The 71,369-nt window shown below is 42.3% G+C and overlaps 2 protein-coding genes across 5 annotated transcripts; both read left to right on the top strand.

Annotated features, from left to right (window-relative positions):
• The first annotated feature begins 280 nt into the window (after positions 1–280).
• On the top strand, positions 281–24,996 carry Myh1 (myosin heavy chain 1). Of its 2 annotated transcripts, none has more exons than XM_021211424.2 (40): positions 281–311; positions 575–607; positions 1,987–2,230; positions 2,318–2,461; positions 2,578–2,734; positions 3,627–3,654; positions 4,400–4,514; positions 4,615–4,707; positions 4,820–4,883; positions 5,554–5,652; positions 5,741–5,844; positions 5,962–6,100; positions 6,320–6,438; positions 6,528–6,677; positions 7,453–7,623; positions 8,886–9,198; positions 9,290–9,366; positions 10,438–10,525; positions 10,610–10,727; positions 10,954–11,077; positions 11,165–11,301; positions 11,392–11,647; positions 13,171–13,413; positions 13,525–13,701; positions 14,474–14,619; positions 14,706–14,796; positions 14,886–15,275; positions 15,810–15,936; positions 17,426–17,544; positions 17,720–17,916; positions 19,152–19,335; positions 19,601–19,766; positions 19,856–19,980; positions 20,397–20,705; positions 20,790–20,993; positions 21,300–21,425; positions 21,513–21,683; positions 22,152–22,256; positions 22,377–22,472; positions 24,738–24,996. In XM_021211424.2, exons 3-40 carry the CDS (start codon positions 2,027–2,029, stop codon positions 24,888–24,890), a joined length of 5,829 nt encoding a protein of 1,942 aa, XP_021067083.1. In that variant the 5' UTR covers positions 281–311; positions 575–607; positions 1,987–2,026; the 3' UTR covers positions 24,891–24,996. The 2 variants fall into 2 exon arrangements, with proteins under 2 accessions (XP_021067083.1, XP_029401854.1); XM_029545994.1 differs by having other exon boundaries at positions 1,991–2,230; positions 24,738–24,994.
• A 12,412-nt stretch (positions 24,997–37,408) lies between these two features.
• On the top strand, positions 37,409–60,422 carry Myh4 (myosin heavy chain 4). 3 transcript variants are annotated; one of them, XM_021211427.1, is made up of 40 exons: positions 37,409–37,430; positions 37,631–37,679; positions 40,090–40,333; positions 40,427–40,570; positions 40,897–41,053; positions 41,642–41,669; positions 41,763–41,877; positions 42,274–42,366; positions 42,509–42,572; positions 42,712–42,810; positions 42,925–43,028; positions 44,083–44,221; positions 44,975–45,093; positions 45,194–45,343; positions 45,895–46,065; positions 48,008–48,317; positions 49,311–49,384; positions 49,919–50,006; positions 50,087–50,204; positions 50,377–50,500; positions 50,590–50,726; positions 50,839–51,094; positions 51,776–52,018; positions 52,249–52,425; positions 52,624–52,769; positions 53,042–53,132; positions 53,222–53,611; positions 54,072–54,198; positions 54,532–54,650; positions 54,762–54,958; positions 55,387–55,570; positions 55,656–55,821; positions 55,917–56,041; positions 56,274–56,582; positions 57,157–57,360; positions 58,618–58,743; positions 58,829–58,999; positions 59,086–59,190; positions 59,293–59,388; positions 60,163–60,422. In XM_021211427.1, the coding sequence occupies exons 3-40, from the start codon at positions 40,130–40,132 to the stop codon at positions 60,313–60,315; spliced, it is 5,823 nt and encodes a 1,940-aa protein (XP_021067086.1). In that variant the 5' UTR covers positions 37,409–37,430; positions 37,631–37,679; positions 40,090–40,129; the 3' UTR covers positions 60,316–60,422. The 3 variants fall into 3 exon arrangements, with proteins under 3 accessions (XP_021067086.1, XP_021067087.1, XP_021067088.1); XM_021211428.1 differs by lacking the exons at positions 37,409–37,430; positions 37,631–37,679 and having other exon boundaries at positions 40,130–40,333; positions 48,008–48,307; positions 49,313–49,384; positions 60,163–60,315; XM_021211429.1 differs by lacking the exons at positions 37,409–37,430; positions 37,631–37,679 and having other exon boundaries at positions 40,130–40,333; positions 41,763–41,870; positions 42,270–42,366; ... (1 more) ...; positions 49,313–49,384; positions 60,163–60,315.
• Positions 60,423–71,369: the final 10,947 nt, after the last annotated feature.

Consider the following 71,369-nt stretch of genomic DNA (forward strand, 5'->3'; position numbering starts at 1 on the left):
CAGAACTCAGCAGTCTTTGAAACAACACCTTACATTATTCCAAGGACAGATCGTTTTCCTATCACCAACAACTCAAATTATTTATAGGAGATTGATTCATATACTTAACCCAATGTGAGAGGGAATATTTCTAATTATATCCAAACATCCTTAATATGAGGGGAATTAGGCTTGGAGACCTTCCTTGCCAAAAACACATTTTGCCAAATATGTTTTAAGAAAGAGGAGGAGGTTACGTGTTTTCCATATTTGATCCTATAAAAGAACCCCTTGGAATGAGAATGACTTGTCTTTCCTCATAAAGCTTCAAGGTAAGAGTGCGTAAGGACAGGGCTCTGTGTGGACGAGAAGGGATGCCTGACTGCTGGTGTGCATGCCACACATCCTGGCTCCTGCTGCCCTTGGCAGTTCCTCCAGTGAAGCACCAAGTTACTCTGTAGCAATTGTAATTAGATGTTCTGGTCTCCCCAGTCATTTCCTGGTTCCCTCAGATAAGAACTGTGCTCTTCATATTGGGAGTCACTAGCATTTAATCTGAAGGCATTTGCTTTTTTCTTTTTTTCTTCAATTACAGTTCGGACCCACGGTCGAAGTTGCATCCCCAAAGGTAAGGTCTTCCCCCTCCCTCCCTGCTTTTTCTTCATTCTGAGTGCAAGTAATCTTCTTTAGTCTTTGCAAAGTGTCTGTTGTGGTTGAAGAATGAAAAGCGTTTCAGTGTCCTGGCTCATCGTGCTTCTGCTGATGAACTCTGAGGGGGCTCAGGAAACTGGGTCTCATTAACACAGATCCTTTGCGGCACATGCGATGCTCTCTCAGAGCCCTGGGGTTTTTGTGCATGAGGTTTTTCTATGTCCAGCTTTGGAGTTTGTCTTTTCAGCGATTGCAACGTGCAATCGAGACTCAGTTTGCGCCTTGAAAAAGAAAAACATGAGCATTCTATGCTACAGCTTTTTAGCACTAATTAATGAGGCAGTGAGATGACATCTAAATGGACAGATGGAATGGATCAACCCTTGACTTACCGAAGTGCAAATCTGCATGTTGTCTCACAGTCTGTCAAATAAAATTTTAAATGGTGAGAAAGTGGTTTCAGCAAGACAGAGTGCTTTAATTTTGTTATCAGTGATTGCAATTTGAATGGAGAAATGGGAAAAAAAAGTTTCCCAATGGACCTTTCCCAGAAAAAGGTATCTTGTAAAATTACAATATGGATTACATAGGATGACTATCCATGGAGTTCGTGCATGGCAAGAAGTTAACCTTAAAGGACAAAGTTGAGGGAAGTGTTTAAAATAATATGAGTAAAAGAACAAAAAAAAAACATAATAAAGTTTGTCAAAATGCAGATAGAGGGATAATAAACTGTCATTTTAACAAAATAATGCCAAACCAAGTTCTTCACATTTCCACTTTCTATTCTAGTGTGCAATCCTTGTAACTGCTGAGTCTGGAGTGTGGGAATCCCAAACTCTCCACATGCAAGAGAGATCCTAAAACTTTAGCCTCATAGCCCGATTGTTCTTTTTAATGAGGCAGCCAGCTCCCAGCCCTTCTCTGTATCCAGCATGTGTTCTCAGAGGTGTGAAGGCTGCCAGAAACAGAAGGACTCCCTGCTTGCTGTTAGGTGTTGGAAATGCAACAGGGAAGGAAAAAAGTATAAAGAGCCAGAGAACATCTTAGTATCCTCCGTGCTTTGTGTTTTATAGAATCCAATGGTAGGCAGCTTCTGAAGGTTATTATACACAACAGACAAGGTGCTGGAAGCAGTAGACATCTCACACAGTAGGCGAGCCACAAAGGACTCCTTTCCAAATGCATGATTAAGTACTTGTCAGCACTGGCAAGGAACAAGGAGTCTGACATTTCAGCCACACCACAGCCAGGGAGATGGTTAGGCCTGGTGCAATGCATTCACCCAACTGTCAGGGAATGAAAAAAAAAATCATGTGATTTTTTCTGAATTTCTACCATTTTTCTCTCTGCCAGGTAGGCTCTCCCACTGGGCTGCGACCAATAGCCCGCAGCCATGAGTTCCGACGCCGAGATGGCCGTTTTCGGGGAGGCTGCTCCTTACCTCCGGAAGTCTGAAAAGGAGCGAATCGAGGCTCAGAACAAGCCTTTTGATGCCAAGTCATCTGTGTTTGTGGTGGATGCTAAGGAGTCTTTTGTAAAAGCAACGGTGCAGAGCAGGGAAGGGGGGAAGGTGACAGCCAAGACCGAAGGCGGAGCTGTGAGTAAAACATCTGGAACTGGGGACACTACACCGCTGGGCTAGTTTGACTTAGTTCCTAACTTAATATCTCTTGTGTATGGACAGACTGTAACAGTAAAAGATGATCAAGTCTTCCCCATGAACCCTCCCAAGTACGACAAGATCGAGGACATGGCCATGATGACCCACCTGCACGAGCCCGCTGTGCTGTACAACCTCAAAGAGCGTTATGCAGCCTGGATGATCTACGTGAGTTCACTATCCTGGCCTTTTGGTCAAAAGAGTAGTTAATACGTTTTTTTCTTAAAAAAAAAAGTAAATAATGAACATCCCATCCAATAATTATGTCCCCTCTCTTGATGCAGACCTACTCGGGCCTGTTTTGTGTCACTGTCAACCCCTACAAGTGGCTGCCAGTGTATAACGCAGAGGTGGTGGCAGCCTACCGAGGCAAAAAGCGCCAGGAGGCCCCGCCCCACATCTTCTCCATCTCTGACAATGCCTACCAGTTCATGCTGACGGGTGAGTGGCACAAATGGTTTTCATATGAACTACCACCTATAACCCAGCAATATCAGAGTCCAAAAGACCTTAAGGAAGAACCAGTTGTTCGTGATTGTTCACGATGTTCTAACTGTTCAGGAAAGTTGCCAAAAGCGGGGGGAGGGGGGCAGGGGTTGGCACTATCAAGCCAGGGACTAAACTCTGCTTGCAACTCCACCCTGGTACTCTTTGTGTGTTGAATAATGAGAAATGATAACTGAGGGACACACTGCTTGACTGGAAGTGCAAATCACTGTCTCAGTTGCTCCTTGCTTGGACTGGCTACTTTTAGAAGTACTGCCATTTTTAAAGTCATCATATCCTAGATGGTGGCTTCTCCTTAGAGAAGGCGGTGTTTGGGATCCCTCATGCTTATAACCAGAAGTGTTCACCCCGCAAAAAATTTCACTTTGAGATATGTCTTCCTGATCATTCTTTAACAATTCAAGGAAGACCATTCACAAGGTTGTATTCTGGGGCCACAGGAAATGTTTTCTTTGTGAGGTTAGTTCGCCCATTTAGAAATGCGATATTAACCTTGGTTTGAACATCACCATTCCCACCTACACATGATGCATTTCTAGCAGTAGCTATTAATTGGTGGCAAGTGTGCCATTAAAATCTACTGATGGTGACTTTGGAATATACTGTCCTTTATATGAAGCCAATAGGGTATTCCTCTGTGATGATGGCATCATGGCAGCAATTTATTGCTTTCTTCCTTAACTTGAAAAACTAGAGACTAAATCCCATCTATAACTTTACAATAATATAGTGGAAAAAAAATCCGTGCAAAGTATGATACTTAGCAACTCAAGAACGTATGTGACTGACTGATTTATGTGCTGACCACACACTGCTTCTCTTCCAGATCGGGAGAACCAGTCTATTTTGATCACGTATGTATTTCTATTCTGAAACTTACTGGTGTTTTCCTCTCACTGGGAAAATGAAAAATAAACCTGAGGAGAAACATAGGTAGTGCAAAAGAAATAACGAGACCAGCGAGGATCTAGGGTCTGCTTTCACTTCATTGTAGAGGGTAGCTGGAGCCCAGATGTGAAACAAGAACGCTGCAATTTATCCTGCTGGTCAGGACAGCCTTGAGAGCGCTGTCCATGTGGCATTCCTAGGAGCAGGGAACGTACAATTTCCTCTTGGAGCTCAGTCCAGTGCAAAGAGTAGCACACAGCCTAATGAAGGCAAAGCTTTTGAGGACAGCATCAGCCATGTTCTTTGAGGCCTACTTAGGGAACTTCTAACCCCCTGGAGAGCTAACTGGAGCCATCTCTCTAGTCTAAGGCAGCCAAGGAGCACACATCACTCAAGATTCCTTTCTCCTCCCTCCATGGCTGCTTGTTGGACTCTTCAAGAGCAGGTCTTACTGAGCACCTTGAAAAGAGCCCAGACCATCTTAAGCATCCAAACCACATGTTAAACGAATAATAAATGGATCCCCCTATTTGCCAGTGCAAACTAAGAGAAACAATATGAGTTATCTGTAGACGAAGAAGACCTCACCTAGATGACACTGACAGAGAGATAGATGGAAAGACAGATGCATGAGAGAGTAAATACTGTTGGCAGAAATAGTTTCACTGAACCCGAAGCTCAATTTTCCACATATTGGTGTTTGTTGGACAGCGGAGAATCCGGGGCCGGGAAGACTGTGAACACAAAGCGTGTCATCCAGTACTTTGCAACAATTGCAGTCACTGGGGAGAAGAAGAAGGAGGAAGCTCCCTCTGGCAAAATGCAGGTGAGCTGATTGTCAAAATCCAGAGTCCAGGCTCTTTGGGGGGGCTTTCAGGCAAGGGAGCCCAGAGCCTGAGATGTGAGGACTGTTCTTTTCCTCACAGGGGACCCTGGAGGATCAAATCATCAGTGCCAACCCCCTGCTGGAGGCCTTTGGGAACGCAAAGACCGTGAGGAACGACAACTCCTCTCGCTTTGTGAGTCTCTTGGTCTTCTTGGTCTTCCATTGAAACTATACTGGAAGCACTGCATCACTCCTATCTGTGTGCTTCAAGCTTTGAAGCTAACATCATCTTTTTCCCTTCCAAGGGTAAATTCATCAGGATCCACTTTGGTACCACCGGGAAACTGGCTTCTGCTGATATTGAAACATGTGAGTAACTGGACCTTCCAACTAGATTCCAAGAATAACAAATGAGGCTTTGGAGGAACACTCTGCAGCTCCTGCTCAGCATGGAGCCCAGAAACCACCTCAGCTGCCAAACAGGCTTGCTGTGAGTGGCAGCCCTAGGCAAAATTCACAGGGTGCTTTACCAACCAACCCAGGCACGAGTTAATGATTCTGTAGGAACTGCCAGGCATTCTTGGACTCGTTTGAAGTACTCTGGCTCAGAACACTTTCATTTCAAATGGAATATTTCAAAATATTCAAAGAACAAAGTAACATGGGGGAAGTTGAGTTGCCTATGGATTCAAAGTATGTGATTTTTTCCTCTTCTGGGCCTTGGTAACCAATTCCCTCAGTAGCTTCTCTATTAGAACGCCAGGAGACTTCGAGAAGCTGCAGTTTCAAGTCTAGATTACACTCTAAATGTCAAGGTTCTCTATGACAAGTGAGCGCTCCTTTAGCCAAGTATGTGTTTCCTTCATTTTGAGGCAGTAAGAGGAAACTCAGTGTTTGCAGAGATGTGGCATGTGGCACCTTATGAACGTTGAGCTACTATCTCAAGGGATCATAAGACTTAACTGATGACCTCAAGTTCTAAAACCGTTCTAAGACACTTGGCAATCCCCTCTCATCTGATGTTGGTTCTCCACTATAGATCTTCTGGAGAAGTCTAGAGTCACTTTCCAGCTAAAAGCTGAGAGAAGCTACCACATTTTTTACCAGATTATGTCTAACAAGAAGCCAGATCTAATTGGTAAGAACCTTACGTTCATAGATGGAAGTTAGTCTTTCTATTAACAATTTCTAATACTAAACATCTACCCTGAATCCTATGTACCCAGAAATGCTCCTGATCACCACCAACCCATATGACTACGCCTTTGTCAGTCAGGGGGAGATCACGGTGCCCAGCATTGATGACCAAGAAGAGTTGATGGCCACAGATGTAAGTCATCTATTATGGATGAGTATATGCTAGCAAAAGCCTAGTTAGGGCAAACTGCAAATCCAAGTGAGCAAGTGTCTTCTGCCCTTACATTTATCCTCGTCTGTCTCCTCACAGAGTGCCATTGATATTCTGGGCTTCACTTCTGATGAAAGAGTCTCCATCTATAAGCTCACAGGGGCTGTGATGCATTATGGGAACATGAAGTTCAAGCAGAAACAGCGAGAGGAGCAGGCTGAGCCAGATGGCACCGAAGGTACCAAACCCAAACAGCCAAAGCCAAATAAAACTCTCTATGTGGGTTCGAAAAGAAAATATAGTCCAAATTCGTGTTTCTTTTTAAGCTGAGCTTCCTAGAGAACACACTCAAATTTATCCCCAAAATAGGGTGTATAAAGCAGTCTAAACATTCTACCTTTGCATATTCTGGGTCCTGGAGGAGGTAACGTTGGGAACCTGAATTCTTTTTCTGCAGTGGCTGACAAGGCTGCCTATCTCCAAAATCTGAACTCTGCTGACCTGCTCAAGGCCCTGTGTTACCCCAGGGTCAAGGTCGGTAATGAGTACGTCACCAAAGGACAGACTGTGCAGCAGGTAAATTATATACCCTCTGTGAAGCACACACATCAGAGACCCCCTTGACATCATTAATGATGCCAACAAGAACTGCTATGTCTCTAAAGGTGTACAACTCCGTGGGTGCCCTGGCCAAGGCTGTCTATGAGAAGATGTTCCTGTGGATGGTCACCCGCATCAACCAGCAGCTGGACACCAAGCAGCCCCGGCAGTACTTCATCGGGGTCTTGGACATCGCTGGCTTTGAGATCTTTGACGTGAGTTGGCAGAAGCTTTGTAGCAGAAGAGTTTGCAAATCTTGTTCTTGTAATCACCAAGGAATGTCTATGAAAACTAACTGCATATAAACTGACTCATGTAAGAGGTCTGAAAAATCTGGACCAGAGTACGAACTTTGAAGTTAAACTAGAGCTCTGTCATTTCCTCACTGTGTGACTGTGTATATGCCTGGTCTCTGCAGAATTTCAACAAGGACCCATCAATGTCTCTGACACCTTCTTTCTGTCTTCTTGTCAGTTGCATTTAAAGCTCTTAAAACAGTCCTCAATACACAATCAGCAATCAGTAAATGATTGAAAAGATGGTAAAGCAACAATAATATCCAATCAGCACCAGGAAAGGGGATGTCAAATTGATATAGACTTTGAGATCCCTCTCTGCTTAATTAGGGAAATGAAGTGTGTTTTGACCCTAAGGTATCTTCTGCAACTGACCAGGCATGACAGACATGGCCACTAAATATACTCAAGTATGTCTGCCTAGAAAGAATGCCATATAGTCCAGTGAGTAAAGGTGATATGCTCTCTACTTACCAGTAGGATTTCTAACTGGTCTCATCCTGAAGTTTTATTTGTGGACCTTTTTTCTATGAGCATATTGATAACTGGATGAAATTTGAGTAAGAGGGCTTCCTACGAGTGAGCCAAAAACCCCACCATGCTGAGAGAGCGGTTAGGCTGCCCACTGAGGAAAGCCTAGGGATACTTTCCTGGAGAAACAGAATGCTAATTTCCATCTCCTCCACCTATTTAGTTCAACAGCCTGGAGCAGCTGTGCATCAACTTCACCAACGAGAAACTGCAACAGTTCTTCAACCACCACATGTTCGTGCTGGAGCAGGAGGAGTACAAGAAGGAGGGCATTGAGTGGGAGTTCATCGACTTCGGGATGGACCTGGCGGCCTGCATCGAGCTCATTGAGAAGGTTTGTGTGGCTTGTTCAGGTCACAGTTGTATGATGTGTAAACAAAAGACTATAAATTGCAGTGTATGTGCAATGGAAAAGGATGTCTACTGATAAACAAAATGAGGAAAGCATTCTGATAAATGAGACAAGATGTTTTCTTAAAAAAAAAAGACTACTTTGCATGCACATACACACACACACACACACACACACACACACACACACACACACTATATTACATTCCACATAATATCTTTTGGTTATTCCAGTCTCACATTACCAATCCCTCCCAGTCTCCACTAATTCTTGACTCCTTCTCAAAATGTCTCCCTTCTACTTTTTCTTTCTTTCTTCTTTTATCCAATGAGTTTGCATAAGCATACATGAGCATGGGGAAGGGGAGGTGCTCACCACACCATGGGCAACTTATCAGTGGCTATCCCACAGAAGAATATGTGCCTTCCCTCTCTAGCTGCCACTGACTGCTTGTAGTTCCTCAGGGCACAGTGGGGCCTATGACCCCCTCCATCCAAGGTGGAAGGTTAACAGACCCCACTATGTACAGGTGTTAGACAGGTAACTAACCACAGCTATTGAGATCATGAGTGCAGTGGCCAGCTCTGTCACATCCAGAAGACACTGGTTCACCAGTCCCCCGTCTTTCAGCCCCTGCATTCCTTCTGTCCTCTCTTTTGAGACAGATATGTTCTATAGAGTCCAGAACTCTATGCCTATGCAGAATTTACAATCAAAGTCTTACATCGAGCGCTATCATTCTTACACAAATTTAGCACTTAATAGAACATTTTTTTTCTTTACTTCTCTGACATCCTTGGATTCACTACTATTGACCTCTGAAATAGGAATTTCTAATGCTGTAGACAGAGGCTTTCAAATTCAAGCTGTGCTAAGCTCATCCAAACACTTAACACCAACACAGTGCTCCCTGCTCTCACTCCCATGAGGTCCTTCTGCAAAGGTTGGGTAAACCTTGGAGTCTGCATTGATAGCAAGACTAATAACAAACTAGTACAACTAGTTCAGAAGGTGTACTTTGAGAAATTCTGCTCTAAGACACAAAGTCCAGAAGGGCATAGCTCTCATTTGTCTTTCTTTGTTATATAGCTAAGAGTCTTATTAAATCAATGACTTCTGACCAAACAAAGGAGTCTTCACGAGCTCTGTGGAACTGAAGACTGAATTTAGCCATTTGTGTCATCTTTCACTCCTATGAGCAGGCAGAGTTCATGGAGCGTTTCTTTCTGTGTTTCTTCTTTTAGCCGATGGGCATCTTCTCCATCCTGGAAGAGGAGTGCATGTTCCCCAAGGCGACAGACACCTCCTTTAAGAACAAGCTTTATGAACAGCATCTTGGAAAGTCCAACAACTTCCAAAAGCCCAAACCCGCCAAAGGCAAGGTTGAGGCCCACTTCTCCTTGGTGCACTATGCAGGCACCGTGGATTACAACATCGCTGGCTGGCTGGACAAGAACAAGGACCCCCTGAACGAGACCGTGGTGGGGCTGTACCAGAAGTCATCAATGAAAACTCTGGCATACCTCTTCTCTGGGGCAGCAGCAGCTGCAGAAGCAGGTGATTTTCAATCAGCGATATTTATTTAATGTGGAACGTCTAAGCAGAGAAGTCTGACTTCTGACTGATTGTGCTTTCCTTTCTCCCCCAGAGTCTGGTGGCGGTGGTGGAAAGAAAGGGGCCAAGAAGAAGGGTTCTTCCTTCCAGACCGTGTCAGCTCTCTTCAGGGTACCACCTTCATTTTCTCTCTAAATGGGTTTAGGATGTTAGATTATATGCTGCTTTATATAAAGGGTGTGGCAGGGCAGGGATATTGTCTTCAAGGCTCTGAAACTGGAGAGGGGTGGGTCAGCTGACAGTGGTAGACCTGAATTTTAGGGAGAGTCAGAATAACTTTGAAGCAGCCCCCCAATAAATGAGATAAGGTTCCGGAGTGAATTACAGAAGCATCCGATGGAAAACTAAATTGGTAACTCAGTAATGAGGTCATTCAGCATTAAATTAAAAAAATCTCCAGCAGGAGAGGATTGCATAGATGATGAGGTTTTTCTTGACCCTCTTGGAGCTTCCAAGTGACTTAGGTTCCTAAGTATATACTAGGTAGGAGTCTATCTTTAGTAGAGGCCTCATTTGAAAGTGGAGGACTGGTGAATCATGGCAGGAATTGCAGAGCGAGTCAAAAGGAGAAAATATAAGAAACCAGATGTGATAAATCAGGAGGATTTCAAGGAAAAAAATTCTCTTTTCTTGGCAATCTCAGCTCTTAATTACATCTTGAAAACCAGACGCTCTTGTTATTCTGAAAGGCTTTCTCTGAAAAATGGTAAACTTTTGATACTCAGTAATATGGCTCTTAGTAGGATGACATAGCTGTGTGCCCGGAGCAAGAAAAGAGCTTGTGAAAGTAGAGAAGTAGAAAAGAAGAGTGACCAACAGAAGGTTGGAAGGCAGCACTAGATTAGGAGCTAAGCCATACCAAATATCTCAATAAAGGCCCCGAGTATGGGTATAGCTTCTTCATATGCTTACACTGAAATGATAGATATGTTACATATGCCAAGAAATTCATCAGCAGTGAGCAGCCATCTCAACAACTAACAGGAAACCATGCTTGTGAGCCACAAAACATGTTAGGACGGCGTGTCAAGAACTTTGAAACTCCAGCCATGAGTTTGGAAAATTCAAAACTTGATACTATTCAGTAGAGTTGAACCAAAGTGGTGGCTCATGGTCATTATGCCTGTAAATAGGAGTGTTTATAACATCACATACTAAACAAGAAATTCTATGGCTCCACAGGAGAATCTGAATAAGCTAATGACCAATCTGAGGAGCACTCACCCCCACTTTGTACGGTGCATCATCCCCAATGAAACCAAGACTCCTGGTAAGTCACTTCTGTCATCTATCCAGACAGGCCCCAGTGTGTTTGTCTCAGAGTCTAGACCAGGAAATGTATGTGTTCTTTCAGGTGCCATGGAGCACGAACTGGTCCTGCACCAGCTGAGGTGTAACGGGGTGCTGGAAGGCATTCGCATCTGTAGGAAGGGGTTCCCCAGCAGGATCCTCTATGCAGACTTCAAGCAGAGGTTGTATATTTGTCACTGTGGATTATTTTAAGGCTTTTGGTATTTTTTTTTCTTTTTAACAATTAGAAACACAACACATCCAAGTGACTTGGGGACATGTTGAAAAGTCCTTTGACTATGCAAAGAATAGATAAAGGGATAATATAGTTCCTTTGATAATGTTTCTATGGTAAGGAGATTTGTTTGGTGACAATAGTTATGTCATTTATTTGGTTGACTTAAACAGATACAAGGTTTTAAATGCAAGTGCCATCCCTGAGGGACAATTCATTGATAGCAAGAAGGCTTCTGAGAAGCTCCTGGGCTCCATCGACATTGACCACACTCAGTATAAGTTTGGTCACACCAAGGTAATCCTCCCGAAATCCAGCTTAATGTTTTTCTGTCCTTTTAAGCTTTGTGTGATGTTTCTGATCTGCAACATTGCCTGCACACAGGTCTTTTTCAAAGCTGGTCTTCTGGGGCTCCTAGAGGAAATGAGAGATGACAAGTTGGCCCAGCTTATTACCCGGACCCAGGCTATGTGCAGAGGGTACTTGGCGAGAGTGGAGTACCAGAAGATGGTGGAGAGAAGGTATGAATAAGGGCAATATTCCTTGAGCTAGTCCCTTTATTCCTGTCTCCTGTTAGAACCCACCTTTGAACATTTCTGTTCCTATCACAGGGAGTCCATCTTCTGCATCCAGTACAACGTCCGTGCCTTCATGAATGTGAAACACTGGCCCTGGATGAAGCTGTATTTCAAGATCAAACCTCTGCTGAAGAGTGCAGAGACAGAGAAGGAGATGGCCAACATGAAGGAAGAATTTGAAAAAGCTAAAGAAAACCTTGCAAAGGCAGAGGCTAAAAGAAAAGAGCTGGAAGAAAAAATGGTAGCTCTGATGCAAGAGAAAAATGACCTGCAGCTCCAAGTTCAGTCTGTGAGTCTCAAAGTTCTCTTTGATGCTAAAATTTCAGCTCAGTGACAATTCCTCAGAATCAAGTGACTGTCTAACAATCATTTAAATGGACAGCTTCTTTGAGTGTTCTGTAACATTCCATACACAACATCACTGCAAATCAGTTCAGTAGGAGTCTTAGTTGCCTGGACGGAAAAATTTCCAAACATTTCTCATTCTTTAGCTTTTTTTTCCTGGCAGACAATGGATGGGAAATAGGGAAATCTTTGCTTTCCCACAATCCTACCTATTGACAAATATCAAAAGAACAATATTATTAGAGAATAGGGAGGAGGCCTTGTAATAAAAATAAAAATATATTAGTCTCACTTCAATATTCGAAATATTTGACCAATAGTCTTCTAAAAACTTTCTATACAGTTTTGTTTTAGGAATTTTAGACTATCTAAAAGTATTGGATCAAGGAAAGGCTTTCTATAGGTAGTGTCATTTTTTTTTAATGCATGGCTTGCGGGATTAGGTTGATAATCTCACTCTGATGAACCAATAAATATTCAGAAACTTGGAAAATCATATGTGACAAGGGGCTACCATCTGATCTATTTTTGTTTCTCCCAAGCTACTGTCAAAACTAAGCATAGAAACATGAAAAGTTACTCTTTAGTTTTCTGAATTCAGAAGGGGAAGCGATCAACCCCACTGGGTCTTTATTCCAAATACATAACAAAAAGAATTGCTAAAATCAAGGTTGGCTTGTATCTTTACTGTAGTTTGTACTGAGGTTTTCCAAAATGAGAAGAATAAAGAGATTATTGAAGGAGATTTCTAAGCTTGATCCAACTACTCTCTCTCTCTCTCTCTCTCTCTCTCTCTCCCTCTCTCCCTCTCCCCTCCCTTTGCCCCTCCCTCTCTCTCTGTGCCTGTGTGCCTGTATTAGCAGTATTCCATCTACTACCTACTTAGTAACTATCTCATGCATTCTAGAGTCTAGAGACATAAGCAAATTATCACAGATTTTATATTTCAAATTCTATTTCTCCATGAGAAACAAGGTTAATACTTATCTAAGAACTACCTGTCACTATAGCCCATTCTCTTTGGTTCTTCCAGTCATTCTTCTAATTCTAAGCTATTCTGTCATTTGAAGATGCTCTTTTCATTTAGGTCACTTTTTTCTGATGTTCACTGTCCTCTTAGCAAGGTCCTGATATTCAGTTCTTTATTTTAATATTGTTTTTTTTGTATACCAAACTTTAATAAAAATAAAAATTAAACAAAGAATGCTGATTTGAAGTTATATGCTGATACATTAATCATATAACAAAACAATGGTATTGTAGATTCACTGGAAACCATGTTTTACACTTCTTTGCCATTATTCAAGTTAATAGTCAGTGCCCTGACAATTTTGCTCAGTGGTGGAAAGCTAACTAAAAGAAACCTAATACCTTTTAACATCATTTTCTTGCTTGCTTTCAAAATATTAATAAAATCTAGAAGGTCTAGGGTACTAAAATCTAAAAATGTCTAATATCTCTTCACAGGAAGCAGACAGCTTGGCTGATGCAGAGGAACGATGCGACCAGCTGATCAAAACCAAAATCCAGCTGGAGGCCAAAATCAAAGAGGTGACCGAGAGAGCCGAGGACGAGGAGGAGATCAACGCGGAGCTCACGGCCAAGAAGAGGAAACTGGAGGACGAGTGCTCAGAGCTGAAGAAGGACATCGATGACCTTGAGCTGACACTGGCCAAGGTTGAGAAGGAGAAGCACGCCACGGAGAACAAGGTATGAGATGTCTACAAGGGAAGCTTATGACTCATTTTAATGAAGAAGTAAGACATAAAACCAAAGCTATTAAGACCTAACGTTCAATGCAAAGCACGTTTGCTTCCCAAGGTGAAAAACCTGACAGAGGAGATGGCAGGTCTGGACGAAACCATCGCCAAGCTGACCAAGGAGAAGAAGGCCCTCCAGGAGGCCCACCAGCAGACCCTGGATGACCTGCAGGCAGAGGAGGACAAAGTCAACACCCTGACCAAAGCCAAAATCAAGCTGGAACAGCAAGTGGATGATGTGAGTGTAACACTTCAGAAACATTTTTAAAAAGTTTTATAATTAAGCAAGCGTGAGCTTGTCTCCCCATGACATAATGGGCATTACCAAAGCACATCCCCCACACAATAACTTCAGGATGTAACTGTTGACATGAAGACCAAGATGCACGCACAAGAAAATCAACAAGACAAGTGCTGGATAACAGATAAGAGTTAAAAAGAATGGATGGCAACGAGGGTTTGTTCACCAAGATTTGTATGAATAAACCAGTCTTTAGTTCACTAGAAACACTGGTGGCTTCAAGAGCCCAAGGGTGAAGTCACATGTTCTGTGTGGCAAGCATAGCCACATGTCAACAGGCCTCATGCTCAGAGGGACACAGGAACACTGGGCAAGGATATGGAAGATCAGCTGGCCTTACACATGATAGGATATCTAAGAGAGAACCTGTTGGACACTTGTGAATACAGGTTGCATTAGCCAAGGTCACAGTGTGAAAACATCCCTTTGCTGCCCATCGCAAGTGGGAAATATTGCCTGTAAGGGACTCAGTGGACTGTATAGAAGCTGTGATGCCTCAGCGGTAGTCATGGCACACAGATCAGTACACTTCACACTTTAAACACTGACTCTGTACAAAGGGAGGAGTGATGAGGCAGGTCCATCTAATTAACTAGTTCATAACCTGTCCCATCCCTGTCCCAGAGCATGCTGATACACTATGTCACCAGCTCAGCCTGGGGCAAATGTGCTATTCTTGGGACTGTATTCACAAATTGTTAACTTTTAGCTTGAAGGCTCTCTGGAACAAGAAAAGAAAATCCGGATGGATCTTGAAAGAGCCAAGAGGAAACTGGAGGGGGACCTGAAACTGGCCCAAGAGTCCACAATGGACGTAGAAAACGATAAACAGCAGCTCGATGAGAAACTCAAAAAGTAAGTGGTGAAGATAAAGGTCTCAGGGTGTGTGTAGGGGATTATTATTAATGGCTCTGTGACCGACACAAGGACTTTCCCTATAGGAAAGAGTTTGAAATGAGCAACCTGCAGAGCAAGATTGAGGATGAGCAGGCCCTCGGCATGCAGCTGCAGAAGAAGATCAAGGAGTTGCAGGTACATCCACGGCTTCTATCTGTCTAATTCATCATTAAAGAAAAACAATTGATCCAGGAAGCTGAGTTGGTCCTTTCCACCACCCCCAGGCCCGCATCGAGGAGCTGGAGGAGGAAATTGAGGCAGAGCGGGCCTCCAGGGCCAAAGCAGAGAAGCAGCGCTCAGACCTCTCTCGGGAACTGGAGGAGATCAGCGAGAGGCTGGAAGAAGCTGGTGGAGCCACTTCAGCCCAGATTGAGATGAACAAGAAGAGAGAGGCCGAGTTCCAGAAAATGCGCAGGGACCTGGAGGAGGCCACACTGCAGCATGAAGCCACAGCAGCCACCCTGAGGAAGAAGCACGCGGACAGCGTGGCTGAGCTCGGGGAGCAGATCGACAACCTGCAGCGGGTGAAGCAGAAGCTGGAGAAGGAGAAGAGCGAGATGAAGATGGAGATCGATGACCTCGCTAGTAACATGGAGGTCATCTCCAAATCCAAGGTATAAACATGACATAAACGTCACAGAGATTTCAGTAGACAAATGATTAGGAACTCACAGGAGGGCCAATACAAGTTGAGACTAGGGAAATGGGGAGTAAGTCTGATGTGCTCACCCTAAGTGAGAATAGCCATACCCAAATAATAGGAGTGAAAACTGAGCTCCTTCAGAAATCTAAAATTACTATCCAGCTATACATTTTGACGTTTTAAAATGCTTTGTATCAACCACAGAGCTTTTCATTCATCCTTTATGATCAAACAAAGTTTGCTTCTCACAAACAGGCTCAGTCAAGCATTATTGTCTTAACCTACAGTTAAGAACATCTAGAGAAGGCACTGGATTCACCAAACAACATAGTAGTCGTATGCTCAGACCATGCGTCTTATTATTCTTCTCACGACAGCTGAAGCTTGTTATTATCTTTGTCTGTAATGACAGTTTATTCTCAAATCAACATCTATGTCTGGATCACTCAAATGTTCTTTGGTGCAAGTTTTTGCTTGAATAGCTTCTACATCTCTTTGAATACAGGGAAACCTTGAAAAGATGTGCCGCACGCTGGAGGACCAAGTGAGCGAGCTGAAGACCAAGGAGGAGGAACAGCAGCGGCTGATCAATGAGCTGACTGCGCAGAGGGGGCGTCTGCAGACGGAGTCAGGTGGGCTATATCCTGGAACCATGAACTTACCATGGGTGTTCAATTTGCTGAACACTTTATCGAGTTATTTGAAATCACATATTACCTTCCATGGAAACATCTCATTATTGAGCAATGGCCTACAGTTGCTTTATTTTTCAGAGGAAGATAGGTGGTTCAGTAGACAGGTAAGTAGATTGGTTCATACAATCATTTTTTGCTTTGAACATCATATAGCAGATTTGGATGCAATCAAAAAGTTATCAAATATGAATTGTGCATTTAGGCACATACCCATAGTTGTAGTCCCAGGGAGTTGAGGTAGAAAAATGCTATATTTCAGATCAACCTGGCAGACACTGTGTGCTTTAGGCCTGCTTAGACTACATGTCAAGGTTTGATCTCAAAACAGAATTATCAAATACAAAGTTTATCTCCCTATTGACTCGTCATTTTTCCAAATACTGTTTACAAGCCAACAGTTATTTTGCCCCATTAGCCACGATGCTATTCCCATTTGAAGATGACACATCTTGGGAATGAAGGAGCACCTTGTCCACGTACAAACTGGTGGGTGTGAACCCAGGCCAGTCAGGAAACAGGAGCATAAGTGAAGCTGTAGTTTTGACCAGCCTGACTGGGAAGTCTGCAGGAAATCCTCTCATGACTTGACCAACTTTCTACTAAAGTCATGTTGTTCCTCCTGTGACACTCGAAGACTGTATTGTTGTTGTCCAGGTGGGCAGGACACTCAGAGTCAAACAAAAGCTATTCTCAAGTTAGGATACTCCCCCAAATCTCTCCTCTTTAGCACACGTTTTCTTACTCCTAGCAGTGGCATGATCTTAAAAGGTTAAACATTAAACATGTGGTTCCTAATAAATTTCAAAACAGGTAAGACTTGTAACAAATGTTCACAGGGGGTGACGCCACAAGGCTTTCCTTTCCTTGTATTTTCTAAATATGTTACTCAAGAACGGAAGACAAACTTATGGACCGTTTGGTTTGGGAGCTGTTTACAATTTAGAACCAACTCATTCTGGGATCAGACAGACAATTTCTTGCTTTCCCAACATGGGCAGACCTCTTTCAAAGTGTCTACTGAGCATCAGTTCTGCATATGAGGGCTACTATTTGAAGATTCCCATTTCCCACTCCCCTCAAATGTTACAGGCGGCCAACACAGTAACTCCATAGCCAGAAAGCATCTGAGTGCTTTGACTGTTCTCCGTACATTGCTTTTCATGTTTGCTTACTTCTTGTAACTTCAATCAGATCATCTTAAATATCTCCCAAAACCTTGGTTGATCATAAAGAGCTTGGCTCAAATTTCCCCATATTCTCATTGTACAAAGATTTCCTCATCAGCATCAAAGTGGATGATGGACATATGATATAACCTCCATCTGTCACCATGCTTTAGACTTGGTATCTCCTTTGTTCCAGTTTTTATTTTAGAGTTTTAATGTCTGACGTCAGGCTGAGTTTTCTGGACCTTGGTATTTTACAGGTGAATACTCACGCCAGCTAGATGAAAAGGATTCATTAGTTTCCCAGCTCTCCAGGGGCAAACAGGCATTCACTCAACAGATTGAGGAGCTGAAGAGGCAGCTTGAAGAGGAGATAAAGGTGAACCAGCGTCTTGTTGTTGTCATGGTTATCATTGGTCTTGTAGTTGTTTATACTTACACTGTGTGTGTGGGTCTCCCCCCTTCCCCCGCCTTTTGCTGGTGGGATCTAAGAGCTTAGAGAATAAATACCAATTTAAACACATAAAATTAAACCTCTAAACCCTATCTTTTAGGCCAAGAGTGCCCTAGCTCATGCTCTTCAGTCCTCCCGCCATGACTGTGACCTGCTGCGGGAACAGTATGAAGAAGAACAGGAAGCCAAGGCTGAGCTACAGAGGGCCATGTCCAAAGCCAACAGTGAAGTGGCCCAGTGGAGGACGAAATATGAGACGGATGCCATCCAGCGCACGGAGGAGCTGGAGGAGGCCAAGTATGTGCCCGACTTGGTTAAAATAGCAGTATATCTACTAACAAAGTGCTTGGGTCAGGAATGCTCTGTGGGCAGAGGGTCCTTGCTTTCTCAAAGCTAAAGAATGCTAGAGAAAAATGTGAACATCAAGCCATTCAGGAAATACAAATACCCTAGGTAGTCTGTGGAAATATATGACAGAAATCCATGGCAGACAGAGAAAAGAGGTAGGCAAGAGGAAGCTGAATGGTAATTTTTCAAAGGGGAGAACTTTTAACCTCATTCTGTCTACACAGATGCAGAGAGAATTGGTATAATAGCTTATTCAGTTAATTATATATTCTCACATACTTCTCCTCTCTCTCTCTCAACCACTAATGCAATAATTGGCCTAGGGGTATGAGTGCAAAGAAAAAAAATAATCTGGATTGATAGTAGCTCTCTTTTTATGTGCAAAAATATGACCGTAAGAGGAAATAAAAAGATGTGATCAAGGCCCAATGTGGTATACAGATGGAGACGCTGCAGTAAGCGAGAAAGCACACGGCTTTATAGAGGAATAGATATGCAATGCCATCTGAAAATTCAAGGCTGAATTTTTTTGTGAGAAAGGACCTAGGTTGGAAACAGTCTTACTCATCAGTTTAAGGTTCCCTTAGGTATTCATTCTCAGAATAGTGCATAGTCTATATACTGATGAAATCAATGTTTCTGTAGATGCTTAAGAGCGATTCTGAAATAAACTCTCAGAGCTGCATTTATTTTTGAAAAGATCTTTTTTTTAATAGACGGATTAACAAAAACCTGGCAAAAAAGAGAAGCAATACAATTACTCAAAGACAAGGATGTCTCATTTAAGTTTAACATGGTCAACATTCGAGTACTTAGTATGTGGGACAGCCTATAAGAACACAAAGGTTAGCAAAATACAGACTCCACTCTCTGAGCATTAAAATTGAATGCAGACACAGATATAACTGGCAGGAATTTGATGCAGATTCTATGTTCTACAAAGGAAGGCAGAGGGGTCAAGTTGGCTCCAGCTCCATAAAGTGAAGCTATGCTGAAATGTGGTTGCATTTAGCACTTGGTGGTAGGAGAGCAACAGTGAGTTCCCAGAGAACCCATTGTATCAAACAAGCTTCAGAAACACCGGTTGGGGAAGTCTGGCTTTCGAAATGCTCACTTACAGCTATTTTGAAACAGTCAGTTCTACTAATTACCATTCACATCTACTATCCATTTTCATTTCTCAGGAAGAAGCTGGCTCAGCGTCTGCAGGATGCTGAGGAGCACGTAGAAGCCGTGAACGCCAAGTGTGCTTCCCTGGAGAAGACGAAGCAGCGGCTGCAGAATGAAGTGGAGGACCTCATGATTGACGTGGAGAGGACCAATGCTGCCTGTGCTGCCCTGGACAAGAAGCAGAGAAACTTTGACAAAGTATGCTTTTAGAACCTTCTATGGTCTTTAACGTGTCCAGCCTTTGAAACCACTTGGCTGTCTTCATCCATTAGCAGGAACTGTGGTGTGTGTGTGTGTGTGTGTGTGTGTGTGTGTGTACTCCTTTGTTAGTTTTTCTACCCCATAATTATTTTTCAATCTGAGACCACTCAGATCAAACTCAGAGTTTCTAGAACACACAGCTTCTACCCTGAGTCCTCCAAGTTTATCAGCTACATCGTTTTCTTCATCCCTTGCTCTTCAGATCCTGGCAGAATGGAAACAGAAGTATGAGGAAACCCATGCTGAGCTTGAAGCCTCCCAGAAGGAGTCCCGCTCTCTCAGTACTGAGCTGTTCAAGATTAAGAATGCTTATGAGGAATCTTTAGACCATCTCGAAACCTTGAAAAGGGAGAATAAGAATTTGCAACGTGAGTGTATCTCCCATTTTCCTTAATGAGAGATTTGATGGAACACCCCGTCATCTCTATACACATTTCTATTTCCTTTTTCCTAACAGAGGAGATTTCTGACCTCACTGAACAGATTGCAGAAGGAGGGAAACGCATCCATGAACTGGAGAAAATAAAGAAGCAAATTGAGCAGGAAAAATCCGAGCTCCAGGCTGCTTTAGAGGAAGCAGAGGTAGACACTCTATTGAACATTTCACAACAATTATAGAATGAACTAGGTCCTTGCTCTGGGGTGCAAAGACTGGTGAATCAAAAACATGAAAAATGATCCTTTATTCTCTCCACTGAGGATGAAGATAAAGAATGAACCCAAGTACCAGAAGTATATATTAAGATCTATGGTAGAAACAGAAAACAAACAAATATGAGTAAGGGGGAGGAGGGTCCATCCTTAAGAACCATCTGAGAGAAAAGTACATAACATCAACAATATGGACATTATGTATTTCTGTAGCAATAGGGGAAAGGAGCAGATCAGAATGTACGATGGTAGTGCAAAGACAGGAACAAGTGAGGAGGGATAGTTTAACCTTCCTTGAACACTGCAGTGCCATTCTCCTGCTAACACTGGCTCTCGTTGTCCTGAAGGCATCCCTGGAGCACGAGGAGGGAAAGATCCTGCGCATCCAGCTGGAGCTGAACCAAGTCAAGTCTGAGATTGACAGGAAGATTGCGGAGAAGGACGAGGAAATCGACCAGCTGAAGAGAAACCACATTAGGGTCGTGGAGTCCATGCAGAGCACGCTGGATGCCGAGATCAGGAGCAGGAACGACGCCATCAGGCTCAAGAAGAAGATGGAGGGAGACCTGAACGAGATGGAAATCCAGCTGAACCACTCCAACCGCATGGCTGCCGAGGCCCTGAGAAACTACAGGAACACACAAGGCATCCTCAAGGTAGGTGGCACCAAGAGGTGGTCCCAGATGAGCGGTGTGACCCGGCCTGTGGATACAGTGTCTCAATGATGGTTCATTACACAGGACACTCAGCTGCACCTGGACGATGCTCTCCGGGGCCAGGAGGACCTGAAGGAGCAGCTGGCCATGGTGGAGCGCAGAGCCAACCTGCTGCAGGCTGAGATCGAGGAGCTGCGGGCCACGCTGGAGCAGACTGAGAGGAGCAGGAAGATTGCAGAGCAGGAGCTGCTGGACGCCAGTGAGCGCGTGCAGCTCCTCCACACCCAGGTGTGTAAATAAGTATGAAGGGGATACTCATACATGGATATTAACATTTTTCAGAAATATACCCATAATGTTTTATGAAGAACTAAGTTTAACATGTTTAACTGAGGAAGAGTAACAAGATTTTTGTTTATCTGACCTATGACATACAGAATTGATTGTCCTTTAAAAATATGCTATTAACTCAGATAATTTATGGAACCCGTGAGGGATGCTAGTCAATAGCTAGTTTACAGGCTCACTTAGACATCTGATTTTCTGACTTTGTTCTTCAATATTTAATATTTCTGCATTTGGTATTTTAATCAGAACACGAGCCTCATCAACACCAAGAAGAAGCTGGAGACAGACATTTCCCAAATCCAGGGAGAGATGGAAGACATCGTCCAGGAAGCCCGCAATGCAGAAGAGAAAGCCAAGAAAGCCATCACTGATGTAAGCAGAGGGTGAGACCGAGAGAGCAAGCCTGAATCCTGCAGGGCCTTGTCAGCCCCTAACCAACTGTGTTTTGTCACTCACCAGGCCGCCATGATGGCGGAGGAGCTGAAGAAGGAGCAGGACACCAGCGCCCACCTGGAGCGGATGAAGAAGAACCTGGAGCAGACAGTGAAGGACCTGCAGCACCGTCTGGACGAGGCTGAGCAGCTGGCGCTGAAGGGTGGCAAGAAGCAGATCCAGAAACTGGAGGCCAGGGTGGGTGTCCTGGTCAACACGTATTCCTTTTGTTCTACTCTAGCATGTGACTTTCAATACCTAAGACAGCTAGACCTTGTAGGACACCCTGAGATGAAGAGCAGATAGTCCCTGTTGCCTGACAGCTTATGTTTGGGCACTTAGACAAAGACATAAGGATCTACATATAAAATAGCCGGCCAGTAGAAGAAGTAGAAACTCATTGACTGATTAGATGATAGAAAATATTTTTATAAATCTGCCTTTGGTAGCAGAAGAGATGGCTCCATATTTAAGAACACTTACTGCTCATGCATAGGTCCACCCACATGATGACTCACAACCATCTGCAACACCCATTCCAGGGGATCTGATCACCACTTCTGAGCTCTGTGGTACACATAAACACATGTAAGCAAGCACTCATACACATAAAGTAAAATAAGCAAATCCAAAACCAGATTTTTTTAAATCCACCTTTTTGTGTAGGTCCGTGAACTGGAAGGAGAAGTGGAAAATGAACAGAAGCGCAATGTGGAAGCTATCAAGGGTCTGCGCAAACATGAGAGAAGAGTGAAAGAACTCACTTACCAAGTAAGGAAAAGCCCTTCTCTAGGTTCCTACCCCTATCTGCAAGACATTAAAAACCAGAGATACAGAAAAGAGCAGTGATATTTACGTTTTCAAGCAACTCACACTTTAAAAATCTTTCAGACTGAGGAAGACCGCAAGAACGTTCTCAGGCTGCAAGACCTGGTGGACAAACTGCAATCAAAGGTCAAGGCCTACAAGAGACAAGCTGAGGAAGCGGTGAGAGCAGAACTCCTGACATGACCGGGTGGCCAACAGACAAAAAAACCCCACCCCAAACCAAAACAAAAAAAAAACCCCAAAAGATGAGCAAGACAAGGAAGGATCAGTCAGAGGATCTAGCGAGGGTGGTGAGAGAAATAAACTAGTGAGAATAAGGATGGGGGTGTAGCTCAGTAGAAGAGTGGGGGTAGGCTTGGCATCTCTGAGGCCCCGAGTCCAGTTGTTAAGCATCAACCCAACCAACCAAAGCTTCATCCCTATAGTGTTCTAGAGAGGGGGAGGAGCAATGTACAGGGTCTTGTGCATGAATCAGCAAGACTGAGGAAGAAAAGAGTGTACCTGGGGCCAGAGAACCAGGCAGAAAGTAGGGTCACAAGGTCTTCTGGAAGGAACCCTTCGTCATAATACAAATGCAATCAGGCCACAGAATCAAGGGAGCGATCCCCTTCCAGAACAGATGTGACCTGCTTTTATTTTTAAGTATCCTTACTACGGTGTAGAGAAAAGATTGTTGGATAACCCAAGTAGGTGCAAGTATGTTTTCAGGTGGGTGTGTGGCTTGTATTAAGGCAGAAATAAAGCAAGGAGAATTGATGAGATTCAGGATTCACCCTGGAGAAGGAAGGCATTAGGCTTGCCAGTAGGCTGGCCCTGGAAGTAAAAAGGAAGCAACGCAGGGGTTATCCACCAAGTCGTGGTGCGAGTAGCCAGGTGGGTGAACTAAGATATAATCGAAATGGAAACAAAGGGGACTTGATGTTCCTGGATGAGAAGGAAATAGGAATTCTACTTTCATTACATTGCAAGTCACTGTTACATACACACTAAGGAGATCCAGGGCGAAGCTGAAGTGTCATGCATACTATGGACGCCAGAAGGTTCAGTAGTGCTCTAACCGGGGCGACTGCAGCTCGACACCATCATATTTACTCTTCTCTGACTCATCCTAAGGAGTCAAGTGTCACTTGTGTCTCTGTGGAGACACGTACCTGCATATTGCAAATAAGGTTCTCTGTCCACTGGTGGCTTTTGTTTACCTCCTGAGCTCTTAGCTCTGAAAGGAAGAGAAAGAGGAGGAAGAGAGCAAAGGAAGAAGTGAGAACACACATACAAACACATGTGAACAGACACACACACACACACACACACATGAACAGACACACACATGTGAAAACACACATACGTGAACAGACACACACATGTGAACAGACACACACACGTGAATAGACACACACACATGTGAACAGACACACACATGTGAACAGAAACACACATGTGGACAGACACACACATGTGAACAGACACACACACACACATGAACAGACACACACACATGTGAACAGACACACACACACATGAACAGACACACACACACATGAACAGACACACACACATGTGAACAGACACACACACAGACACACATGAACAGACACACACACATGTGAACAGACACACACACACACATGAACAGACACACACACACATGAACAGACACACACACATGTGAACAGACACACACACACATGAACAGACACACACATGTGAACACACACACACACACATGTGTACCTCGCACCCACAGCCTGCCAAACCACGTACCTTCCCTCCTCTCCAGCTCTTGCTTCTTTCTACCATGAAAGGAAGATGCAAAGGCTTTTCCGAGCTACCCCATTTAAAGTAATTTTAAGCTTCATAAATGTTCTAAATCTGAATGTCCTATTTTGTGAAGGTTCTTAATGAGACATTAAAAAAAAAGAATAATTACTGGAGACTAAATTAAAACTGGCCTTTCACAATTCATTACTGTATCTGCAAGCATAATCAAAGACAACTTGGATTATTTTAGAGAATAATAAACATGTTTAATTTCTAAACTTTATTAAGTGGGGGATAATTTATGACCCAAGTGACAATAATTTATATTCAGTTTGGTGTCATAGGAATTGCTTGTGTGAGTCTCGTTCATCTCTGGAGCCTCAACAGCAATGACAACAGAGCCTGGGGACCTGGCACAATCATAGGAGTGTTAGCTTTTCTGAAAGAAAAATTGTTCTTTTATTTAAGAGAGACAATGTCATCTGTGTTTACCAATGACTGCATGAAACATCTGCAGAGTTAATAGAACTGTACACACTTCTCTAGACTTCTTTGAAAATTTATTAGAGTGGATTGGTTTTAAGCAAAAAGGACAGCCAAGATGCACTGACCCCAAAGTCTACAAATGTGAGCATTTCTTCCTTACAAATGCATTCTTATTCACAGGAGGAGCAATCCAATGTCAACCTGGCCAAGTTCCGCAAGATCCAGCACGAGCTGGAGGAAGCCGAGGAGCGGGCTGACATCGCCGAGTCCCAGGTCAACAAGCTGCGGGTGAAGAGCCGCGAGGTTCACACCAAAATCATAAGCGAAGAGTGATCGATCCACGTGCAGGAAAGTGACCAAAGAGATGAGCAAAATGTGAAGATCTTTGTCACTCTGTTTTGTACTCATGACTTTTGGAGATAAAAAATTTATCTGCCAAGAGCTCGTCAGTCTCTTCCTTCCCCCTTTCCGTGGCGGCCGATCACTTTGTACATCAGGGAGAGAAAGAGAAAAGAATCATTGTGCTTACATCTATGACAAATTCCTTAGTCATCCAGGTTAAGCATGGAGAGCAGCCAGGCCAAGCCCAGTAAGTGCCACACACATGCCTGCGGGAAGCCGGGGAAGCCTGGAGGCTTGCAAAGGCATGCGCAAGGAGCCCTGCGTGGCCTGGCTTCTGTTAGTGAGGTGATTGATCACCTTCCTGAAGGAATATGAACACTCCATCCTAAGAGGGAGTAAAAAAATCAATTAAAATGGCAGTTACGTACATACAATCAGAGCAAAAATTTGAAAAACTGTGATTACTGTCAAAAATAGTTACTATAGTCACTTCACTAAAATGACATGAATCACTAAACTGGGGTCAGGATTCTTTGAAATAATAGGTTCCCCACTTCCTGCTCGTCTCTATGTAGAGATGTGTGCACTTGGATGTCCACAGATGCTCAGACGCTTTCTTACTGCATCTTCCTGGCACTTAGGAACTGCAAGGGGGAATTAAGAACGAATGCCTCTTGTTTCCTCCATCCTTTGGAAATTGCCATATCTTAGTCCTTTTCTGGTTTTTGATAGACTACATTAATTATCATAGATCTTGCATTTTTATATCAGTTACATATATACTGAATGCCACTTCCCTGCTTTCACTAACACACACACACACATACACACACACTCACACACACACATACTCACACATACATACCTGCACACAGATATATATACACACACACACACACACAAACACATATATTTCTTTAATGGAAATTCTATCTGATGTTTATCACTTTTTCCAGATGTGGTCTAGCATTATACAAAGCATCTTAATGATGGTATAGTTGAAATTAAAATCTGATATCTTTGACTCCAAATATTTTAATTGCCATAAATGTGCTTTAAAGCACTCATTAAATGCACATTGGCACCCTACTTTCTAGAACTGCAGGACCACAAAATACATATAATATACTGTACAGATGTGAAAACTCTAGTTATTATATAACACTTCACTCACCAATAGAAATCCTAGCTTTTGAGCTCCAAAGTACCTCTGAACTTTAATGTATTGCAACAAATAAAAATCACAGTATATAATTGAAATTTTGGCTGAAAATGTCAACTGCCTAAATATTTCAGATAAAAGAAATGCTTCCTACCGTGCCGTGACAGTTGCTATTGTCATTACATAATGACTAGACCTCTACCTGTGCTGAAATAAGCACAGGCCTCCCATTCAGGCCAATTTCGGCAGATGGTGAACAAATAAAATAGTTAATGCCTTTATTAGAAATATAACAAAGGTTTTTTTAAGAGCAATATATAGTCAGTTAAAAAGGAACAATACACAACTAATCATTTTTATCCTTATCAGCCAGTAGGTCAAATTGTGCAGCATCTCTAGACCTCAGCTCCTAGAAGATTTTCCCTGGGTGGATCTGAAGTACTATTTGTTTGGATACGATGGGTAATCATGGTGCTACATCTTGAACTAGACTTTAAAATAATTTACAACGCAGTTTTAACAATCCTAATTTTCTAATTTTCTGCCAAAGGTTAATACTTAATGCCATAATCATATTGCCATTCCATTTAGCTATTGACTTAGTGGGGGAAAAAAAGCAGATAGGTGGACAGATGCTGGCAAAGAGGCAGGAGGGAGCAAAGGGCCTGGCTGTGCTGGTACCTCCTGGCTGGAAAACACAAGATGTCTACATGCCATTGACACGACCCCATCCCAAGCTTAAGTTGAAATCTACATGTGCTCTCTCCCCGATTCTCTCTCCGACTCTTACTATTCTCTGTGTCTCTCTCTCTCCCTGTCTCTCTCTCCCATCTCTCTCTGTGTCTTTCTCTCCCTTCCTCTCCTCCCTCTCCCTGTCTCCACTCTCTCCCCATCTCCTTCTCTCTCTCCCAGTCTTCTTCTCCTTTGTCTTTAGCCAGAAATGATATCTCTATCAATTGCTAGAACTACTTTTAGTTTTTAAGAACTACTACCTAAGACATGGTATCCTGTATTATTTTTAAAAACCCAATTCATGGCCTTTTAAAAAAAAACATAAACACACACACACACACACACACACACACATCCTATAAATACAACTTTGCTTACCCTCCATTACCCTCTGACTCTTTCTTCTCTGAGGCTCATGCCTACTGTTGTCAGTAGGAACAGACTTGCAGATCCATCTTCCTTCTGTGAGTCCCAAAACAAAACCCTTGATTCTGTTCCAGGCCTTCTATGCTCTATTCAATGCTGGCACTGCATTCTTAGGGAACTGACTACTTGGTGGCTCAGGAGAGCCTTTATAGAACCCTGTCCCCCAAACATATCTGCAAACAAGCCTATTAGTTGTGAGCTCTGAAGCACCAGCCCTATTGACAAAGGGTCCCAGAGTCTAGGCAATCTACCTGGAAACACCACTCACATCTGCCTGAGATCCTGCTAACAGAACTGCCAACTACAACAGTACAGACCCCAAAGCAGCCTCAAAATCCAGCTCCAACTCTACTCAATCACAAACCTAGAGGCTATCCTATGAGTCCTGTGTTGCAACAGGGTAGGGTCTTGCCCATGTGTAGAGATTGAAAGTAATATTTGTCTTTTATGTGTAGAGACATCAATGTAAAGTTTACACCGATAATGATCAGGCAAGTGCCACACCAGTAAAGGGAATTAAGTAAAGCTCGAACAATCAACCAGAGAGATGGAGATCAATGAACATTCTGAAAAAGAATTCAAATAGTCTTTAAAAATCTTATTAAATAAAAATTTTAAAATTCAGAAACGGTTAACTAAACAAAATTGGGACAATAATTTATAAACAAAAATAAACAAAGAAGCAAAAAAACAAGAGAGAGAGAGAGAGAGAGAGAGAGAGAGAGAGAGAGAGAGAGAGAGAGAGAGAGAGAATATCCAGGAGCTGAGCATCCAGATCTTAGCACAACTGGCACCTTGTTAGAGGGACCAGTCTCACCTTAAAACCCAGCACACAGGTCCCAACACCTGCTAAAATGGTAACAAAGACCTAATCCATCAGAGAGCTAGTTCATCTTTCCAGGATTCAGGAAAGTCCCTAAATGTACTAACCCTGCCGTTTGGTGTCTGTAGTTTTGATTTTTCTCTAAATATATTCTTGCGAACTAAAGTGTATCTTATGAGGATATGGTTTTTGTACATAAAATAAAAAGAACTGTGAGGATCAGGCCTTGTACGATCTGGGCAAGTTCCCAGACATGCAGACACCCGCTAGCCATAAAGACTTTTATTTCAGCTTTCTGAGTGTTCATGTGAGCTCTCTGGCAGAATTACCTCAAAACACAAGGACAGAACCGAAAGACCTAGTTCCAACATCACACTCAGTCACACAAAAGAAAACCCAGTGAACTCCAAGATGCACCATTTGAAAGTATCAAATTATAAGAGAAAAGGGGGAAATGAATAAGGAAAGCATAGGGACCCTGGAACATCACCAAGTATACAAATATACGGGTTGTGGGAGTACCAGAAAGAGAAGAGTGAGAAGAGGGAACAGAAAGCTAACTTAAAGAAGTGCTGGATACGTTTCCCCAAATTTTTGGAGGGGTGTAGATCCGGAATCACAGAAGCTGAAGGACCCCAAGAAAGGGCAACCCAAAGAAGACTATAAGACACGTTAGAGTCAGATTGCTAACAATTTTAAAAGCTGCAGGAGAAAGAAAAGTGACTTTTCTCTTGGGAATCTGTAGGAGGAAGCCGGTGGGAGGCTAACAGTGAAGTTCTCCACAAACTAGAAAATTTGCACACTCAGTTCTAAAAGAAATAACCACCAGGCGAAAATGTTATGTACAGAAATACCATCCTTCAGAAACTTTTCTTTCTTCTTAAAAAAAAATTCTTGGTAGAAAAGAGTTGAAAGAATTCATCACAGTAAGAGCTATCATACAGGAAATAAGAGAGTCCTTCACATTAAAATTAAAGAACTCTCAAGTCACAACATGGAGACATGAAACTATAAACTCACTGCTTAAGTAAACACACAGTCAATGCAGAACACCCTAATATTGTTCGTGTTTGTGTTTGAGATAGTCTCACACTGTAGCCCAGGATGGTCCAGACAAGCTTGTAGCAATCCTTTGGCAACTTCTCAAGTGATAGAATTGTAAGAGGGAGCTGCTACTGCTGGCTTAAATAACCTAACAGAATGATTACGGAACTTTTAATTCTAAAATAAGTAAAATTTAAAAGTATCAAAAATAGCTACAGTTTCAATAACTTGTTAATGGACACACGAAGTAAACACACATACAATGCAGCACCAATGACATAAAATATTTAACAGTGTGTGTTGAAATCCCATACCTGTCTTATATACCTGGCTATTTAGGGTTGTAAAAAATATAAATTGGGGGAAAGGAAAAAATAAAAAAACAACATTGCTTTGAACATGCAGTGCACTATTACAAAGTCATTCAAAAGTAGACCTTGCCATTTGTAACTACAGTGGCTGAACAGTGAGAACATTATGCCAAGTCAATTGCAGACAAACATTGCACAATCTCATTTCTGTGTGGAGTCTAAAATGTCAGGCTCATAGAAGCCGTGAGTTTCTTCAGGGGCTGAGAGTTGGGAGTAACGAACACATATTGGTGAGAAGATACAAAGCTCTTGCTTACAGGATAGCTATGTTCTCAAGATTTAATATGCAGCAAGTGTGATGATCAACATATTGATCAGGCTGTGGTAAACACTGGGGATATGCATTGTATATAAATCCTTTCATATATAAAATTTATCACATAGATTGCCAATAGCTGTTATCACTAAAGTATTTTAAAATAGAAGAAGCTGGAAATGAGTGCCAGGAAGTGGAAACTGTCCCTCATTTCTGTTGTCTTGTTCTTCATATAAGGAACTCATCCCTCTTGGGAAGTTTATGCAATGGAATATCTTTCTCTTCCATTTTCTTCAAAAATCTCTTCAAATCTACTGACTTTTTTCACACTCTTCTGTGTTCTTCTTTCCCCCAGCAACTGTCTATCTTTTGAAACTTCCTTTCTGAGTATTGATGTGCATACACGGCATCTTCACGCCCCCCACTCATCAGCTCCTGTGAGCCTAATGTTTGTCCCCTCTTCTCCCTTTCAATGATGTCATTGTGATCCTTAGTGATTTATTCACTTCTGAACTAAATGCTGAGTCCTTAGCCTGACTTTTCTCACCCTGCTAGAATGCCTCTGACCATCTTTTCCTTTTGGAATGTTCTCTCTCTCTCTCTCTCTCTCTCTCTCTCTCTCTCTCTCTCTCTCTCTCTCTCTTCTTTTTTCTGATTTCTAAGACTCTAATCTTGTCCAGTTATCTTTATGGCTCTGTCTATCCTATCTCTTCTCTTTTTCTTTCTCTTCCTTTGACAGATCTCCAGATGCTCCTGAAAACTCAGTGTGATGGACTCAAATCACATTTCAAGCTCTTCTATTTTTATGATATTAATATGCCATAATTTAATTGGTTAATGGATGGGTATTGTATGACTGTTTGACTAATTAGGATGGCAGTGGATGCTGCTACAGCATAACATATGACTGCATAATATATCATCCTTTTATGACCTTCATCTTTATAAATGGCTCACTTACAACAACTCAGTGAAATGGTAATTTTTACCCCATTTTACAAATGAAGAATTTGAGCTGTTTGAACCAGGTCCTGGTGGTAGGGCCCACATTCACTCTATTGCCATTCAGAAGAATGGATAAAATGAGATTAAATGGAATGTGTTTTGGGTAATATTCCCCTCCCCCACAGGTTATTCTCAAACCTGTAGGAAGGAGTAAAATTCGGCCTTTATTTCCTCAGCATCATTTTTCTTCTATCTTCTGAATGCCCTTAATATTCACATGGTAAAATCTGTCTTTTTAAGTGGCCCTTGTGAATATATGCTCCACGAAAGCTTTGTCCTGTGTCTATATTTTAAAGCAATTTGTGGCACTAGCCCCAATTATACTATATACTATAACAGCATACACAATCAAATTCTTTCAGTGTATTTAGTGTTTTAGTGGGTATCACACACTGTGTCAGAGCAATACAGGAAGACATTGATACTGCAAGGGCCTCTCCATTTTCATTTTACATTTCCTCTCTATGTGGCTCCATCCATTGTCCTGGCTTCCAGTATCATCCATGCCCTATGAGCTGTGAATTTATACTTCAAACCTAACTGTTCCTTCTCTACTAATGATCACTTCCAAACCAGAAATAGACAAAATGAATTCATGCCCCTCCCATGTTTTCTTCAAAGCACAGTTATATCTAATATCCTATCACAGTAGATGACAACAGTTGCTCATGCTCAAAAATCTCAGGATCAACCTTAATAACTTTAGTTTTTTTTTTTTTCATTTTTCCCATACCCAATAAATCAATTTTTATATTAGTTAGTTTCTGTGGCTGTGGCAAAATACCATGACCAAGGTCAACTTAAAGGAGAAAGTTTCATTTAACTTATGGTTCCAGAGAGTTAAGAGTCCATAATAGTGGGGACCATGTGACAGCAGGCAGGAAACAGGAAACTGGCTGATCACATTTTGTCAGTACACCAGGAAACAGAATGAGCTGGAAGCCGGGATAGATTATGATTCTCAAAGCCCGCCTCCAGTGAAGAGTCCTTCCTTAGCAGGTCTCTGAGCCCTAAAAGTTCCCTAACCTCTCAAACAGTGTCACTACCTGGGGACTGAATACTCAAATACATGAGCCTGTGTGGGAATGTTTCTTATTCAAACCACATGTTCTTTCAACGGCCATCAACTTCTGTCTTTGCTGCCATCTTCTTCAACCCACCATCACTTATGATCTACTCTGTCACATAGCTGGGCTTCCATCCCAAGTCTCAGTCATTCTCAACTGCAGCCAGAGAGTTCTGATGACATCACTTTCTATTTTTAAACTGTCACTTTGCTCTTCACATACAGGGCAGACCCTGAAGGTGGTCCCTGACCCCTTTGCAAGCATCACTGGTAATGCTCCCCTCTTAAGAGTGCAGTTAGTCGGCTGCACTAACTGTTCAGGTCCATGGATTTGAAACTTAGAGTATCACGTTTCTCCCGGCTTCAGGAATCCTTTATCACTTCCTACCACCATGTTTTGGCACACTATGGCTGACCTAATAAGAATGGGTCTCATAGGCTCACGCATTTGAATGCTTGGTTGTCGGCAGATGGAGCTGTTTGGGAAAGGTTAAGAGGCATCACCTTGTTGGAGGAGGTCTGTCACTGTGGGGGAGGGGCTTCGAGGTTTCAAAGGCTGATGGCATTCCCAGTTGGCTTGCTCTGCCTCATGGCTGTGGATCAAGATATGAGCTGTGGGCCGTTCCTCCTGTCCACCACCATGGACTCCCACCTTCGAAACCCATTAGCCAAATTAAAAAAGTGTGTTTTAAAAGAGAAAAATACTTTCTTTCCCCTTGGCCATTGGGGTTTTAGTACAGCGACAGAAAAATGACTAAGACAGAAGCTGAGACCCACTCTTCCTCAAAGTCTAATATTGAACTATATTTCTTTAAAGAAATATTCATATACTCTTAAGAATAGTTTATGGCTCAGAGTAAAGAAACGATGGCTTGGCTTGCTGTTCCTCCAGAGAATCTGGATTCAGTTCTAAGCACAAGTATGACAGACAGTCCACAATCATTTCAAAAGCCAATTGCAGGAGATCTGATAACATCTTATGGTTTCTGTGGGAACTAGGGACACATATGATGCACAGACATACATGCAGGCAAAAAACTCCTACAATTAAATTTTTTTTAAATAGTTCATTTCTCTCAATTACTATGATTTTTTTTTTGTTTATGGCTCACTATAACTATAGACAATCTGTTTCTGTCACATCAAAATGTAAGCCTCATCTATGCAGGCCTGGGGTCTTGTTCTATCTTTGAGGTTTAGAGCAACTACCAGATGCCTTTTCTTGTACATCTATTGCTTCCAGTCTCATCTGCTTGAATCACTCTGCCTGGACCCTACCTTTTATCCTGTGCTCATTTTCCAACCACTGGTCCTTCCCTGTCTCTCCTCTCCCTTCACTTCATATTATCTTATCTCTTGGTTTTGTGTAGTATATTCAGTCTTATCGCAATGTCCAGTTGTTCTAAGCCATCTCTTTCCTCTTCGGTTCTTCTGTTCTGCCTATGCCTTCCACTCACTTGAACATCCTAGCCCATCACCCAGGCCTATTATTACTTGCTGTCTTATCTCTTCTCCTCATTTAGGCTTGCTGCCATATACTTTCCTTCAGACATTCCACACAATCTCACCTTCTGCTTGCTTTTGCCTGATCTCACCTACTTGGTTCCTGTGTTGCTTTATCTCTGTGATGCAGTCATTCCGTCCTGGCCTCTCCTGGTCTTTCACTTTCTGTACTGCTTTTATCTTTAACCCATTTATTACACCATCCTTCCTCTCCCTCTCCCTCCTCCCTTCCCTCCTCCTCCCTCATCTCTCATCTTCTCTCCCATTATACTGCCTTGTCTTTCTCCTCGAGTTCTGCCCTAACTCACCTCTCCTCTCCAGTGGTGACATCTGTCATCTTGGCCCGGTTACTTGAGGCACGCCCACATTTTAGAATGATCTCTACTTTACTTGTTTAAATAAAAGGAGCTGTGTCTAGTCACATTTTATTTCCGAATTTCCCCCAATGGCAGCATGTATTTATTAAGAACACATTTTTTTCTTAGATAGTTCCTTAGTTTTCACCCTTTGAACCAACTGGCAATCATTCACACCGTGAAATTTATAGAGTCCACACGTACCCACTAATAACTTGTTCTTGAAAACTAAAACACTGACTCCGTCTCTCCTCACAGTGGAATCTTCCCTCTTCATGGCCATGCCTCGTGGATGTGCCACCATGAGGGAAGGGAGTGCATCATCTTTCCTCTCCTTCCAGCAGGGTGATGGACGCCAGGTGTCAGCAGTTGTGGCCCTGGCATCCTGCTACTTTTTTCTACATTAAAGGTTTCCTAGTGTCAGATCTCAAAGAGAAAAGGAAATCTTACAATTTACTTTGGCCTTTAATCTCCAAGACCTCCTCCTAGAGCAAATTAGCAAAGCAGGCCTTGCCATCTAGCTGGGACCAAGCAGGCGAGGACTCAAGGGGACCAGAGCTGGAATTAAAATTATCTGCTGACTCATTTCTCATTATAATCCAACCAATACCCAGGAAATTAGATTCTCAAACATTAATTACTAATGTTACCTGGATGGTGGGGACCACTTATGACTCCTCAACCCTAAAGTTGTCAGACAATGAGGAAGGAAACTTCATTAATCTACTTTTAAATACTGCACCAGGAATCAATGGAACCCTATGGAATGAAATGAACCGACTGTTACAAAGAGTCAACGAATTCCATTCTTCCCCTTCTGAGTCTTGTTTTCCTAAGACTCTGTGCCCTGAGCTAATTATAACATCCAGTAGGTGCTTCTTCCTCTTCGCATAGTGGAAGGAGGAGAGGAGGAGGAGGAGGAGGAGGAGGAGGAGGAGGAAGAGGAAGGGTGTAGACAGGCATGAAAGGAAAGAAGTGAGTGACTAAAACTCCTGCATGTGTTGGGGTCAGGGGTGAATATGTCACCAAGACAGAATTTTCTCATTTATATTCAGCAACATAAGAACACAAGTCTTGACATAGTTCTGATTTTTAGACTCATATATTTTCCATAGTTCTGTGTGTTGTGTCTTGATTTTTAGCTTATTTATAGCTTCCTGGTTTTGGAAATGTCAACTTCTGGTGGGTAAGTGTGTGCAAGAGGATGTTGTAGCAATACACGAAGCTGAGATGGTGGAAGGGGAAAAAGAAAGTTGGGGAAGTGTTCATCAAAATGAAGTGCGTGGGAAGAAGATATATGTCCACCTATGAGTTCACAACTCAGAATAGAAGATGTGGAAGGAGAATACATCTGATATGGCAGAACAAGGAAAGGGAAAGAAGGCTGAAAGTGAAGGCAGGACACTACGCACTGGAGAAAGTATGTTGACCACAATTAATGACTGGCATAGAAATGAATCCGTAACTTTTCCCAGTAGTGATGTTGTGGGAGTCTCAGGGTAATTTAAAATACCAATTGGACTTGCTGAGTTTTAAGATGTTTTATTGATGTGCTGTCACGGTTAGACACTACAAAAAACAGGCTATGAATATCTCCAGTCCGAGTTTCAACTCTGTTACAAAATGTATATCAAAACCTGAAAAGCCTGCCTACTGGACATTCCCTAAGCACCTACAATCTTTTACAACTACTTTAACTTTCTGGGAGATTCAGGAGTCTGTGTGCAACTGTAACCTGCATCCCTAAGAGAGGAATGTGTACCTTAGCGCCCCCTAGTGACATTGTTCTGAGCATTTTATAAAGACCTATGTGCAGGACTGAGATTATATACCAATTCACACATGGTGATAAAACTTAACACAATGACTTATAACACACAATTAACTTTTATGACCATGCAAGGTTTAAACAGTGTTAAATTTCCCCCAGATGTGTCTGCAATAGATAAGAAAATATATACGAACTCTCAGAATCCTGTATTTCCTCATCTGTGAGGATACTAGGGGGGCATGCCAGCAAGAAGTGTTTATTGGACTGCTGAATAGCGCATCCAAAATACACTCTACTTTGGAATAAGGCGGGCCTTCCCACATGTATGTAGTCATAAAGTACCAGGAGAGTACAAGAGAGCTCAGATTCCTTTCCTGTGTCCTCTGTTTAGACATCCCTTGGACAAGCAAGCCCGGAGGAATGGTGCTGACCCTCTGTCAAGGTTGCTTCTCTTCTCTTCCTGCCCATGATCCGTGGTGTTTTCTGATGTCTATTATTGTGGACCCTGCTGGTTGTCACTATTGTGTCATTGTAGTGTTTCTGGGGTTCTCAAGATTGTAACTGATTAACAGTCTGATGGTGAGGAACACAGTCAGTGTTTTTTAGCTACTAATGCACAAATGAGCTCTCTGCCTCATTCAAACTTTCTTCTTTCATCTCTCAGATCCAAATGTTTTTTAATAAATAATTATTATGCCTATAATAGTGTCGATAGCTCATAAAAGGGGTGACAAAAATGAGTTGTGAAAATCTTAGAGGGTCAGAACACTTTTCTTTCCAGCTTTGAGCCTAACACTTGGGGTAAGCCACTCACTCAGTGTGGGTTGCTGCCATGGAGGATAACCTATTGTGTAGCATTAGATGCAATACCAATTTAAAAGTATAAAAGATTTAACCTGCCAGCCCGTGAAAGACAAGTTCACCTGATAGAATTATAAAGCAAACCATCTACTGAATTTAGCAATTTAAGTCAGGAGACCAGTGGTTGAAAATACCAGGCCAGATCACAGGGACAGTTAAAGTAGATTTCCTGTCGTATTCAGCAACAGCTGTGCCTGTATCAAGTTAGTCAAATCCAACTCGGCCTTTCAAGGGCACTGTGGGGGCCGATCCACCCACCTTCTCTGTCCGTGGGGAGAGTTCTGCGGACAGCATGCCTTTCCTCCCACCTTAAGTAAAAGTATGTAGTACCCACCTCATTGGAGCCACAACTAGCCTTGAGCATTTGCCCGTGCCCTAGGAAATCATGTATGTATCTCCTTCGGTGATGCAGTAGAAACGCTCGTGGGCTATCACACAGCAGTCTGTTGCTCCTGCAGTGCACGAGTGGGGAGGTGTCTATGACAAACTCTCCAGAAAGAGACCAGACAAGTTCATCTCTGTTCTGACTCTTCCTTGCCTTACTGCCTCTCCCCTCCACTGCCTAATCTGAGAATTCACTTTCTTCCTCATGGTCAGACCTTCAGACTTCAGAAGAATCTATCACCAGTCTTTCTAAAACTCCAGCCCTTGCCTGAGAATTTTTATCTTAATATCTGTCACTCAGTGCTTCCAGTCACAGTGTCAGATCTAAAGTTCATTCCAGACTCCGTAATGGCTCTAAGCACTCGCAGATTAATTAGTCCCACTCTTCTCACACCGGGCTCATCCTGTGGAAACAGCTTTATAGGCACGAGAGTAAGTAGGGACCTGGCTTTGAATTCTGTGATGAATGATACAACACCCAAGTCGGGAGAAACGGCCTCCAACACCCCCTGGATCTCCATTCCCTATCAGATGCCTATAAAGAACCCTAGATCATCCCCTGTCAAATTATTTATAGATGACAAGAAATATTTCTAATTATATCCATTCACAGCCACAGTCAGTGAATATTGTGCAAAGAGATTGCCAAAAATGGTTTTGCCAAGTAGGTCCCCAGCTAGGACAGCTGAGGTGGCTGCTGTGTTTGCAGAACAGCCTCTATAAAAGTGAAGCTGGGGTGCCTCTGTCCTGTCCTTCCTCAAACCCTTAAAGGTAGGTATGTGTGGCAGACACACACTTGGCTAGCTGTGCACTCCTGATGTGAGCGAGTGCTCATGTGAGGGAGATGATCATTCCTTCCCAAACTTTAAGTCATGGCAGCATCCTTGAGAAAGGCATTGCATACAATATAGTTCTAAGACTGTCATTCAACGGGGGCGAAATACCCAGCATCTCTTTTTTTTTTTCAACAGTACTTGTCTGACTCAAGCCTGCCTCCTTCTTCATCTGGTAACACAAGAGGTAAGAGAAATTTATTATTACCTTCCAAAGAACAAAGGGCTCTGGCTATTGTTAAATTCCAATGAGTGACTATTTTGTCTTCTACCTTACTATGGGACATAGAAGCAATGGGCCTTCATAAGCAGCTTCTCATGAAACTTTGTCTTTTAAACAAAATTTTGTGCAATTCCTCTAGCAGTTTGTTGTATATTTAATATACGTAGAAAAAAACCACAGTAAACATTTGCACCAGAAGTCAAAATTCCTTGGTGCCAACCTAAGCTTTTCACCAATTCAACTCCCTGAGTCACGCCAGCTAGCTTTTACGTGTCTTCAAACATGTGTGTTGCAAGAGCATTAACACTAGACCTGGACTTAGACAGCCGGGCTCATAGCTCATCACTGCCTTTTACCACCTCGGTGACCCTGGATGACCCTTTCTTTACCTTGCTGAACCTTAGTTTCCTCATCTGTAAAATCAGAAGGGCAGATTCAAGTCGGCTGCTAACGTCCCTCTGGCTCTTGTTGTCTAAGATCTAAGTCAGTGGTTGCCAAGGTCTCTTCCACCAATCAAAACGCTCAGTGGGTCTCCTGTCTTCTGCATGAGGAAATGCACATGAAGAACATATAAATGAAGAAAACTTGCTATGTATTTAAGGAAGTTTATAGTTAATATATTAGGTAATGTCAATGTAGAAAAGGTAGCAAATCTATTGCTTCCAAGGGAATAAATGTTGCTTGTTGACACTGGAGGTGATCACCACTGTGTGGATAGAGCCCAACACCACACAACAAAGTGGCGGTCCCTTGAGGGCGAGTGGCCTAAAGGTGACAAAGGACTGCTGAGGCAAGAGCAAAGAGATAGTATCCTTCCTGTGCCCCAGGATCTACTGCATAACAGCAATCATTAGGGCAGAGTAATCAATTCAAAAGTGCTTCACTTAAAACCCCCCAAACAAGGTCATCGAATAGTGTTTGAAGGGAAAATACTAACACCAATGTTTAAATATCTATCCCTTGAAAACAGGTCTCAATTTCCACATCTCCCCATAAGCGTTTTGTTGATTCTAAGCTACAGTATGGGGAAAATTTTTGTATCTATGTTGAGAAGAGATGCACTGTTTACAACAGTAGACTGAGATGTTTTATGGAAAGTCCATGAAAGATCAGAGCCTTTGTCATCACTGCCATCATTAGCGCCTGCACGCTGCCTTCTGTACTGCTCCTCTTCCACTCCAGAGGTCACCAGCCTTCACTCCGGCCAGAGAGGGAGTTATTTTATCTGACCAGGATTTGTCAGTTAGGAAAAAAAAAAAAGTTGTGAATTGGTTTCTGTTTGAAAGTTCATAGTGGCTATCAGTTTCAGGAGAGAAATTAGAAAGGTGATGTTTTCAAATAAGCCAGATGCAGTAAGGACCGGGCAGAAACAAGGGGGGGTGGGGGAGGCTGAAGCCAGTATAAACTGGCAAAGACGGACTTTGATAGGGGACCGCTGGGCAATCTCAATAAAATGCAGATGCTTTTTTTCCTTAAGTAATTCTTCAGCGTTACTTGTGCTCAGATAAGAGTGACAACTTATGCATAGTTTAGAAACTGACAGGAGGGACTTGGTTTTGACCTGGGACAAAATCATTTGTCATTAATTTACAGTTTTCCTTATATTAATATTTTATTAATATCCATTGTGCTTATTTTTCCTTTATTTACTTAATTTTTGTCAGTTAACTACAAGTTTGTGTGCATAAAATATTCAACCTGAATTTAGATGTTTTTTTTTCTTACATAAAACTTAATGATTTTGGCATTCAATTTTAATAGTTGTAACAAGGGAGAATGGCTTTTTTTTTTTTTTTTTTTTTTGGAGACAGTATTTCTTTATTATGTAGCTCTGACTTTTCTGGAACTATGAAGGCCGGGCTGGTCTCAAACTCATAGAGATCTGCCTGCCTCTGTCTCCCAAGTGCTGGAATTAAAAGTGTGTACCATGACACCAAGCAATATTTAAGTTTTTAAAAAATAAGTTCATTAAGATGACACAGAAAAGTTATTTTCTATGTCCTTCGATTATCATAATGACAAACAAACAAATGGAACAGATGGGTAGGAAAAAGAAAGGGGGTTAAAATAAAGAATACACAGAAACAACAAAAGTTGCTGAACACACCTGTAGCCTGGCAAGTGTGGTTGGATGGCTAGCATCCCCGTCACAGCTCTCAACTGTGGTTCATAATACAGAAAGAAGAACCAAGGCTTAAAATGTCTCAAAAAGTTAAACTATCAGCACAGAACTATTAGGTACTCTTGTCTTCTCTTAGCTCCCTGGAGAGTCCACAGGACAAACCCGAAATGGCATAAGAGAGTGAGCAAACTGCCCTGTTAACGTGGAGACCCACAGGCCAGAGTTATCATTCATGTCCATTTCTTCTTCTAGGTGCACCTTGGCCCTGAGCTGCAACCAATAGCCCGCAGCCATGAGTTCTGACGCGGAGATGGCCGTTTTCGGGGAGGCTGCTCCTTACCTCCGGAAGTCTGAAAAGGAGCGAATCGAGGCTCAGAACAAGCCTTTTGATGCCAAGTCATCCGTGTTTGTGGTAGATGCTAAGGAGTCCTATGTGAAAGCAACGGTGCAGAGCAGGGAAGGGGGGAAGGTGACAGCCAAGACCGAAGGCGGAGCTGTGAGTAAAAAGCAAGACGTGGGAGAGGTAGGGAAGCAGGAATACTCTTCTGTTAATTAGTTGGCACCAACTGTATCCTTCCATTCTTAACAGACTGTCACCGTCAAGGATGATCAAGTCTTCTCCATGAACCCTCCCAAGTACGACAAGATCGAGGACATGGCCATGATGACCCACCTGCACGAGCCCGCTGTGCTGTACAACCTCAAAGAGCGTTACGCAGCCTGGATGATCTATGTGAGTGTCCCCTGTTGTGTTTCATCAAGTCCGTGTACTTTCTGCTGTTGAAATGGCCCATTATGTCAGTGTTGTAAATTATGGTGTCTTTGAAAATGCACGTGCCCATAGCTCTCTGCCTAACTGCGTTAGTTGGCTCTCTGGAACATTAGTGATGCAGCGGACAATGGGGGAGGGGTAGAGGGCAAGCTGCCAATGGATGCAGCCATGAAGCCTCGCGAGGATCCGCACTTCCTTAGATCCTCTTTCCTGGCCCACACAGTATTATTTCCAAGTTGGAGTAATGGGGTGATGGATGACTTGAGCATCCTTATCTTTGTGAACAGACTTACTCGGGCCTCTTCTGTGTCACCGTCAACCCCTACAAGTGGCTGCCGGTGTACAACCCTGAGGTGGTGGCAGCCTACCGAGGCAAAAAGCGACAGGAGGCCCCGCCCCACATCTTCTCCATCTCTGATAATGCCTACCAGTTCATGCTGACTGGTGAGTACATCCACAATCACAACCTCCACAAAGCACTAGGAAACACTTGTAGATGCAGCAGCGAGAACATATGGCCAGCCCCTTGAGAAAGAAATGCTTTGCACATGTGCTAAGAGCAGTAGGAGCGGCAAAACTGATGAAGAATGTGATGCACCGATTACAAAAGCATAGGCAAATTTGCTTAGCCGCCTATGCTAAAATCCAAATTGGTTGATGCTCATTTCAGTTCAATTTGATCAAAGTTAGGTATCAACTCTGCATCTTAATTACATCTACTGTATTATCTCATTAAAAAAAAAAGTAAGCTTTGAAATTTCACAAGCACTACAGGGAATGCAGCCACTTGGCCATTCAAAACATGACAGGATTTTGAACTCTGATCCAAGTGAAAGGAGACATGGAACTGTTAGACCACCTGTATTTGTAAAAGAGTGGACTGGTGCATCCCATAATCCTCCACATTCATGATGACACCAGTGTGATGATCAGTACAGCTTCCACACTTCGTTCCTAAGACTTGTGAAAAGAAGAAGACAACTTTAGTAGTGTCTGTGCTTTTGTTTACTTTGTGGTTTCTTCCCTTCACAGACCGTGAGAACCAGTCTATCCTGATCACGTATGTAGACGCCATGCCTTTCTGTCTGCTGAGTTTTGATTGTTAGGGTGGGACCTCCTGCCTTACCTTCTGACTTTCATTCTGTCCCCTCAGTGGAGAATCCGGGGCTGGGAAAACTGTGAACACGAAACGTGTCATCCAGTACTTTGCAACAATTGCAGTCACTGGGGACAAGAAGAAGGAGGAAGCTCCCTCTGGCAAAATGCAGGTGGGCATGGCCATCTGAGAGAGGCAGGAGGAAAACCAGGCTTTTCAAAGTGTGACAGTGGCATGCCAAAACCATAGCAACCAGATGCCCACTATGTCAAGGTTTAGAAAATAAACCTTGGAAGGGCTTTGTGAGGCTCAGATCAGCAGGGTTAGCAAGTTACAGGCCCGAGTCCCCACAGCCGTTTCTCAGAAGCAAAATGGGGCCTGAGAGGCATAGAAATCAAGCCATGTCACAGGCATGTCCCACTCTCCAATATGGGCTCCTACCGTCCTTCTAAAGTCTTGCCTAGCTACAGGGTGTGACCAAGGGGGAGCGGGAGACAGATGGGAAGCTCTTTTAGTATATACAACTTAGATAACCTAAACTTTACCTTCCTTTCCCATTTCTCTTAAGGGGACCCTTGAAGATCAAATCATCAGTGCCAACCCCCTGCTGGAGGCCTTCGGCAATGCCAAGACTGTGAGGAATGACAACTCTTCTCGATTCGTAAGTCTCCTGGTTGTCCTGTTGGTGTGAGAATGACCACCACACATTTAGATATGCCACGCCAACATACTTTCCACTTACTTGGCCCTGAGTTAATGAAATGGTTTCCAGCTTCTAACCAACCCTCTTTTGTCTCTTTAAGGGTAAATTCATCAGAATCCATTTCGGTGCCACAGGCAAACTGGCCTCTGCAGATATTGAAACCTGTGAGTTAATGAACACTGGTGCCTGAGAGCCTTTTCTTGGGGGCACGCACATTGGAAACCCTTGCTCTTCTTTCTGCTGTAGGAAGTTGGATTCAAATCATTTAAAACCATTTAAAACATGCTTAATCTGTCTTTCCAGATCTGCTAGAGAAGTCCAGGGTCACCTTCCAGCTCAAGGCTGAGAGAAGTTACCACATCTTCTACCAAATCATGTCCAATAAGAAACCAGAGCTTATCGGTAAGGAACATCCTGATTTATTTCCATCAGGGAAGACCACACCATGCCTAGGATGTCCCTCTGAAATGGGCTGAGAACCAAACTAACTCTGCATGTTCTTTTCCATGTGTCCAGAGATGCTTTTGATCACCACCAACCCATATGACTTTGCTTATGTCAGTCAAGGTGAAATCACAGTGCCCAGCATCGATGACCAGGAAGAGTTGATGGCCACAGATGTAAGTCATCTATTATGGATGAGTATATGCATTGGGGAAGAGGCGGGAGAGAGTATGTAACCCTCTCTTCTTCTATCAGAGTGAAATGGACTAGCACAGACAGTGGGTCAGACAGGGCTACCTTTCAGGCTTTCTATATTAGGGAGAAAAAAAAATCACAGATTTAAATGCCACCCCCCACATGCATTTGCGTTTCCTATCTGCAATAAATGTTAGGTACCTGACATCCCTCACCTAACTGGGTCATTTTACTTCTTATGGCGTTAGTCACTCTTGGCTCAACATTTGTATCCTATAATATAGTGATTTCTTTTCTACCTTATGTTAGCCTCCTTACTCGGGAATCTTGGAAAAGCTGTAACATTAGACTAAGTAGTCTATTCTGAAAGGTTTTTAAAAAGTGTAACAACCTTACTCCAGGGACTTGTTAATAATATGTAGTGTCAGGAAAGGAGGAAGTTTTAGGAGAGACGCACTTTCGTATACCTCTACTGATGCTGGCTCCTGTCTATAAACCACATCAATGTTTAGAATGAGTAACTAAGAACATAAACAAAATCCGATTGAGCTGAATAAAACAGAAAGCATTACAACAAATGTGAATGGTCAGGAAAAATTCATGGCCAGGCACCCCCATGGTCAGTCAATCTCTGACCTGGTATCAGAGAAACATGTGGAGGAACAGTGGGAGCCAATGTTCTTCTCGTGCCTCTCTCCAGAGTCATCCGTATCAAGTGAGGTGGGAAGAGGGCAGACTGGGGCTGTGCATTGTTAGGGCAACATAGGAGAAGGAGATACAAGCTGGGAGAGAAGAGACAACAAAGTGTGTGGAGAGCACACATGCTGTCTTAGCACCCACACTACTCACATGCAAAGGCTGATCTGTGTCTTCTGATGTTACCCCGTGGATCAGAGAAGAAACGGACTCGGAAGCCATCAGAGTATTAGTCAGATATTAGGCAAAGCATGGTGAGGAAGTGGGAAGCCAGACCCCTTAGTGTCCCCAGCAAGCCGGCCATGGCGGTACTTGTTGCTAATTCAATTCTTTCAACAGACGGCTGTGGACATCCTGGGGTTCAGTGCAGATGAAAAGGTGGCCATTTACAAGCTCACTGGTGCTGTGATGCACTATGGGAACATGAAGTTCAAGCAGAAGCAAAGGGAAGAGCAAGCTGAGCCAGACGGCACCGAAGGTACCACTCCTGCGTCACCACACTCCTGTTGTCACCATCCATATGATACAACTGGTGACATGAGCCTTTTCAGAAGCAGGGACCCGTTTGTACTGCCTGACCTTTCTAAGGAGCGACAGAAGGTTTAGGGCAAAGAGATGATACATTGATATTTTACATTATTGAGCAAATTTATAGGACCTTTATTACTTCTGCCCAGTCCCCTGTTCTGTTTTTCCTGTGTGTGTGTGTGCGTGCATGTGTGTGTGCGTGTGTGTGTGTGTGTGTGTGTGTGTGTGTGTGTGCATGCATATGTGTCTGTCTGTCTGTCTATCTATCTGGTGCTAGAGACTGAACCCATGGCTTCATTCTGAACTACATCTTCACCCCTCTTCATTCTTCATTTGCTTCTTTCTTATAAGAAAATGCTTACTTCTTGATGGGAGCACATTTTATTCCAGCGAATAATTCAGAATTTCCTTGCCATCACTGGGATAGGATTTCTCATATGATTATCTGCAGTGGTTTTTTTTTGTTGTTGTTGTTGTTGTTGTATTTTAACTATCACACAGAGCATAGGCTTCCCAAGCTCCAACATATAAACAACTAGAGTTGGCATGAAGAGCGAGAGTGCTTTGCATATTAAACAAATGGACAGACTTCACAACATTTGCGCCTCACTGTTTGGGAGAAACCATTGTCCCCAGCATCACTGTTTGCCACGAAGTTGTGTAAGTCACTGTCAGGCCCACTGTTATTACATCTTCCCTACAGTTGCTGACAAGGCTGCCTATCTGACAAGTCTGAACTCTGCTGACCTGCTCAAAGCCCTCTGCTACCCCAGGGTCAAGGTCGGCAATGAGTACGTCACCAAAGGCCAGACGGTGCAGCAGGTAAGTGTGATTGAAGCCCCAGATTCACTTGAACCACTGGAGACTTAAAAGTTCATCCCTGCATCCAACTCAAACAACTAAACGGATGCTCTTCCTGAAGGTGTACAACTCTGTGGGTGCCCTGGCCAAGGCCATGTATGAAAAGATGTTCCTGTGGATGGTCACCCGCATCAACCAGCAGCTGGACACCAAGCAGCCCCGGCAGTACTTCATCGGGGTCTTGGACATCGCTGGCTTTGAGATCTTTGACGTGAGTAATGAACTGACTAGCAGATGTACTTCAGCAGTCATGTGACTGATCTTGCTCGAGCCCTGGAAATCCTCTTCACAAAAGATAAAATATGCTCTACAAAAAGTACAAATTCTTGATGAATTGGGTCACTGGGAGGATCTGAAAACACGTCAGTGAGTGTGAATAGGATAAAAGAGAATGCTGTGTTTTCAGGACTAGAGAGAGTCCCACAGGGTGGCCACAGTTGTTCAAAACTGATCTTAAGTTCAAGCACACAAATGTAGAAGTGCTTTCTTAGCTTACCCTAACTGAATATTTCAAAGAGCTCCTATTTAACAGCATTTTACCCAATATGCAATATTTAATATAGCTCATTAGAAGACATTTGAGGATTTAGCTCTTAATTTAGAATTATAACACCCTTTAAGGGATGAGCTGAAGGTCTAAACCTTCAATATAATAACTCTAAATGCCTCAAAATTTCAAAAGAAAATGTGTTAGCTGACTCATAGGAACAAATAGGGAACTTATGACCAATTGCTTGCCTTCATTTATCTCTTCCTATTTAGTTCAACACCTTGGAGCAGCTGTGCATCAACTTCACCAACGAGAAACTGCAACAGTTCTTCAACCACCACATGTTCGTGCTGGAGCAGGAGGAGTACAAGAAGGAGGGCATTGATTGGGAGTTCATCGACTTCGGGATGGACCTGGCGGCCTGCATCGAGCTCATTGAGAAGGTTTGTGTGGCTTTCGAAACTTAAAAACAGGCACAAAACAGTGTCCTCCTTCTTAAATGTACTTACAATGTCAGTTCTCAAAGAGTAAGCAGTGGCACCTCATGACACAGTTGTGTGTTGTGGTCAGTTGGAAGGCATGTTGTGGGTGATCTGTTACTAATGAATAAAGTACAGTAGTCTCCAGGAAAGAACAATGACACACGCATGCAAAATACATGGATTCGCACTTTCAGCTCTTATAACTTCATGCTTCCTCAGTTTTTTAATGGCATAGGGTCTCCCTGTGTGACCTACACTGGCCTTGGAACTCACTGTGTAGAACCAGGCCAACCTTGAACTCACAGAGATCCTTCTCTTTCTGTGTCCTGAGTGCTTCAAGGCACATACAACCTTGCATGGGCTTCCTTACTCCTCATTTTTTATTCCTACATGATTTTATATGTATAGAAGGAAGGGAGGGAAGCACAGCCAGTCGCTGGATAGTTAATTTTTACTGGTATGACTATGATATTGCATCGTGCATGTAACCTCCCGTGTGTTCTGCATAACAGGGCATTGTATAGTAAGATGCTTAAGGTTGGGGAGTTAACTGCTGAATCTATCAAGTCATCCCTTACTCATGGTTACTCTAAAGTAAATATATGAAACTTCTATTTGACCTTACCTTCGGAATGAGCTCTGAATTCTCTATTAGTAATTAAGAGAATTAGTCATTAAGGAGATCCATCAGATTAAGTTGGAGCAACAGATGTATCATGTTTAGATAGACATCATTGAACAACTTCAACGTTCAGAACTGGTAGGTTCCTGGGACTGGAAAGATGGTTCAGTGGTTTTAGAATGCTTGTTGCAGTATCAAGAGGTCTGGAATTGTGATTCCTGCACCCACATCAAATGGCTCACAAACACCTGGAACACCAGCACCAAGGGATCCTCCATCCTTTTCTAGCTTCCACAAGCCTTCAAGCATATACACACACACATGCATTCTCTGTCTTTTCCTTTCTCTCTCATACACGCACATACACCCACACAAATGGCACACATTGAGATCTTGTCATGTGCCTGTTGGTACCAAGAAAGAACCTACATGAAATCTCCCTAAACAATACCAATGGAGAAATAAAATGGAATGGTCATCTAGGAAAATTTCAAATACTTAGATCAAAATGTACAAAAACAGAAAAATAAAACCCTAGGTAGCATAACTTAGGCAAATATGTTAATTTGGAGATGTAATCCTTCCACTGCTCATGAAAACTATGCAGGCTCCAGAAAAAGCATCTCCTTCCTTCATTAGTATTTCAACTTCTGGATTATCAAAAACAGTTTTTGAGAATGAATTTTTGAGTTTGGAAAATCATCAATGCTAAATCTGCTTTTAGTCTTCTTGTCTCAGAAAAATCAGACTGCTTCGTGAGCAAAACCTGCTGGATCACCAGTCCTTATCTCCACAGACGTGGGGGAAGGGCTGACCGTACAGAGAGTTTCCATGAGGCCACAGGAGATGCACTTTCTTCTTGGTGAAGTTTCATTTCTGTTCATCAGATACAGCCTCTCCTTCCCCCATCTCTTCCATGTCTAGAGTTGTGGTCAAGGATGTTACACTGTGAGAAAGGAGTCTATCAGAGTATATATGCACTTGTAGGATAAAAATCAAGCTTTAGAATTTCATCTTACATACTGAACACATTTGCCAGATGGTCCAGATGGGCTTTTAAACTAAGTCTTTCAGCAAAGAATATCCTATGTGTTCTTCATATGATGATGGTCGTATTTTGTTAGAAGAGGGGAATGATGAGATAGGATGTCATCTGTTTAGGCATAATTCCAAGTTCTTCCTTTAGAATGCCTTCTTTTCAAGTTTGTACCAATCACACAAATTGCCAGAGCATGATTTTCTAAGGGACCCATCACGATCTTCTCCCTTTTTAATATCTAGCCGATGGGCATCTTCTCCATCCTGGAAGAGGAGTGCATGTTCCCTAAGGCGACAGACACCTCCTTCAAGAACAAGCTGTATGAGCAGCATCTTGGAAAGTCCAACAACTTCCAGAAGCCCAAACCCGCCAAAGGCAAGGCTGAGGCTCACTTCTCCCTGGTGCACTATGCGGGCACCGTGGACTACAACATTATTGGCTGGCTGGACAAGAACAAGGACCCCCTGAATGAGACCGTTGTAGGGCTGTACCAGAAATCCGGGTTGAAGACTCTGGCTTTCCTATTTTCTGGGGGGCAAGCTGCTGAAGCAGGTAACTTTTTATAGTATCAACTTCTTCTAAGAATCACATCACAAAAATACACAGTTTCTCAGAGACAGTACAGGTTAGTGGTTCTTAACCTGTGACCCTTTGGTACAGTCAAATGATCCTCTCACAGGGGTTACTTAAGACCATCAGAAAATATAGACATTTACATTATGATTCATAACAGTTGCAAAATTACAATTTTGAAGTAGGAATTAAGATAATCTTGTGATTAAAGTCACCACAACATGACCTGTATCAAAGGGTCACAGCGCTGAGAACATTGAGAACCACTGATATAGGTATTGCCACATCTACTGTGAGAACTCAGGCCAACATGAGTGAAATAAAAGAAAGCATATTCAGCAACCATGGTACACAGGCATCAGGGATTGTGCAGTCCACAGCATCATTTATCAGTAGATTTAGAAAGGTTCAGGGATTTGCTGATGATTGTACCAGCCACTTTTCCACATCAATAATTTTGCTTCCATCAAGGATCCTGCTAAGTCAGAAATAAGGAAACACTCCACCTGGGTCATAGCACTAGGGCAACTGAATGAGGTTGTATTACTTTCCTGAAGTATCCAAAGTCTAAATGTACAAGTAATACCACGGGAACAAAGAAAAATAGAAACTATGGGTCCCTGCTAGTGAGCCAAGCTTAACTACCTAGGAGCAAGCATGCATGCACCTCTGCCTGTTCGGGGCACGTGTGCACTGGCAGGACCCTGCTCCCCTGTCTTCTGGGTGGGTACTTCAGGAATCAGACACTGCTAATCTGGGTGGAATCAGGGAGTCCCACCTCATACCCACATCTTCCCATCTTTTGCAAAAGTCTTCCTACCCAGGTGTCTAAAGGCATGTCAGTGATGACTGTATCTTCCTCTGGAATTGAGGAAGATGAGCTATGAAAGGAGGAAGAGGGGAGGGGAGTGTCATGGATACTCTTGAGAAACGTGGCCATCCTGATCTCCGTTTTTCCACTCTGCCTTTCAGAGGGTGGCGGCGGTGGAAAGAAGGGTGGCAAGAAGAAGGGTTCTTCTTTCCAGACCGTGTCAGCTCTCTTCAGGGTACAGTATAATCTTACACTTAGAAGATAATTATACTGTCTTTAGTGAGAAATTTTAAAGGATGCTTATGGTAACGGTGGAAAAAAAACTGGTAGAAAAAAATCTGAAAAAAATATTTCTGGAAGTTTTTAACAAAAAAAGAAGACACACCCACTGTATCTCTTTCATAGCAAAGCCTGTTATAAATGAGGTCTTGCCCCCCTCCCAAGCCTCAAATAAGAAAGATCTGGCAGTAAAGACATTTTAAATGAAATCAAACCCTCTTTAAAAACCACCCGCTGTGTTCCATAACATCTACTCCTTATGATCAAAGTCTTAATACAAAATCTTTTTGATTATTGGGGTTTGAGAAAAACCAACTGGAATGGACTATTTATGTATAACAAGGAATGTTCTAGAAATCTACCCTCCAGACACATAGGATAGTCCCCTTGGTCACCATGATCTATCAGAGACATCTCACTAGAATGTGATAGAAGAAAAATAAACTCTATAGCCACAGGTTGCTCTAAACCTCTCCATATGGTTTTATAGGAGAATTTAAATAAGCTGATGACCAACTTGAAGAGCACCCACCCCCACTTTGTCAGATGCCTCATTCCCAATGAAACTAAGACTCCTGGTAAGACCCTTCTCATGCACAGAGCAACCCCAGTGTGACTTCTCTTCAGATGACTATAGAGAATGTATTCTGCTTTCCAGGTGCCATGGAGCATGAACTGGTCTTGCACCAGCTCAGGTGTAACGGGGTGCTGGAAGGCATCCGCATCTGTAGGAAGGGGTTCCCCAGCAGGATCCTCTATGCAGACTTCAAGCAGAGGTGTGTCTCACATCTACTCACATTTTACATAGAGCATTGTTAAATTTTAAATGCTGTTTGGTCCTCTATTGTTTGACTGATCCATCTTTTCAATAGTAGCTGCTACTGTTCTAGCTATTATTTCTCAACAAGGGAAAAAAATGTGTTTTAATTATGCTGTTCGTTTTGACAGATACAAAGTCCTGAATGCAAGTGCTATCCCAGAAGGTCAGTTCATTGATAGCAAGAAGGCCTCTGAGAAGCTTCTGGGTTCCATTGACATCGACCACACCCAGTACAAATTCGGTCACACTAAGGTACCACCAGTCCAAATTGCTGGCTTAATTTTAGCACTTTCAGAGTTTCTGCCTGAGGTGAAATAACGATCTAACTGCTCTCTGCCAAGGTTTTCTTTAAAGCTGGCCTGTTGGGAACTCTAGAGGAGATGCGAGATGAAAAGCTGGCTCAGCTCATCACCCGCACTCAAGCCGTGTGCAGAGGGTACCTGATGAGGGTGGAGTTCAAAAAGATGATGGAGAGGAGGTGAGGAGCAAATTGTGTTTGCCTTTCCCATCTCTTTCATCACGGAATCCAGAGCACGTGTGATGGTCACTTCACACATCTTTGCCCATTTTCTAATTTCCTCCTTCCACAGAGAGTCCATCTTCTGCATCCAGTACAACGTCCGCGCCTTCATGAATGTGAAACACTGGCCCTGGATGAAGCTGTATTTCAAGATCAAACCTCTGCTGAAGAGTGCAGAGACAGAGAAGGAGATGGCCAACATGAAGGAAGATTTTGAGAAGGCCAAGGAGGATCTGGCTAAGTCAGAGGCAAAAAGGAAAGAACTAGAAGAAAAGATGGTAGCTTTGATGCAGGAGAAAAATGACCTGCAGCTCCAGGTTCAAGCTGTGAGTGTCAGATATTGCACATAGCCCTTTCATAGTTCGTCGTCAGGATGTGACGGCATATAAGCAACCCCAGGGCTCAGAGTAAACAATTTCTATCCAGGCACCTATTGTGATTGCCTGCCCTCCAATCCACTAAGATTCAAACCCAAAGAAACAGCAGCCGAATGGTGCTTATGTTCATATATGCATATAAACAAAGTCATGAAAACATCTAGACATTTTCCTTACTGTATGGAGCATCCTCTTATATTAGAATAGTCTCTCCTTGGTAAATAGAGGTAAATGGAACTAGAAAGCACATTATTTTTTATCAGAGCAGGGAAAAACAAAAACAGGCTAACTTAAGCCCTTAATTGAATGTGAGGCAAACAACCCTGAGTTCAAGAATTATTAAATGACTATTTCATAAGGACTGAGGGCTAGTAAATCATATGTATTTCCAACAAAGCCACTTTTCCCTCAATTTACCTTCTACACTTAGATATGTAGAGGGATTATATTAATCTACTTTATCAAGGTCTTGAGGTCGTTGCATTTTGTCTAACTTTTTTTTTTTTAAGTTAGCAAGTTAATGGCCTACTCAAAGACCAACTGGTAGTCATCTGTTCCCAATTTTGAGTACATTATTGTGTATTTTTGATATATCCTATACAAATAGAAGTGTACTATTTCTCCTGTTAGGAAGCAGATGGCTTGGCTGATGCAGAGGAACGATGTGACCAGCTGATCAAAACCAAAATCCAGCTGGAGGCCAAAATCAAAGAGCTGACCGAGAGAGCCGAGGACGAGGAGGAGATCAACGCGGAGCTCACGGCCAAGAAGAGGAAACTGGAGGACGAGTGCTCAGAGCTGAAGAAGGACATCGATGACCTTGAGCTGACACTGGCCAAGGTTGAGAAGGAAAAGCATGCCACAGAGAACAAGGTACAACTACTATTCACTTTCAAGCATTTACAGCATTTACGAGTACTCAAGACTGGATCTTAAACCTTAAAATCACGGAACATGAAAGGAAAAATGTTACAATGTTGCCATCTTTTATAATGGCTGCTGTGTTCCCTGTCAGGATGCTGTCCTCAGAAGTTAAATTATCATGTATTTTGGCAAGATAATATTTTTTTTTCAACATTCCCATCATCTGTCCAAATCTAAAGGTGAAAAACCTCACAGAGGAGATGGCAGGCCTGGACGAAAATATCGCCAAGCTGACCAAGGAGAAGAAGGCCCTCCAGGAGGCCCACCAGCAGACCCTGGATGACCTGCAGGCAGAGGAGGACAAAGTCAACACCCTGACCAAAGCCAAAACCAAGCTGGAACAGCAAGTGGATGATGTGAGTATGAAAAGCAGTCTTTTTCCTTATAAGGGGTGACATACGCCATCATGAAATGAAGCCACCAGCAGAGCCCATGAGCCTTGAAATGCAGGCTGAGAGTCCTTGTGCTATTTGTTGTTGCTTCTAAGTTGTTTTTTTTTTTTCTTGAGCTAAGGACATAGGGTTCAGGGCTTAACAAAGTCCCTTATGATTTAGCTTGAAGGATCACTGGAACAGGAAAAAAAGCTGAGGATGGACTTAGAAAGAGCCAAGAGGAAACTGGAGGGGGACCTGAAACTGGCCCAAGAGTCCACAATGGACATAGAAAACGATAAACAGCAGCTGGATGAGAAACTCAAAAAGTAAGAGCAATAGAATTCAACTCTGGCTTCTCACTGTGCGGGTGCAGGGGAAACACCGGTTTAAGTGTTTCCAAATGACTGCTTCATCATATGTGTGGTAAAATAAACAATGGCCAGTTTTAAAAATACTTAATTAGAATGGCACTGGGTAGACTTGTAAAACATGTACTTCTCTCTCTTTTAAGGCCAGCAGTATAAAAAGTTCAATTATTCATAGGTAGAAAGGCTGGGGGAAGAATTAACCATGAGCTAATGTGCTGCTGTTAAACTAGGAAAGAGTTTGAAATGAGCAACCTGCAGAGCAAGATTGAGGATGAGCAGGCCCTCGGCATGCAGCTGCAGAAGAAGATCAAGGAGTTGCAGGTACATCCACGGCTTCTATCTGTCTAATTCATCATTAAAGAAAAATGATTGATCTAGGAAGCTGAGTCGGTCCTTTCCACCACCCCCAGGCCCGCATCGAGGAGCTGGAGGAGGAAATTGAGGCAGAGCGGGCCTCCAGGGCCAAAGCAGAGAAGCAGCGCTCTGACCTCTCCCGGGAACTGGAGGAGATCAGCGAGAGGCTGGAAGAAGCCGGCGGGGCCACTTCAGCCCAGATCGAGATGAACAAGAAGAGAGAGGCCGAGTTCCAGAAAATGCGCAGGGACCTGGAGGAGGCCACGCTGCAGCATGAAGCCACAGCAGCGGCTCTCCGGAAGAAACACGCGGACAGTGTGGCTGAGCTCGGGGAGCAGATCGACAACCTGCAGCGGGTGAAGCAGAAGCTGGAGAAGGAGAAGAGTGAGCTGAAGATGGAGATCGACGATCTCGCTAGTAACATGGAGACGGTCTCCAAAGCCAAGGTCTTTCCTAACTTCTTAAATTATCTGAAGTACTTAAAAGTGACTGTATACTGTGTGGGACTCTAGCTAGCCATACTACACATCATCCGAGATTTCTGATTGACATCACCGTATTAAATGGAACCTCTCAAGGTTCCACATCTTATTTTTCAAAATCACCTTAAATGTTGTTGCTATGGCTATGGCAATAGTAATGCAGTGGCAAGTAAAGGTCCCCTCTACATGATGTGGGCCATAAATGATGTTCATGTTTCCCCAAAGAAAGGATTTTAGTTTTGATGTTTACAAATTCAGTCAGTCAGTCACATATGCTCCTCCACTGCTGTGCTCCCAAGTGCTCCCAAGCACTGTGCAAGGCTTGGCAGCAACCTCAGTAACAGCCTGTGTCTGCCATACACAGTAACAGATCTCTAAATCTCACTTAGCATCATCTTGTCCTGTCCTTTACTTCCCATCACAGGGGAACCTTGAGAAGATGTGCCGCACCCTGGAGGACCAACTGAGTGAAGTGAAGACCAAGGAGGAGGAGCAGCAGCGGCTGATCAATGAGCTGTCAACCCAGAAGGCACGCCTACACACAGAGTCAGGTCAGTCCCTGAGCAACACTAGCCTGGCAACAGCAAAGCATGAGAGGTCTGCCCCACTCTGGAAACTGGGGTCACGCCTTGCACAGTGTGTACAAGAGATGGTTATAAATGAATGACTCTAAGCTATGATTAGAAGCGGGCTGAAAAATCAATCTCTTGGGCTTGGGGAAGTTGTGTTACCTCCATAACCCTCAAGACTCCCCCATTCTACAATACCAAAGAAAGCAGTTCATGAACATTCTGGAGATGCTCTTTTCAGTCTATGAATAAGGAGGGTCATATGCTGGGCCACCTGAGAGAAGAGAATTCAATCATTTGTGTTTCCTCTCTCAGGCGAGTTTTCCCGACAGCTGGATGAAAAAGATGCTATGGTTTCTCAGCTCTCCCGAGGCAAACAAGCATTTACACAACAGATTGAGGAACTAAAGCGGCAGCTAGAGGAAGAGTCCAAGGTGAGAACCCTTGGTTGAGACTTTCATTCACGGAACCGGGCAGCCCGACACACTACTGAACCACCAGAGATCAGAATGCAAACTCACAGTGTACAATTTTGGGTCATTTAGGCCAAGAACGCGCTGGCCCACGCCCTGCAGTCAGCTCGCCATGACTGTGACCTGCTGCGGGAACAGTACGAGGAGGAGCAAGAAGCCAAGGCCGAGCTGCAGAGGGCCATGTCCAAAGCCAACAGTGAAGTGGCCCAGTGGAGGACGAAATATGAGACGGATGCCATCCAGCGCACAGAGGAGCTGGAGGAGGCCAAGTATGGGTTTCAATGAATTAGAAAGAAAGAAACTGAAGTAAAGGAAAAGGGAAGGAAAATGGGAAAGAATAATTGTACTACGAAGAGCATCAAATAATTTCACAGCTTCCATATCTACAGTTAAGAGGACCATGTACTCAGTCTAGGATCCCACTAGACCCTATCATTAGTAAAGAAATACATCCTTTTCCCTCCCCTTCTCTCTGGTTTCATAGATATGTTTGAAATGGACACTTCAGATGGATAAGAGCTCCCCTGGGAAATCAGAATTCTGGGAGAGATAAAATGGTCACTAAGAAGTAATTCTAGAAAAATCTATGGGCTCAGAGAAATAAGGGCTTTTAGGGGAAAATAGACTTCCCTAATCAGAGGATAGGCAGAGTTCCTTCTGTTAACTTTGATTCTTCTCACACTGACTGCCACCTCAGGAAGAAGCTGGCTCAGCGTCTGCAGGATGCTGAGGAACATGTAGAAGCTGTGAATTCCAAATGTGCTTCTCTTGAAAAGACAAAGCAGCGGCTTCAGAATGAAGTGGAGGACCTCATGATTGACGTGGAGAGGTCTAACGCTGCCTGTGCTGCCCTTGATAAGAAGCAGAGGAACTTTGACAAGGTGGCCCACCTGACCTGGGATTTACAACCGGGGGGAAGGGGCCACTCTGCCTGGCTTCAGAGCCTAACTAATGACGTGCTTCCAGGTCCTGGCAGAGTGGAAACAGAAGTACGAGGAAACTCAGGCTGAGCTTGAAGCCTCCCAGAAGGAGTCCCGCTCTCTCAGCACGGAGCTGTTCAAAGTGAAGAACGCCTACGAGGAGTCTCTGGATCAACTGGAGACACTAAAGAGAGAGAACAAGAACCTGCAGCGTGAGTCCCAAGCTTCACCACCGCTGCTCAGCTCTGACTGGGTTCTTCCATTCTGCCATCATTCCAACCTCTTCCTTTCATCCGTTCTTCCACAGAGGAGATCTCTGACCTGACGGAGCAGATTGCTGAGGGAGGGAAGCACATCCATGAGCTGGAGAAAATCAAGAAGCAGATTGATCAGGAAAAGAGTGAATTACAGGCTTCTCTGGAGGAAGCGGAGGTAGATCGCTTTGTTTCCTCACCCAACTGTTAACGAAAATTGCCAACTGGAACCTATCACTTTCTAAGCTCTAGGGGACAACGTATACCACCATAGAAAACCTAGACATGTATACCACCCAAATGCAGGATCAACAATCTAAGTTGGGACGTATTGAAAGTATGGGAGGAGGGCTAAATGTCTTCTTGGGACACCACCATAGTGAGCTCACCAAAATGTTGCTTTTACCAAGGCATCCCTTGAGCATGAAGAAGGTAAAATCCTACGCATCCAGCTGGAGTTGAACCAGGTGAAATCCGAGATTGACCGCAAAATTGCTGAAAAAGACGAAGAGATAGATCAGCTGAAGAGAAACCACCTCAGAGTTGTGGAGTCCATGCAGAGCACGCTGGATGCCGAGATCCGCAGCAGGAACGATGCTCTGAGGATTAAGAAGAAGATGGAGGGAGACCTCAATGAGATGGAGATTCAGCTGAATCATGCCAACCGCCAGGCTGCGGAGGCCATCAGGAACCTTCGGAACACCCAGGGAATGCTGAAGGTACCTAGGGGTGAACACACGTTGTGTCAGCAGGCTCAGTGTTATGATAGAATTCAAATCTTAGAGTTTTAGGAAAATTATCGGATATAGATGACCAAAGCAATGAAGTATCAGGATAAAAAAAAAAATTGTATTTACCTAGTTGGGAAGGAGCTATGTTCAGACTAAAAAGCCCAAGAGAGAATTTGCTTTGTCACCTGAGACAAAATGAGTGGTAAGGTATATGTAGATACTGATGACACAATTCATCTTCCCAAGTGCTAGGATGTAGGCGTGACCCACCCAGCTCTGAACCTCCCCTTGTAAGCATCTAAAATGACATAACCAGTTTAGCTGAATTTTAAGGGTACTTTCCTGATACAAAATTTCACAGATTTATCCATGATTGATTTTTGTGATCTGAAATAAACCATTATGTGTTTTTGAATTTAAGCACCGAACTACGCATCCAAGAACAAGTCATTAAGGGTACTTGTTAGATTCCGAGCTAATAAGATCCAGGTGTGAGCATGTCATTAAACTTGAATCCCCTTTCACTGGAATGTGAGTAAGAGTCTCTCTGCTTTCTGTGCAGGACACTCAGCTGCACCTGGACGATGCTCTCCGAGGCCAGGATGACCTGAAGGAGCAGCTGGCCATGGTGGAGCGCAGAGCCAACCTGATGCAGGCTGAGATCGAGGAGCTCAGGGCATCCCTGGAACAGACAGAAAGGAGCAGGAGAGTGGCTGAGCAGGAGCTACTGGATGCCAGTGAGCGTGTGCAGCTCCTGCACACTCAGGTGAGGTTCAGGACCAGGGCTATCAAATGCTCTTCCAGAAGCTAAAGGCAGTCTGAAGGGGTGAGTTTTTTTCCCATGAGATGCACACGCAATGTTGGCAGCGATATATTTCCAGGATTTTGGGAAATGGAAAGAGGGACCTAAGTATGTACTGAGACACAGACAGTTTACAAAGTCCACCTTTGGGCTGGCATAGTCGTGGACTTGAACAATCTGGAGTTTAAAGCCAATGTAAAGAAAGCTCAGAAGACAATATGCAGTTGCTCATCCAACTTATCTTTCACAACTGTACACAGCAAATAAATAAGCTGATAGAATATAAAAATAGTAAGCCATCATATTTATTACCATGCTAACATCACAGTACATGGAAAGAGCTTTTGGGTTCAAATCCATGGGACCATCATTAGTGCTAGTTAACACTTGTGATCCAATTATTTATTTAAATAAGTGGTGGTATAATGTTGCAATGACCACATGGAACATTCATTGCCTCAGAAAGACAGACACAAAACAGAAAGAGAATAAAGCAAATTAAGGTGAGGAATCCACTGTATTTTTTTTTTTGTAAAAAAGCATACAGAAATATTCAAAAGGATAAGCAAAGGTGTTATTATTGGTTGCCTCTGTTTACTGAGGGCATGTTATTTTTCTTATGCTCACTTGCACACTCTACTTTTTAAATAATAAACCCATGTAACAGAATACTTTTGAACACTGTAATGTCTAAAATGAGCAATTATGGAAATGTTCAGATCCATACTGTAATTTTAAAAATCAAGTATTAGTTAATATGTGACGCTTTTCTTACTAATTATGAGCATCTAGAATTGACTATTTTAAATACTGTTAACTTTCCAAAAACATGGGGACCCTTGATTATCTTTTGAATCAATAAATATGCTATTTATGAACTTACAAAATAGAGGCACCCAATATGGATGAATAGCTAAAATAAGTTATTTCTCATCAGCTGTGTGGTACATAGCACGATAAAGTTGGACAATTTTACTCTGTGTTTATAAGCATCCATAGATAACAAGCAATACCTTTGGCACTAGAGATTAAATTTTACATTGAATCATTCCTGTTTTATGACCAGAGATATAGGTAGAAAAATCCAGGAACTTGTAATAAACTTCAAATTTTGTTTTTATTCTGAACATTTCTTATCAACTATTTAGGTCTACACACACTGGTTATAAATGTAATTAAATATAGTTTTCTTTTTTCCTTTTTTTTTAAAATTTGTAACAGAACACCAGCCTCATCAACACCAAGAAGAAGCTGGAGACAGACATTTCCCAAATCCAGGGAGAGATGGAGGACATCGTCCAGGAAGCCCGCAATGCAGAAGAGAAAGCCAAGAAAGCCATCACTGATGTAAGCAGAGGGTGAGATGGGGATAGCAAGCCTGAATCCTGCAGGGCCTTGTCAGCCTTTAATCAACTGTTTTATCACTCGCCAGGCCGCCATGATGGCAGAGGAGCTGAAGAAGGAGCAGGACACCAGCGCCCACCTGGAGCGGATGAAGAAGAACATGGAGCAGACGGTGAAGGACTTGCAGCACCGTCTGGACGAGGCTGAGCAGCTGGCGCTGAAGGGCGGCAAGAAGCAGATCCAGAAACTGGAGGCTAGGGTGGGTGACAATGTCTTCTTTCGGCCCCCTGCCCATGCGTGTGTGAACAGTCTCAGCCAACCTGTTAACTGTGTTCTCGCTCTCAGGTGAGGGAGCTTGAAAACGAGGTGGAAAATGAACAGAAACGCAACATTGAAGCCGTCAAGGGTCTTCGTAAGCACGAGCGAAGAGTGAAGGAACTCACCTACCAGGTGACTGCCCTTTCTTTCTCTGCCAGGCTTACAGCTTTTGAGAAAGTAAAACTAGCGGGGCAGTGTCCGCTAATGACGTCATCTGCTTGCTGCATCTTTCAGACCGAGGAGGACCGCAAGAACGTGCTGAGGCTGCAGGACTTGGTGGACAAATTACAGACTAAAGTGAAAGCCTACAAGAGACAGGCTGAGGAGGCTGTGAGTATCTCCACAGAAGCGGGGAATGGTCCGGGACCACAGCTGGTTCTGTGAGGCACTGAAGTCCCCATAATTCAAGGGGCTTTCTTATCAGGCAATACGCAAACCAGGAGCTCAAAATTAGGTAGGAAAATGAATATTTATTTGGAAAACCAAACTTTTGCTGCAGATGAGTAGAGCTTTAGACATTCTAATTCCTTTCTCTGCGACTGCTTCAATTGCTGTTTCAGACACGTTAACACAGAAATGCTTCTCTACTGCATCGCACTCACTATTTAGAACATTCCAAACGTCCAGCAATCAGGGACTATGGAAAAAAGGGTCTGGGTTTTCCTCAGCCTTATTTAACATTGTGATTAAATCCACTTCTGAACTTTTTTTAAAAAAAATTTAATCTTTCTCATTCTGTCAGTTCTCAACTCTTCCTTAAGGCTCTCTGTATCCAATATCACTACTGTGTCTTCTCTTCGAAGTTTGTGTCATAGAGACAAGATTGAATCAGATCCCTGCTTCTTTGACCTCTGTGCAGAAACTATAGCATCCTCCGTGTGCTAGGGAAAGTCAAATGAAAGAGTAAAAACGGGGAGGGGCACTGTAAGCACACTCACGCATGTCATCAAAGCCGTGGGCTGTCCTGCCCCCAAATAAGGACGCCGCCAGAACCTTCTGCCTTCTCACTCATAAAGCAAACCCTGTACCTTCTTTTAGCAACAAAAGCAATTAACAAGCAGAGAACATCAAATTTTGTTCTCTCCAACTTGTTCCCATTCACAGGAGGAGCAATCCAATGTCAACCTGGCCAAGTTCCGCAAGATCCAGCACGAGCTGGAGGAAGCCGAGGAGCGGGCTGACATCGCCGAGTCCCAGGTCAACAAGCTGCGGGTGAAGAGCCGCGAGGTTCACACCAAAGTCATAAGCGAAGAGTAATCTATCCTTCTGTTGAAAGGTGACAGGAGAAATCACAAAATGTGATGTTCTTTGTCACTGTCCTGTATATCAAGGAAATAAAATCTGCAGATAATTTTGCAATCTAGAAGTTCATTTTTTGTTTTAATTGTAAGTTCCGTGATGCTTTGGGGGCCGATTTATTTCTTAAACACTTGCTGAGTGCCTACTGTGTGCAGTGATGTTAAAGAAATGAACCAACTAAAGACCAAGGGCATGACTACTACTCAGCCAACTTTACTGGGTATTGGGAGCATGTCTGGTACAAGAATGGTCACCAAGGAAATGAGTTACCCCTGTCTTTGAGGAACTCAGTTGCGAGGGTAAGGGAAGCACATTTCAGACAAATATGGAAGGGGGTATTTCCTCAGACAGAGGACATAGCAAGGATATAAGGTGCTACCTGGGAGCCAATAGATTTCTCAAAGGAGTCTGTGAGCTCCTTCTGAGATGAACAGTCAGCTATCAATCAGGTGATGGGAAAAGGAGATGGTCAGTGTAAGAGAAAACAAGTATGAGATTCCACAGTCATTTTAGCATAGATGCCCTGAGCAAAGGGTAACAGATGAGAGCAGACATAGGAAGGGGAGGCAAGATGATAATAAAGGGGATGTTCTCCCACACAGCTTGGAGGAATTAGGGCATACATCCAACCGGCCCAATTTCACAAGAAAGAGAGTTGTCAGAATCTCATAATGGTACACATGGAGGAAAGAGTAAGATAGGAAGGACCAGAGCCTCAAAGGTTGTTTGGAAGGCATGGTCCGGATTCGAGGCAATGGTGGTGGCATGACCAGGAAAGCTGAGAAAGAGTGCAGGGTTCTCATGCTAACACAAAGGAGGTGGGGCAGCACCAAGGAAATCAGTTCCACAATGTTCAGAATGACAGATTGCTCTGTGGTTATCCATCTCACTTCATTTTGGGAGAAACCCCTCTCCTTGGGCTCATTCCCCTTCTAAGAAGAATGAGTAGGAGAATCTAGATGAATTCTCATGTTGACCTTCTGCTTTCTACAGAACTTGACTTTCCTTAGTAGCTTACACTTTTTAAGGAGGATGGAGAAAAGGAATTAATTTCCTAATGTCACACACACATAAAAGGAACACGATTGACATTTTATCATAGCCACTGTTTGATTTCTTTTCTTTTATACTTTCTTGAAAATTAAAGTATTTGGTTTCATTGAATGGATGTTGAAAAAAAATTAAGGCAAAAGAAGCCCAATTTCTCCTTTTCAACTGGCAGATAGATAACCTTTCTATCTATCTATCAGGAAGGCCACTTTGAGAAACTATCTTCCCTTTGAGAAACCTAATTAGTAATGAGGATCTTGCTTCAGCAAAAGCAAATTTCAAAAGCCTAGAATATAATTATGAAGAATATCTCACCTCAGCCATGATGAAGACTAATGAAATATCCTGCTTAGAGTGGGCATTTATTATCAAATCTTAATTAAGCTCTATGGAGTTAACCTATCGACCCCCAAAGCACTAGGCAACCGTTGCATATTTCTGTCTCCTGACTACGTGATTGTCTACGCAGAGTTAAGGATGGGTTTTGTTATATGTAAGTCAATTAGTCTGCCTCCCTTTAAAGAAAGAAATTTAGAGATTACAGATATTCTGGTTAACATTCTCCCTCATCTTCCTGACAGATTAGGTGGGTCTCAGCCTCCATTCTGTGTCTACTAGAATAAAGCCACACCCAATCATCTCAGACTACCCACAAACACTCTTTACCTTCTCTTTCATTGTTTTGAGGCATAAAGAAATATCTACACCTCCCTGAACCATGATAGTGTGCATGCAAAGAGCAGGCTGTATTGAAATTTCAATATACACGAATGTTCCACTTGCAATGAACATTTCATCTGGAGTGGCTGGCTACAAACTAAGGAGATCCTGGGGACTGGAGAGATGCTAGAACCTGCATTTCTCTTGCAGAGGAACTGAGTTTAGCTCTTAGCACTCCTGCTGGGAAGCTCACAATGACCTGCAACTCCAGAAGCACGTGACACCTCTGCCTTCACTTTCATACATCTTATCTCCTTGATTTGCTTCATTTCTGTCTTGCTACAAGATCATTGATCGTCTCCTACTGCTAATACCTAAGCTCTACAGTGACAGACAGTGCATCTGGCTTACTGTTGAGTATGTGGTAAGTCAGGCATGGCCTGGCATACCACAAATGGTTAAGAAATGTTTGAAGAATGAATGAGAAAATTTAATAAGAATTTTATCTGTACCATGTACAGTGTTATGCTATACACACCCCATCTAAAACTGGATCTACACCCAGAGGAAATTTTAACACAGTTTCTTTCACAAATTTAGTAAGAAAACCTTTCCCTTCCTAGGAGATGGAATAGTTCCTTCATTACCTGTTTTTCATAATGAGTATACAACTAACACCCCCACCCCTAGATATTCCACTTCACATTAATGTAGGACACTCTGATAGACAGAGAAGATGGAGGACCTTAAAGTTCTGGATGGTCAGTGGTGAAGTCTGTGGCTTTGCTGTTTTTCATCATATGCCTAGACTCAGTATTAAAGAAGCAGACAACGCAGAAACATCAATGGATACTGAAAGGGGGATAAAGAATGAAAAGGGGGGTGGATAAAGCCCCAACAATATTCTTTATCTCTAGGACCTACAATCTAGGCAGACGACAAGAAATGGACAGCCTAGCAAAAACAAACAGCAAGCAACTGTAACCAAGAACTGTCCTAGACATACCTAGTGACACAGAAGCACTGCCCCACCCATCCCCAGCAAATGCCCAATGCAAAACCTGCAATTCACTTTATGCTATTGGAATAAGGTGCTTCAATACCATTGGGGTGTTGTCAAAGGAAGACTACTGGGAAGATAGGATTCACCCTGGCTGGTTAGTATCAGGTCAAGTGGCATCAGTGGAGATAAATTGTAATCCTTCACACCCACCATCTGAGAGCAAGTTTCTTGCCCTTCTGTCAGAAGACTCCTAGAGGAAGATTATGATTATCATTTTAGTTTCTTCCCAGCAAGAAGAAACTACCCATATCCAAAAGAAATGGGGTAGCCCACTCGGGTATCAACAGAAGGGGACCAGGATGTATACCACCTCCCTGGAAGCAGTCAGTGACACCACTCTTCTTCCCTCCACACAGCAGTGTTGCAAAGATCTAACTTAAGGTTTGAATATGATCCACAGTCCAAGGGCATGATGGAAAACACTAAAGTTTCAAGAGGAATTAATCACCATAACAGGAACATCTCACACTGAAGAAAGAAAAGGTAACTCATACAAAATAAAAAGACTATGTAAAGGCTAAGGGAGATGGCTCAGGGTAAAGGGGCTCCTGCTGTGCAATCCCTACCACTCCTGTAAAAGGCATAGCTGTGTGCACCTGCAACCCCTATGCTATGTGGGTCAAAGAAAGGAAGACCACTGGGGCTTCCTGGCCCCAACCCTAGCTCCAGACTTAGTGAGATAATCTGTTTCAAAATAATAAGGCAGAGAGTGACAAAGCAGGACACCAGGGCATTTTCCTCTGTCCTCCACAACTGTCAATATTCCCACTCCCATATTCTCTCCTAAATACACAGCAAAAAACTACATAGATATTTACTTCCTCTTTCTTACCTAATTAAAAAAAACTATAAAGGAATACAACTGCAATGTAATATTAGGCTTATAGTCATAAATGGGTATCAGAAACACAGGCAGCATAAATAAATGTAATACATTTGGCAATACAGCACAAAGGAGGCATATGGGAGCAAAGCTGTGTTGAGCAAGGAAATGAATTCAGATAGTAAAATAATAATTCTAACAATGTATTTTTGAGTTTGTAATATTAAGAGATATATTACATATAAAAATAAAATGATGAAGCAGAGGAAAGGGAATAAGGCAGCATAGGAGGCAATAATCTTAAATATCATCATAAAAACTGAACTAATAAAAATCTAAAGCTGATAGGTTAAAGCACATAAGATAAAACATAAAGCAGTCATTAAATGAGTTAAAATATTACATTATAGAATATAGATGTAGCTCAGTGATAGAGTACTTACCTCCATGTATAGGAACCTCATTTAATCCACAATACCACACAAAAATTATATTATGAAACAGTGCAAGAGAAGGGACAAAAATGCCATGACACATTTAAGAAAAATGTATTTTAAAAACAACATTAAATGTAAATGGATTAAATAATTAAAAGATAGAGGTTATCTGGCTGCCTTTAAAAAACATGATCCTGAAAGGCCATTTGTATTAGCCAAAGGACTAATTAATTGAACATAAAAGAATGGGGAAATATACATATTATAAACAGCAACCACAAGATAAATGAAAAAAAAAATGGCTCTGTGGATAGATGATAAAATAGCCTTTAAAAATCTATCCATTATAAGAAATAAAGATGGGGCCAGGCGTGGTGGCACACGCCTTTAATCCCAGCACTCGGGAGGCAGAGGCAGGCGGATTTCTGAGTTCGAGGCCAGCCTGGTCTACAAAGTGAGTTCCAGGACAGCCAGGGCTATACAGAGAAACCCTGTCTCGAAAAACCAAAAACCAATAAATAAATAAATAAATAAAGTAAAGATGGAATTTTGTAATGATATCATTATTAATTTTTCATTATACATCAAGGCACATACTGACAGAAATACACACTAAAATTTTAAAAAGTGATAAATGAGACAAAATAGAGAGCTTGAAATACATCCAATATTTATACAGTCAAATCACATTTTATTAAATTGCTAATTTTAACTCTGAAAGAAAAAATCTTTGCAAAAAAATGCTAAATAAATTATATATGTATATGGAAAATAAATATAATTATTTCAAGATAAATAATAGACACTGCAAATCTTAAGAAGACAAACCTTCTAGAAGAAACATAGATGCATATCTCGGTGATGAGAGGCAAAAAGCTCTCAAAATTAACAACACACACACAAATATGAAATATAAAAATGACAAATTAAAACTATTGCTGGGATGGAGCCCTGTGGTAGAGCACTTTCCTATTATGATGTGCAAGGTTCTTCATTTGACCCATATCACATAAAAATATTTTTTAAAAGCTCATCTAATGGGTCATCAAGGCACTGTTGGGAACACAAAAATGGCAGGCTACAAACGTAGAGAAAATATATGCTTTATATGTATTCAATAAATGACTTGCAGATGCAGATTCCATAGATTCCTTATCCAAAGAGCACAACACAACAACACTGAGCAAAAGATAGAAGAGAGACCATTCATGAGGAAGATATTCTAAGGTCTAATAACTATAATAAATGACATTCAATATAGTCAGTCAAGGGAAACAAATTAAAATCACAAGGAGACTCCATAACAAACCTGCAAGAATGATTAATTTACATAAACTAATAGTGTCATGTTGTTGGACAGACGTCTGAGCTTCTGCTGTCCCTCAGACCCTGCTTACTATGAGGGTGGACAACTTTATTTTTTAAAAAGAAAGTTTGCCAATTTCTTATAAACATACTTTGAGCTCTTTATCTAGAATGTCTACTTCTTGCTACTTAAGCATCAGAAATGAAAGACACATTCACAAAAAGGTAATAAAATCATTCAATCAGCAAGGGGATATATGGACACGCTGAGAATGGTGGCACAAGCATATTGTCCCATCTACTGGGGAGATTAAGATCAGTTAAGTCACAAGTTTTTTTTAACTCAAGACTATCCAGGGCAACACAGTAAGACCATCTCACAACTAAAACAAAACAATCAAACAGCAAACCTAAAGTAAGAAGAGATGACAAGATGTTGGGTACCTTCACAATGGAGTACCACTCACTACCACTACCAACAACAACCAAAAAACAAACTAATGATAAATTCACAGAAGCGTGTAAGTAACACATCTGTACCAACAAGGCATTTGACAAGCAAGTTGTTTCCTTTAGTTGAAGACAAGATAATTTCCCATTTCCACCTCAGAACAAGATGTCTGAAGAGGCTGTAATCCATCTGCTTTTACTTGCTGGGTGGAGAAAAACAGAGGGACTCTTGGGGCAAGGGGGAATCTTAGGAATTGCAAGCTGATGTCTGGTAGTGACTCTCAAAGCTTCAGGATCATTAGAGACAGTAACTCGAAGCTTGCCCTGGGCTTAATGGTAAGTGGATACTAGCAAGAATAGCAAGGACAAGGATTTGTGCCAGACCTTGGAAGGGTTTCTAACTTAAAATAAAGAGCTGCACACAAGACCCACGTACAAGTTATTTATGTATTTGAGAAGGACTAGAAATGCAACAATAATTAATCAGTCATGAAGCACATCTCTATTTTCTTGTAGAGACCCATCAGCACCCCCTCATGCTTTATGAGTATTTACAGGGATTTTAGTTTTCAGAATTGTAGCTCAGAGAACCAGTGGAAAAATGGACTGTGGCAGTCCAAATCACAGATTAAAATGAGTGTCAGGTTCCAACCACTGACCACATCATCAGCTTCATCACTTAACAGGTGGTCACCTAATTAAACACACAAAGTCACTGAAGAGATATTTGTCTCTCTCCCAAAGTTTGAGATTTAGAAGAAATGCTAAGTGCACAGCGTTAATCACGATGTCCTTTCACGGGATACAATGAGAAGTAAAATCATTGCAACTTTAGATTTCAAAGATGCAACCAATTGTCCCAGAAGGCTTCCTCCTCCCTTACTTCCAGTGAATGAAAATGTCCACTCCTCCACGTTACTGTTTGCTACTTTTGAATATTTTGTCAACCTACTTGATAAACTAGACCTGTGCTCCAGCATCCTTTCATCTATTGAAGTACAGCATGTTTTAATTTACCAGTCATTGGCGTGTCCTGTTCAGACAACCCTCTTTTCTATCCCGTACCTCTACTTTCTATTTGCATGGGTTTTCTGTTCTCCTTAATTCATTTCTGAATATGAGTGAACGCAGTTTCCGTCTGATAAACATTACCCATAGTTTTCCCAAGGCTGCTATTTATCTAATTTGTTGATGTCCGTTGTGTCACACACTGAAAAGTAAGTTTTTGAGAGTGTCCGCTTCATAAATAGAAGGTACTTTTGCCCTATTAGAGATTGTCCTGAGCTGGGTGCACAGTGCAGCTGTGCCAGCCTGCCTACCACATGATACGATCCTTAGCCCTGAAGGAAAAAGTGTCTTTCCTCTCGAGGCATAAACATTCTACATTTTCACATCTGTTCTTACCAGTTTCTCTTTGTTTTCAGGTCAAGAGTTCAAACCCCTTATAACAGACTGCCATAAATAGGAACACACAGGGAAGAATTTGTTTCTTCTTTCTAAGTGGTAAATCTCAACCCTGCTCACTGAATTGTCTTTTCTTTCCTCTGATGACATCAAAGGCCACTTTGGTCACACACTAACTAATCATACACATAGGAACCCACGTTCCACTGATCAACCTGCCTTCATAGGAACTTTATACTGTTTAAACCCCACATTTTAAAAATCTATTTTGACACTGCAAAAATCACATTCCTGGAAGCTTGCTTTCTTTGGGGGGAAGCTCACTGCAGTTGTCTACCCAGAAACCTCTACATTTTGTTTATTGCTTCCAGGTCTGTTCTCTTTCCAAGGGAAGTATTTCTTTCAATCTGAAGAAATCCCATTTATTTCTACTTATCTTCAAGCAGAACCAATTCAAGTGGTTTCTGGGCATCTAGAATTATTTTTCTTTCTCCCTCAGTGGGGTCAGTCAAGTCTGCAACCTAAATATTGCATCCCTCTCTTCAAACCTCACATCTGATGCCTTGGCTTGTGTCTTCAACTCTTCCTGTAACAGCCCAGTTGTGTAAGCAGGTCCTCCGTCTCTGTTCCAGACCTCTGATCCCTCTTCCGTGCTGGTAGCGTGATTGTGCCTAAAACAAATCTTAAGGTCAGTTCCTCATTTAAAACACGGCAGGGCTTATCCATCACCCGTGGGATACAACCCCTCCTTTACAGGAGCCTAAACAACTATTTAGTAAGTACATTCAACACCGCCAAGTACTATTTAAAATATTTTATATGCATTATTAAATAAATTAATATTGAAAGGGGTGGGAAAGCAAAGCAATTCCTTCCTTACAGATAAGCAGGCTCAGGTTGAGAGAGGTTAGGTGGCCTGAATAAAATAAAGGAAAATGACACCCATCCAGCTACACTGATATTTTAGCCAACCACTGGGCACATCATCAAAGGCACACGAGCCAGCCCGATGTCTAAAACTTACGCACAACAGGGAACTCATAATGTATTTTCCAACTCACTACTTGGTTATCTTATTTCATTGTTTTTGAGACAGGCTCCTGGGAAACTTGTAACTCTCCATGTAGATCATCAGGCTGGCCTGGAACTCACAGACATCTACCTGGCTCTGCCTCCCAAGTGCTGGTATTAAAAGCAAGTGTCACCATACCTAGCTGTTTTTATTTTTATTAGTTTATACTAACTGTACAAAATTAGGCATTTCATTATGATCCAGCCATACCAGCTAGTGGATTCATAAATGTTAGATGTGAGATAAAGTAAATCAGGAAGGTTGAAAATATGAGTAGGAGAAAAAGCAGTTTATATATGTGCTACCAACATGTAACGGCATATTATCGCTGACATGAGAGGAAAATAGAATTCAAAGCAAAACAGTGCAAAACACGTACAGCCCATCCCTGACTTTTTTTTTAAAATGCAATCTACCATGAAGATCTAACAAGCAGAAATTTCTATACGGTTAACGAATGTCTTTGAGCTAAATAAACCAATATAACGAATCTGTCAAAAACATATGGAGGACTTTAAACTTATACCCAGTAGAAAATAATAGACCAACTATCCCCAAGACACAGAAAACTTCAGTAAGACAAGTAACAATTATAAAGTAAATGTGGGGGGGGGGAGCTTGGGAGATCGCTCAGCTGTTAACTATACTCATTGCTCTTCCAGAGAACTGGAGCTCAGATCCCCCAAACCCCTAACAGGTAGCTGGTTCTCATATGCCTGTAACTGCAGCTTTAAGGGAGCTGACACCCTCTGTGGAACACCACATGTATCTTTAAAAACTCCTGCAGACACATTCATATCCATAAGCAAAATAAATATTTTTCAAAAAGTAAATATAGAGCTTTGTAGCACTAATAAGAGAAATTAAGTGCTTCCCATATATCTGACATACAGTTTCACTGAGAATACTGACCTCATGAAAGGATGTGAAAGTTATTTCTTGAAAGAATAAAAAGAATCTCAGATATTATAACAGTTGGTGTTCTTCCCTACTCCAGAAGCTCAACTACCTGGAAAATTTTATTAGTTAGTATTTAATTTCTCTCTACAAAGATAATCTAAATTCAAATGAATATAATGAAATATTAATCCTTAGTATTTTACTTCTTACTGTGGACAGAAAATTAAACTTAATTAAAACTAATTATATCTTAATTATTTTTTGTTAACTTAATTAGGTTTTTTTCCTATTCAGTGGAAAAAGTTAAAGCATCAATTGAAAGCACTACAAAAATTATTCATATTCAGGGACAAGAGAATATGTGTGGTCATTTTTTTTACCTGTAGCACTTTTGAAAGAAACAAAATCTGATAGTTATCCCTGTTTTGGAGGATTGGGTACCAGGAAAGCACAAGGCTGGTGTCTACTGTGTATTCTGTGCTTCTGGAATTTTGAACATATACAGGTATTCACTTAAGAAGCCAATCATTGTGATGACTAATCCTTGAAGAAAAAATATTTTCCATAATTGTTTAATTGTACCATGGACAAAGCCTTTATACCAAATCAACAATTTAACAATACAAAGCAGAATTAAAACTATGTTTGTAAGAAATAGTTTTTAATTTAGTCTCCTAAAGTTAATCAATGGTGTATGCAAGATAGTTATATCTTTTGACTGATATGGACTCATCATGAACTTCTATGTTCAGATCATAGCTAAAATAAATGAATAATTTTCTGTGGCAAAATAGTCACATATTTTTTCTTGGCTCCTAGATTCTGGCTATATTCCTATGTTCTGAATTCTAAAATAAAGTGTAAACATTTAGAAAGATGGAGGAGGAGGAAGAAGAAAAGAAGAAGGAGGAGAAGAAGAGGAAAAGGAAGACAGAGGAGGGGGAAGAGGAAGAGGAAGAAGAATTAGAAGAAGAAACCGATCATTAGGTCAGGAAAGTTGGCTCAGTGCTTGAGAGCACTGACTGTTCTAGCAGACGGCCTCCTAACCAATTCCTAGCATCCACATGATGGCCCAGAACCATCTGAAACTCCAGTTCCAAGGGATCGGTTGCCCTCTTCTATCCTCTTTGGTACCAGGCACACTCATAGTGCACATATATTCAGGCAAAATACTCAAAGGCGTAAAATAAAATAAATAAATCTAAAAAAATTAAAGAAGCGGGTCATTCCCATCTTGAAATAAGAAAATATGCATCAAACACTGCTGCAGTTACCAAAGCACATCAACTGAGCGTGGCTGGCCATTTCAACAAACAACACCAACCATTAGATATCAGTGGTGAAAGAAACTAAGCTGTCAGCACATAAGCAGAAATGTACATCAAAGCGGATGCAGTGCAAATGAAAGAACTTTAAGTATAAAATAGCTATCAGAAAAAAATAGAAGATTTTTGTGACTTTGTATTACAAAAATTTGGAAGATAGGACTCCAAAAATGTGGTATGTAAAAAAAAATTGATAAACTGAGCTTCATTGATTAATTTAGAAATTAAAAGATTTTCACAGATAGGAAGAGACTATCCATTAACCATCTGTCTGATTAATGACTCATAGATAAAATACATATAAAGAACTAGCAACTGATAAAATAAGAAGAATATGACAACATTGTTTCAAATAGGCTAAAGATTTGGAGATTACAAATTGCACACATATGTATAAATGGTAAATGGGCAGATGATAAAGACATTCACATCGTTGTGCATTAAGGAAATCAGATCTGAACCACAGGCAGGGACCACTTTACACCCAGTAGCTCGGGCCCAATCAAAGGAGGCAGAGCACAAG

Source organism: Mus pahari, chromosome 14 (assembly GCF_900095145.1).
Source record: "Mus pahari chromosome 14, PAHARI_EIJ_v1.1, whole genome shotgun sequence".
Lineage (NCBI taxonomy): Eukaryota > Metazoa > Chordata > Mammalia > Rodentia > Muridae > Mus > Mus pahari.

Bases quoted from the DNA above. Each gene is read 5' to 3' on its own strand.
- Myh1 (XM_021211424.2), top strand. From the start codon at position 2,027: ATGAGTTCCGACGCCGAGATGGCCGTTTTCGGGGAGGCTGCTCCTTAC. The intron at 11,078-11,164 runs GTAATCCTCCCG...GCCTGCACACAG, and splicing joins ATAAGTTTGGTCACACCAAG to GTCTTTTTCAAAGCTGGTCT. The intron at 19,336-19,600 runs GTATGCTTTTAG...CTTGCTCTTCAG, and splicing joins AGCAGAGAAACTTTGACAAA to ATCCTGGCAGAATGGAAACA.
- Myh4 (XM_021211427.1), top strand. From the start codon at position 40,130: ATGAGTTCTGACGCGGAGATGGCCGTTTTCGGGGAGGCTGCTCCTTAC. The intron at 41,670-41,762 runs GTATGTAGACGC...CTGTCCCCTCAG, and splicing joins AACCAGTCTATCCTGATCAC to TGGAGAATCCGGGGCTGGGA. The intron at 51,095-51,775 runs GTGAGTGTCAGA...TTCTCCTGTTAG, and splicing joins TGCAGCTCCAGGTTCAAGCT to GAAGCAGATGGCTTGGCTGA.